Source organism: Ranitomeya imitator, chromosome 2 (genome assembly GCF_032444005.1).
Source record: "Ranitomeya imitator isolate aRanImi1 chromosome 2, aRanImi1.pri, whole genome shotgun sequence".
In the NCBI taxonomy this organism is placed as follows: Eukaryota; Metazoa; Chordata; class Amphibia; order Anura; family Dendrobatidae; genus Ranitomeya; species Ranitomeya imitator.
This window is the reverse complement of record NC_091283.1, coordinates 238,499,420-238,571,508: the sequence shown is the minus strand read 5'-3', so window position 1 is coordinate 238,571,508 and position 72,089 is coordinate 238,499,420. Positions and strand designations below refer to the sequence as shown.

The following is a 72,089-nucleotide window of genomic DNA, read 5'->3' as shown; positions in this document are numbered from 1 at the left end:
ATCTTCTGCGTAGATCACAGTTGAAATAGTGCAAAGTAGCAGAAATGTGATTCCCATCAGATAGTAGCTTTTCCTGGGAAATGTTGTCTTCTCCTGAAGGATTGGTGTTGATTCCCTTCCTCCAAGACCATGGTGTTTCGTATTCCAGCTCTTATTGGAATCCATTTCTTCCTAAAAGAAATGCAGTATTATTATTTTGCAATATACAATTTGCATTGATCGACATGTACCCACACTCTTTGTTGTCTGCGGGTATTTTTGACCGCATTAGATGCTCATTGCACAAGAATCATGACTTGTCCCATGGTTTCAATAATCTCAAAGGGACCTTCTCAGTTACTTTCCCAAGGTCCATTCTTCCTGAAAGTTTTGATCATCACCTGAGCCCCTTTTTTGAATTTGGATTCATATGGTGGCTCCATTCTCTGCATTCTTGATGCAGCATGTGGAAGAATCGTTTTTAAATTTTCCTGCAACAATTGCAACCATTTGGACCTTGCAACAGCATCTTTTTGAGATGTGGACAAAAATGGTTCATGTGGAAGAAAAATGCCATTGATTTTTCCACGTCATTAGTTCTAAAGGAGTAAACTGAGTTGTGGAAGAAGTTGTTCCTCTCACACTCAACAATACAAAAGGTACGGCATCAACCCAAGTATTGCCTTTGTCCAATAGCATCTTGGCAATTCTGGATTTCATTGTTCTATTCATCCTTTCCACATTACCAGCAGACTGTGGATGGTAAAGTACATGGAACTGTTGTTGTACCCCTAGAATAGTACAAACGGCTTGCATGATTTTTCCTGTAAAGTGACTTCCTCGATCAGAGGAGATCATTCTTGGGATCCCCAAGTACAAAAGACATGATAAACTAATTCTCTAACTGTAGACAAAGCATCATCTTTCCTAACAGGTAATATTTCAACCCATTTAGAAAAAAACATTTACTACAACCAATGCATACCGGAGACCATTTTTACGTGATGGTAACGGTCCAATGTAGTCGATTTGTAATGTGGACCATGGACCATCTGCAGGTGCGGTTCGGAGTAGTGGCGGTTTCTGTCCTTTTGGTCTTGGATAAATTTGGGCACAAATGAGACATAATTGCACAATACTTTATACAGTCTCTTCCATCTTTTCCCAGTAAAATATCTCTCTGAGAATGCCTAGCAATTTCTGTTGACCCATGATTATATTTTGTGAACTCAACCTGTAGAACTTTTGGTACAACAGGACGCAACTCCCTGTTTAAGTCAGGCACAAAACCCCGTTTTCACAAACAAAGGGAGGTTTTGGATCAACCCGGGAAGCAACAAGAGATGTGTCTTTTTCTTGTTCTTCCACAAAAGAAGGGATATGCGTGTCTGTTCTTTAAACTGCTAAAATCTCTAAAGTTTCAGGGTGAAACACTTCTTCTCCTGTCAAGGCTGCCTCTTTGGCTAACCTATCTGCAGTGGCATTTCCAACAGATAATTCATCAAATTTTTTATGGGCAGGGACTTTGACAATAGCAAAACCATTAGGGTTTTTGATGCCATCACAAAAATGGTTTTCAGTGTGTCACTATGTACAAGGGTCTTATTAGAAGAATCTACATAGCCTCTTTTCCCCAAACTGGCAAATAATATGTCAGTGATCTCACAACATAGGAGCTATCACTGTAGATTACAATGGGACATTGATCATCAGCTTCGTTCAGCTGAAGTACCATTTTTATCACTTCTAGCTCTGCCCTTTGAGCTGAAAAATTACACAGTAATTTGTGTTTTACAACTTGTGATCTTTTGGGATAAATAATGGCATATCATGAATAGTAGTGCCTATCTGAATAAAATCTGGAACCATCTACAAAAATTGGTTCATCTGTTGCCTCTGGGTTCCGTCTGAAAAGCGATGGACTAGGATCATGAAAAGACTAAACAATCATGAGTTTGCCCTTCATATTGCATCAACTGAGGAAGAACATATTTGGCCTTATAATCTACCTCAATTTGTTTTGGAGACAATGACAATAACCAATGAGCAAAGCTCTGTGACACACCTGGGATATTGTTCTCAAAGAGAAGTTTTAGTGTAGAATGAAAAGTTTGAAAAGTGATTTTGTTGAACCCAACAATTAGTTCAGGTGCTTTGACTGCTAAGTACACCTCTACCAAGTGTTTTGCACAGGTCTCAAAACCTCTTTCAACAGGTGAGAGAAGCTTAGAAAAATAGCCCAAAATTCTCCACTCTTCTCACTACAACTGTAGCAGTACAGCAGACACAGATGTCTCTGATGTGTGTACTTGCAAAGCAAATGGAGCCGAAGGATCTACTGTGGACAAAGCAGGTGACTTTTGTAAATTCATTTTCAATTGTTCAAATGAAGTTTGTTGTTCATCACCCCAAGGACCAAAGTAATCACTATTTTCACCTTTTAAAAGATCATACAAGGGTCTGGCCTTGTCTGCAAAATTATCAATGAAGTCCCTTGAATAGTTCTAACCCTAAGACCCAAGAAATGTCACAATGCCTTCTATGATGTTGGAATTGGTAGAGAAGCAATTGCCTCTATTCTTTCCTGCAGTAGCTGTCTTTTTCCTGGACTCAACAACACTCCCAAAAACCTGACCTTGGTTTGCATCAATTTGACCTTTTTGGTGTTCAATTTCAACCCTGCATCATGCAGCAGCTCAAACAATTCTGTCAGAAGAGAAACATGTGATTCTTTATCCTCAGAAGACAACAGAATATCATCAACATATTGAAAAATACAATCTGGTCTAGAAAATCTAGATAATACCTTTTGCAACGCCTGATGGAAAACACTAGGTGACAAATGTGCTCCTTGAAGTAACCTACAAAACAGATATTGTCAGTACAAGTTTGCATTTACTTTCTTGGATGAACAACTCTTTTCAAGAGGTCAGTGCTCAGTCAGAAGGTTAATGAATACAGATTTCAAAAAACTGACCATCATATCCAAACATAAACTAAGTGTGAACAGGTGCTGAACCTAGAGTCACCAACTCATATACAGTCAAATAAATAAGGCAGCACACTGTAGCGCTAAAACATGCAAACATGAAAATTGAACTGCATTACTGCACTAGAAATATGAAAAAATGAGAGCGTTTAGCACATAAATTGGCCAATTCATGTGTACCTGGTAGCCACATTAGGGCATCTCTCGTATACCAGGTCCTAAACTTTTTTGAAATCTGTATTCATTATCCTTCTGACTGAACACTCCTCCTCTTAGCCACAGGTGTTTTAATCGCAGCAGGTCCATTACTCCTCCACAGAGAGAGAGAAATTTAGTCTAAGAGGTTTCACAGGTACCCATTCAGATGAAGATGTTTATTCTTAGCGAGGAAAGGAAAGTTTAGGACCTGGTATACGAGAGATGCCCTAATGTGGCTACCAGGTACCCATGAATTGGCCAATTTATGCGCTAAACGCTCTCATTTTTTCATATTTCTAGTGCAGTAATGCAGTTCAATTTTCATGTTTGCATGTTTTAGCACTACAGTGTGCTGCCTTATTTATTTGATAGAATCAATTGATTCTGGAGACAATTTATACTGACGTTATGGTGGAAGATCTCGCCCTTCCACATTTACAACAACATCCTTCATTGTACCAACCTCATGCCTGAACAGAGCCCAAAGAAAAGGAAAAAGCTGTACAATTTCTGTCAATACCTCATCACCACCAGTTTCAGGCCACAAATGATCTGTTGACACAACATAATTTAAGCAAATACTTCCAACATGGCTATAATCACTAGGGTCAATGACTTCAGGTTTACAACCATTAGAATCTTTCCAGATCACTTGATTTCCTAGATCGACTACCCAACCGAATTTCTGCACAAAATCTGTGCCAAGTATATATTCAGAATCATGACCATAGCAAATGTCAATTCCTGTTTTGAAAGAACTAGGTATTTCCAACATCACATTGGTAACCAAGGTTGCTGTAGTTCCACCTTTCCACTAAAACCAACAATAGTACAAACTGGTGAATCTGGTTGTAGCTTCAAATCAAGATTTGTAACACGTAATTGAGCTCCTGTATCAATAAGAAATACAACATTCTGTCCTGCTAAATTTCCATTGATAAATGGTCTTCCACAGTCATCCAATGCAACAAGTCACAAATTCCAATGAATGGGGTGTAGGAGCAGGGCCGGTTTTAGACAAAGTGGGGCCCTAGGCAAAAATTTAAAGTGGGGGCCCCAAATGATAACATTGCACTGTGGCCCCCATATTTAGGGGCCTTATATCGGCCAACGGGTCTGCCACTATTAGCTGTACGCAGGGGCGTTGCTAGGGTCAGAACAGATTGGGGGCCCAAGACAAAGAGTTGCCCCCAACCCCCTCTTATTTTTTTTTAACTCTTCAGGTAAAACAGTGCTAACTCTCTGAGAACAGATAATGTAGTAGATGTCACCTGCAGTCCTATGTAACACAACAGATAGACATAGCGTTTCAGACTAAGACTATGTTCACATGCAGCATTTTTTTCAGTAGCCAAAACCTTTTCTATTAGCAGTAAAAATGTTGCGTTCAAAACACCTGTTTTTCAGCTTGTTTTGTGGTGTTCTTCACACTTTTTTCAGCTTTTTTTTTGGAGTGAGGATGTTTGTTTTGTCTACAGTATGTTTAAGGCCACGTTCACACGTTGAGTGTTTGGTCAGTATTTCACATCAGCATATGTAAGCCAAAACCAGGAGGGTGAGAACTACAGAAGTAGTGACGTGTTTCTCATGCTATGTGAACACGTTGCGGATTTTGCTGCGGATCTGCAGCAGTTTTCCATGCGTTTACAGTACCATGTAAACGTGTAGAAAACAAAATCCGCAGTACACATGCTGCGGAAAATACCGCGCGGAAACACTGCGTTGTATTTTCTGCAGCATGTCAATTCTTTGAGCGGATTCCGCAGCGTTTTACACCTGCTCCATAATAGGAATCCGCAGGTGTAAAAACGCTGTTGAAAACTGCACAAAAAACGCAGAATTCCACGATAAATCTGCGGTAAATCTGCAGGTAAAGCTGAGGGGATTTAAAAAGTGCTACAGTTATGAAATCCAGTCAGAAAACAAACAAGCGCATGCAGGAGATTTTGGAAATCTCCTATGTTTTGCTGGCACTTTATAAAGCAGCTTTTCGCCATGTTCATATGCAGAAGTTTTGCAGCTTTTTCTTCTGCAAATAAGAAGTTTACAGCATTTTACAGCACAAGCAAAAACTGAGATTTTCAGAAATCTCCTGCACACCCTTTTATTTCCCCTGACAGAATTTCACAACTGCAGCCTTTTTTAAATATGCAGCGTGTCACTTTCAGCAATTTTTTTCACCCGTAGAAAGCAATGAAAAAGTTTAAAACATGCTGCAAATGTTGCAATGTTGTTTTTTGCTGCGTTTTTTGTGAATAACACTACCTTTATTAAACATGTACTGTAGACTAGGGTTGAGCGACTTTTCTTTTTATAGGATCGGGTTTCACGAAACCCGACTTTTTCAAAAGTTGGGTCGAGTGAAATCGGCCGATCCTATAGAAAAGTCGGGGTCGGGGTCGGCCGAAACACGAAACCCAATGCAGTGCATTGGGTTTCTAATGGTTCCCAGGGTCTGAAGGAGAGGAAACTCTCCTTCAGGCACTGGGATCCATATTTAAGTGTAAAATAAAGAATCAAAATAAAAAATATTGATATACTTACCCTCGGACGCGCCCTGGTTCTCACTGGCAGCCTTCCTTCCTAAGAATGAGCGCCTGAAGGACCTTTGATGACGTCGCGGCTTGTGATTGGTCGCGTGAGCGGTCACATGGGCGTCACGCGACCAATCACAAGCCGCGACGTCATCTAAGGTCCTTCAGGCGCTGATTCTTAGGAAGGAAGGCTGCGGGTTAGAACCAGGGCGCGTCCAAGGGTGAGTATATACCTATTAGGAATATATTCACCCTCGGACGCTTCCTTCCTAAGAATTAGCGCCCATGTGACCGCTCACGCGACCAATCACAAGCCGCGACGTTATCGAAGGACCTTTAGGCGCTCATTCTTAGGAAGGAAGGCTGCCGGTGAGAACCAGGGCGCGTCCGAGGGTGAGTATATCAATATTTTTTATTTTTAATCTTTATTTTACACTTAAATATGAATACCGATTCCCGATATCTTAAACATTTCGGAATTCGGTATCGGAATTCCGATTCCAGATCAGAAGATCGCTGACCTCATTGCCGACCCCACACAGGGGTCGGATTTCATGAAACCCGACTTTGCCAAAAGTCGTTGACTTCTGAATCTGGCCGATCCGTTTTGCTCAACCCTACTGTAGACAAAACGCATACTGTAAAAAAAAAAACAGCAAAAGCTCTAAGGGTGTGTGCCCGCAATCAGTAAACGCTGTGGGTCGGCTGCTGTGTACTTGTGCAGCGTCCAACCCGCAGCGGCCAGATGTTACAGTATAGTGGATGGGATTTCAAGAAATTCCATCTCTACTATGCGTGCACTGACACCCGCACCTCACCTGCAGAGACGGACGCGCGTCTGTCCAGACCCCAGCATGCCAATTTATCTGGCGTAGACACGAGTCTCCACAAGAGAAATCTCACCCGTGAAATGTATAGGATGCGGTGATTCCGCACAGATCAATGAACACACGCGGAATCAACTGTGTTCAAAAGATGGCAGCACTTTGGACGCAGCACATGTCCGCTGCGTCCAAGGTGCTGCCATTTCCGGATCCTCTGCATATACCCTAAAAAATGGGTGTTTTGAAAGCAGTGTTTTTACTGCCAAGAGAGTAGGCTTTGGCTGCAAAAAAAAAAAATGCACCCAAAACGCTGATTCCTATGCACACCTGTACTATATGTGTATGGTTTACCCTTATTATTTCACATGGGAATTCATTTATTTCTATATAATAAATACCCTGATTCAGCAGACAATATTCTGTCTTGTCATCCAGACAGTAGTGACAGCAGGTCGCACTTTCAGATTACAAGCAGTGACTGTGGTCAGAGCCAATGGCTGCTGTATGTCACTGTGAAACCTGATCCTACAGCAAACAGCACAGAGCTCTGGGAGCACATGAGTAAATCACAGCACTGAGGGGGTCTCAAGGGGGGTTTGGGAGAGACGCCACTGCTGTACACCCTCTGGGCATTTCATACAGGGGCTGCAGAGGTAGGGGGCCCCCTTTCTAGGTGGGGGCCCCAGGCATCTGCCTGGTCTGCCTGTGCCAAACGCCGGCCCTGTGTAGGAGTAGTCTGTGATTGGTCTTCTCCCATCTCCTCCATCTTCTGACAATGTCCTTATTAAAAACACTTGAAATTCTGTCCCTGGACTCAGTCTCCTTCACTGTCATCTCTCTGATCTGTCTGATTAATGGTGCATATGGTGACTGCTGTTATGATCCGATGACCTAGGAGCTGCATGAGAACATTCACTGGAGAAAGTGGCCACTGTACTGACCGCAATCCTGAACTTAACACCGCAATTAGAAGTAGCCGTGGAGTGTACCTAACACACCTAGACACCTCGTCACAGCCGGAGAACTAAATACCCCTAAAGATGGAAATAGGAATACTATCTTGCCTCAGAGAAAATCCCCAAAGGATAGACAGCCCCCCACAAATATTGGCGGTGAGTCGGAGAGGAAAAAACATACACAGGCAGAAAAACAGGATTAGCACAGTAGGCCACTCTAGCTAGATAGGACAGGATAGGACAGAGTTCTGTGCGGTCAGTATAAAAACCCTTCAAAACATCCACAGAATATACAAAAACTTCCTACATCTTTACTAAAAGATGTAGGAGCGTAAATCTGCAACTCCAGTGAATCCTACAATCAGAGCAGGAATAAAACTGAAACAAGCACACTGGCAGTGTGCCACAGAAACAAAAACCAAACACTTATCTTTGCTGAAATAGGCAGCGAGCAGGAGAAGCCAGAAAGTAATCCAACACTTAACAAGGAACATTGACTACTGGCAAGGGCTAAAGGATCCTGCCCACTTAAATATCCCAGTCAGAATTGTAATCATCCGATACACCTGGCCAGGTCTGTGACTCAGAGACAACTGCATTCCCACCTACAACCACTGGAGGGAACCCAAGAGCAGAATTCACAACAGACTGCGTTTGTCTGTTGTCAGTCTGAGTGGGTGCAGAAGAATGTAATGGAGGTGTTGAAGGTTTGGTGGATGATTTTGGCATGAGTCCATTTTCCCTTCCAAGCTTACCTGTTCCTTGTGTACCTGTCTCTGAGTCTGCTCTCAAGAATTTTCTGCACTGCCATTTTAAGTGTCCAGGTATACCACAAAAATAACAATGGATATTGTTCCTTTGTGTAGTATTTTTACCTCTATGATCAATGTAATCTCTGTTCTTGGATGTTCCTGTGGGTCTAGGTTTCAGCTGACTTCTTTCTCATGAACTACAGCTATTTTAGTCAATAAAAACTGTTGCTTCTTGTAATGATGGCTGAGCACTAGCCAATTGCTCTGAGGCAGGATCTAAATATTTGAACTTTTTTACAAAAAATCTGATCATGGACGTTGGCTCCGCATGAGGCCTAAGATCCATCACCATCCTAAAGGCCTGTTCAAATTTTACCAAAAATGCAAATGGGTCATCATTAATATTAGTTCGTACATTTTCCAGAACATCAATTGTAGGAGTGGCTTCGCCGGTTGTAAACAATATTGATTGTTCTTCAAAAAGAACCTGAAGACCCACCTCTTCCGACAAGCCTACAACCTGCAGTAACCACCGATCGACCAAACCGCTGCATGACCAGCTCCATCCTCACCTACTGTATCCTCACCCATCCCTTGTAGATTGTGAGCCTTCGCGGGCAGGGTCCTCACTCCTCCTGTACCAGTTATGACTTGTATTGTTTAAGATTATTGTACTTGTTTTTATTATGTATACCCCTCATCACATGTAAAGCGCCATGGAATAAATGGCGCTATAACAATAAATAATAATTGTCTAAGTCTGTCTTCTTTTGTGCTATGCGTCAATTGATCATCATTTAATCTGGGTGTGGTCTGTAACCTTTTTCCCATATGTGAGGGTAACCATACTTTGAATATCTTATATTTTTGTTCATCATTAAGATTAAACTTATTCTGTGTTTGATTAAAATATGTCCGCACTATAAAAGGCAGCCATCTTCTCATTGAAGTTTGGAATGTCTTTTACAATTTTCATTAACTGATCATGTATTTTCAGATTAATGTAAAAAAGGGAAAAAAATCTTCAGCTCACCCAAATGGAGTCCAAATTCCAAGAAGAAATCCGAGCAAGGATCAAGCGTGCAGCCAACAACGTCATGGATACAAAAGAAACGAGGGAGATCCAGCTCCAGGAAAGAGAAATAGTCTCTGATAAAATCCAAAATAGCTTTATTGTCATGAAAAAATGTAAAATGTGGACTCCAATGACATCCAAAGACTCGTTTCTTTTATTTTCAGATTAATGCGTGCAGCTCTGTCATGGAATTTTTTCTGCTGTAGTTCATCTGCTTGTAAATCTTCTACTGAAACAGCTGGATTTTGTGTGTCTGGTACAAATGATGCAGGCGGCATTGTCTTCCTGTTTGTTTGATCGTGTAAAGGTACCTTCACACATAACGATATTGTTAACGATATCGTTGCTATTTGTGACGTAGCAACGATATCGTTAATGAAATCGTTCTGTGTGACAGCGACCAACGATCAGGCCCCTGCTGGGAGATCGTTGGTCGCTGAATAAAGTCCAGAACTTTATTTCGTCGCTGGACTCCCTGCTGACATCGCTGGATCGGCGTGTGTGACACCGATCCAGCGATGTCTTCACTGGTAACCAGGGTAAACATCGGGTAACTAAGCGCAGGGCCGCGCTTAGTAACCCGATGTTTACCCTGGTTACCATGCTAAAAGTAAAAAAAAACAAACACTAGATACTTACCTACAGCCGTCTGTCCTCCAGCGCTGTGCTCTGCACTCCTCCTGTACTGGCTGTGAGCCGGAAAGCAGAGCGGTGACGTCACTGCTCTGCTTTCCGGCTCACAGACAGTACAGGAGGAGAGCAGAGAAGCAGAGCGCAGCGCTGGAGGACAGACAGCGTTAGGTAAGTATCTAGTGTTTGTTTTTTTTTACTTTTAGCATGGTAACCAGGGTAAACATCGGGTTACTAAGCGCGGCCCTGCGCTTAGTTACCCGATGTTTACCCTGGTTACCGGCATCGTTGGTCGCTGGAGAGCGGTCTGTGTGACAGCTCTCCAGCGACCAAACAGCGACGCTGCAGCGATCCGGATCGTTGTCGGTATCGCTGCAGCGTCGCTTAATGTGAAGGGGCCTTAACAACAGAAGCCTTTTTTATCTTGGTGCAATTTGGACAATAATTCTGCTTGAGTATCAATTTGATCTTCCAATTGTTCATTATGCTCTGACAATATCAAACAATTTGGACAATCGACGTAAACCCCGTCAGACTCTTGTGTGTTACCTTGTGTGTCAGTATGACCAATGTCTTGTGTGATAGTACATGCTTTATGTGTTGTTTGTGTTTCACTTTTCTCAAAGACTAAATTATTGTACACTCAGACCATGTGCATTCCATTTTGAAGCTTTCTCTGTAACTTGTTTTACTGAGAAAAACCTCTGATCAATTTTAAGATTCTCTGCTTCACATTGGCTATACAAACTAGACCATAATTGTGAATCTGTATGGCTATGAACAAACTTAAACTCTATATTACTTTTCTTAGAATAATCATGAATAAAATCCATTTTCTCACCTATGGAATGTCTTTTCCTCTATTGGATTGATCCAACCATCAATGGATGGTCCTCTGTGTCTTTACTGAAATCCTCAGACCTCCGTCTGGATGGGACACATGTAGCTCTTTATGGTTGGGGACACAAATCTTCAATCCTCTGTAGGCTCTGTCTGATCCTTGTGACGTGAAATAGTGGAATTCCTGCACCTTGAACAACAGGTGTTTAGCAGAGCTCTCCTCCACCTGTGTGCAATCAAAAGGAATCCACCCAAAATAGCACAAAAATCAGATTTGGCTGGGCTCCCCAAAATGTTAGAAAAAAATAACACTTTCTTACTTTAAAAAAAAAAAAAAAGTAAGAGCACAGTGAAAATAGAAAGTAGCACAATATTGAATTGTGTGGATAAAACAAATCTTGTGTAATGTTTATTCAAAAAATGAAGAAAAGTAAGTTCATAGCATCCAAAAATAAGTATTAGATTATAAAAGAGAAAACAAGCATTCAGTGGTTCTTGCATATGGTCTTGAAGTTGATGTGGTCCCGGTTGGAGTTTTTTAAAGTATGAGAGATCTCCTGAACAAGAGTTAGGTCGGCTTATATACTATTTTGACCCATAGACTTACATTGGTTTCTATTTTTCCTGTCTCATAACATAAGATGATCTGCCGCTATGTTCATAGCCTCTACCATATTAGAAGAACACTAGTAACTTGCGGAATATGCATATTAGTTATTTGTACATTACCTCATTTTGAAATGCTTAAGCATATAGCCTGTGACCTTTATGAACCATTTACTATCTCCAAATAGCCACATATTGACAGTTCTGACAAAAGCCCTATAGCTCTGACAAACAGAGAACAGACGTATAGGCCAAAATCCTCAGAATAACTCAGTCCCTCAATATACAGAGTATCTATTTGCTAGTTAGAACCTGCATATGTTAAGTAATCTATATTTTTTATTATTGAATTACTAATATTTTACAGTGTCTTATCCTCCTTCTGAAGTGTGTCAATGACTGCCTTCTAGAAATCTGTCCAGTGAGCAGTCTTCCTCATGATTGTGGAGCCTACTGAAACAGACTAAGGGACCTTTTTTGAACGTTTAGGAAGCCACTGCAGGTGTTTTTATTCTAATTTACTGACAATGACTTTTGGGTTTTCATTGGCTATAGGATATAGTCATCAACAGAAATAAACGCTTGAGATAGATCACTCTGTAATGACTAATATAAGAGTTTAATTTTTTTGCATTGAAGAACTGAAATAAATTAACTTTTTGATAATATTCTAATTTAGTTAGAAGCACTTGTATGTGACTATGTAAAAACAATTAAGAACTTAAATAAAGCTTCTCCCCTGTGTGAATTCTTTGGTGGATAGAAAGAGATGGTTTCTTCACAAAACATTTCTCACATTCTGAACAGGAAAACGGCTTCTCCCCTGTGTGGGTTTTCTGGTGGCTAACAAGATTCGATTTCCGGTTAAAACATTTCCCACATTCTGAACAGGAAAAAGGCTTCTCCCCTGTGTGAGATCTATGATGTCTGACAAGAAATGCTTTATATAGAAAACATTTCCCACATTCTGAACAGGAAAAAGGCTTCTCTCCTGTGTGAGTTATTTGGTGGGTAACAAGCTGCGCTTTCCGAATAAAACATTTCCCACATTCTGAACAGGAAAAAGGCTTCTCCCCTGTGTGGGTTTTCTGGTGGCTAACAAGATTCGTTTTCTGGTTAAAACATTTCCCACATTCTGAACAGGAAAAAGGCTTCTCCCCTGTGTGGGTTTTCTGGTGGCTAACAAGATTCGTTTTGTGGTTAAAACATTTCCCACATTCGGGACAGGAAAAAGGCTTCTCCCTTGTGTGGGTTTTCTGGTGGCTAACAAGATGCGATTTCTGGTTAAAACATTTCCCACATTCTGAACATGAAAAAGGCTTCTCCCCAGTGTGGGTTTTCTGGTGGCTAACAAGATTCGCTTTCTGGTTAAAACATTTCCCACATTCTGAACATGAAAAAGGCTTCTCCCCTGTGTGGGTTTTCTGGTGGATAACAAGATTCGCTTTCCTGGTAAAACATTTCCCACATTCTGAACAGGAAAACGGCTTCTCCCCTGTGTGAGATCTATGATGTCTGACAAGACATGATTTAGCTCGAAAATATTTCCCACATTCTGAACAGGAATAAAGCGCTTCCCCTGTGTGGGTTTTCTGGTGGCTAACAAGATTCGATTTCCGGTTAAAACATTTCCCACATTCTGAACAGGAAAAAGGCTTCTCTCCTGTGTGAGATCTATGATGTCTGATAAGAAATGATTTATCTAGAAAACATTTCCCACATTCTGAACAGGAAAAAGGCTTCTCTCCTGTGTGAGTTCTTTGGTGGGTAACAAGCTGCGCTTTCCAAATAAAACATTTCCCACATTCTGAACAGGAAAAAGGCTTCTCCCCTGTGTGGGTTTTCTGGTGGCTAATAAGATTCGATTTCTGGTTAAAACATTTCCCACATTCTGAACAGGAAAAAGGCTTTTTTCCTGTGTGAATTCTCTGGTGACTGACAAAATCTGATTTCTGGTTAAAACATCTCCCACACTTGGAACAAGAAAATCTATTGTCTGCTTTGTGAAGTTTTTGTTGCTTGAGAAATGACTTTTCTAGGGGAAAACTATTTCCATATTCTGAAAATAAAAATGTCTTCATTGTTTTAGGAGCAGTTTGATTTTTAATGCTTATTTTGTGACTTTGATTTTCCTTAGTAGTCGGTAATGAATCAGAAGACAGGACTTGTTCAAAATGATCAGATGACAGATCTTTGCTGTGAAGGGATGATGGTATATTTGGAGTAATGGCATTCACTTCAATTGTATCCTGTGGGATCTCAAGATTATCTGATTTAAACATTGAAGATGTCAGCTGTCCTGCTGATTTCCTGCTATGGTCATCTGCCAAGAATAAAACCAATTATTATTTTAGAATAAAATATCTTTGAATTCTATATTCTTGAACATTTCTACTTAAACGGTCTGTAAAAATGGCAAGTTATGCAAAATTATTGAATTATTCACAAAGACAATGACAGTTTACAGTTTACTAGACTGTGCTCAAAACCACATTAAGCATCCATGCTTTTGGCATTACTATAGTGAGAAGAAACCACTTATTTTACGGCATGTGTATCTCCTGAAGCACAATCTGGGCACTATGTGTTGGGTAATAACTTCGGATATTTGCAATTTTCACTTTCCAACATCTGGAAACTACAGTGCAGTCAAAATAGTCACTATTTCTATAGATTAATTTATTGAGGGTTATAATTTACAAAATGGAGTCACTTTATAGGGATTTCATCAGATCTGGTTTTCTGCAATTTTGACATATTAGAGATTCTGCAAATGGTGTGCCCCATCTCCTCTGCGATCTGCTCCTGCAATGTCTGCTTCGGACACCAGACGCGGCTTACTAATCAAGCAGGCGATGCTAGTAACAGAGGTGGGGTTGGAACCAGAAGCTCTTAGCGGTGCAGGCTCTTCCCAGCCACTAAGATTAGGGTGCCTGGTATCTGTAGTACCATCCAGTCTGGCAGTATAGGTGTGTGTGTATTCAGCTGCAGTAATCTCTTCCCTGTTTTAGCCAATTGGAAAGCACCAAACATTTTTTTATCAGATAAATTTGTATTAACGATAACAAGATTTACAACAGATCACATGTTCATTCATACTCATTTTATGTTTTACAGTAAATTAACCCCCCCGATGGAGACGATATCAGGAGCAAAAATAATTCGTCCATAGTTGACAATATCAAACAGAGTTCCAGTTTACCATAAGTTGTATTCTATAATACTATATACTGGTATAACAGTAATCCTATCCAACGACGGCTGCCATAATTTATGGAAGAAATATAGCTCGTCCCTCCTGGTGTAAATGCTTTTCTCAAGTTCAGTTATGTGGTTCGTTTGAGCAATGAATTCGCGTCTGGACAGAGGCTCCTCTCTAACCCAACATTTTGCAATCAGTTTTCTTGCAGCAAACGATAATCTTGCAATTACAATTTTAGTCGTATTGTCAGTTAATATTTCCTCCACATACCCTAATATACATATCAACGGATCCCTAGGGATAACGCACCCATACACCACTCCAATGCAGTTCAACACTACAATCCAATAGGAGGACAATCTGGGACAATGCCAAAACATATGCAATATGTCCGTCTGAGATTGCCAACACCTTGGACAATCAGAGTTGGACTTCAAAAGCACCACACCTTACTACAGCTTGAAGCATATTGCCGGAATCTGCCAGATACAGCCTTGATCTCCTCTAGTTCAGTCCTCTGTGCTCAGCTCCTGGCTTGTGTATTTGTTTCCTGTTGTGACCCCAGCCTGTTTACTGACTACTCCTATGTCTCCTGAGTTAGTATTTTCTCTGGCCTCTTGGTTCTGACACGGTTATCTGTCTATTCTTCCTCCCATCTTACTCCACAGAACAGCAGGTAACACTAGGCTTCAAGCCTAGGGGTCTCTGTGTAAGTCCAAACCTGTCATGAACCCCACAGAGATTCCGGACCGCTGCCACCAATATGTCACGGATTCACACTGTGACCGTCACGGATCGGGGTGACTTTAGGCCAACAGACGGCTATCATATGTGCAGGGGGCTTATCTTAGCTATCCCTCTGCTACAATGCGGTGAACAAAAAAAACACACACAAGGCTATTGACCTCTTAGTTTACAGCAGGGACTTAATTTAGGTATCCCACGGCTCTTCAATATACCACGAACTGCAGGGATTTATGTGTATCCCGCTTACAGTTCCACTTAAACCTTGCAGCTCTCTGGCGCCCCCCTTTCTGTCAGGTCAGATTAGGTACTGCACCTAGGATGATTAGTCGCCAGAAAGGCTGCCTGCTATGTACTAGCTATTGGGCACGCTGCAGCAACGTGATAAACTACTCCCGCTCAGGCAGGAACAATAATTATCAACGCCACAGTCGCTACATTGACACCCAAAGGCCTGCACACGGTATTGCTGCCACCAGCTTCGATTAAACGGGTCCGAAGCTAACCCAAAACAGTAGCGTAATTCCCTTCAGGAGACAGGGGTACGTTTTAGAACAGGAAGAACGAACTAGTATTAAATATTATACTCCGTAAAGCTTAGGCAGTGTTTATAGAAAAATATTACAAGGATGTTACAAAAGAAGACAATTGCAAATATGTACAAGGTAATTATAAAAAAACAGGGAATAAGATGAGAAATCAACACTTACATATGTTCAGAGCATTACAGGCAACCAGGCTAGTGGAGTTCCCATACGTCCCAGTGGATTAGGACTTGCAGTCAGGGCTCTTCAGGTAAAAAACTGACTGCTGGAACCCTGCCAGAAACTTATAACCTGCAGCCTGTGACATCACAGAAAGGGCTGAGTTAAGATCGCCCTCCTCTTTCTTCAGTCTTGGTAACTCTAACACAAGTTACTCTAATGGCTGTATCTCCGCTACAGAACATGTCATAATCATAACAAACACAGCATTCATCTCGTATTAACGTGGGCATTCTAATGAGATCAAATATGTCCTATTTGTGATGCATAATTACAGAGAAATCAAAACTTTTTTACCTGATGGAGTTAGAAGCTCATGTTTACAGCGGTTGACAGATCCACCGAGGGAGATTCCAAATATGTATTTATTATTCTCCTATCTTAAACCGTTTGCTTAATATCTTACAATAACAGAACAAAGGACCCTCATGGATTCTAGAGTCTTCTAATCCAGTTCTAGCTGGCAAAGCTTTCCAATGCAGCTATGCCGGTCGTAAATTCCTCTTCAATAAAACTCCCCCACATACATTGGCAAAGCAAGGTCTTGCCTGAGTGAAAGGGAAGGGGGGGGGGGGGGTTTAGCCCACATCCTGCACTGACAAGAGAAACTAAACTTATATGATATTTCATACAATATCGTGACACCTCCCCCTTTTGGTGTGCGCTACGGAGGCAGAACCCCACGGTATGCCTCCATGCGCACCTCAGTAGGTTCATCCTGGGGGACAGTCCATCTGCATTTCCATGTTCCCTGCCCGTTTTGTGTTCAAAGGTGAAGTCAAGCTGCTGAAGGGCAAGGCTCCAGCGTAGCAACCTGCCGTTGGTTCCACACATGGCGTTTAGCCAGCGCAGAGGGTTGTGGTTGGTCACCACGGTGAAGGTGCGACCGTACAAGTAGGGCTGCAAGCGCTGCAGGGCCCAGACTATGGCCAGGTACTCCTTCTCGATGGTGGAGTTGGCTACTTCCCTCGGCAAAAGTTTCCGGCTCAGGTACAACACGGGGTGCTCTTGGTCCTCCGAGTCAACCTGGCTGAGCACAGCACCAAGGCCAAAGGCTGGCGTCAGTCTGTACCAAGAAAGGTCGACTGCTTTCAACACAGGGGCGTTGCACAGTGCGGTTTTCAACGCCTGGAAGGCCCCCTCACAGCCATCTATCCACTTGACGATGTGGGGTAGCTTCTTCCTGGTGAGGTCCGTCAAAGGTTTTGCCAGGCTATTATAGTGCTGTATGAAGCGCCTATAGTACCCTGCAGTGCCCAGGAAAGGCATCACCTGTTTCTTGGTCGCAGGATTGGGCCAGTTCACGATCGCGCCCACTTTCTCAGGCTCTGGGTTTAGGGTGCCTCTGCCTACCCGGTGACCCAGGTAGTGGACCTCCCTCATGCCCATCTGGCGCTTTCCGGGCTTGATAGTCAGTCCTGCTTGGTGAATTCGCCTGAGCACCTCCTCGAGATGTTGCAGGTGTTCCTTCCAGGAGGGACTGAAAATGTCAACATCATCCAAGTACGCCACTGCGTACTTCTCCAGTCCCTGAAGCAGGAGGTTGACCATCTGCTGGAAAGTGGCAGGGGCATTCTTCATGCCGAAGAGCATGACCGTGGACTCGTACAGTCCAAAGGGTGTGATAAAGGCGGACTTCTCCTGCGCCTTGGGGCTCAGGGGAATCTGCCAGTATCCTCGACTCAGATCCATTATTGTCAGGTATTTTGCGCCAGCTAACTTCTCAAGCAGCTCCTCGATGCGCGGCATTGGGTGCGCGTCAGAGGCTGTAATGGAGTTGAGCCCCCTGTAGTCCACGCAGAACCGGGTGGTCCAGTTCTTCTTTGGCACGAGAACTACAGGTGAGGCCCATGCGCTCTTTGACCGTCGAATCACTCCCAGCTGTAACATCTCATCGATCTCCTGGCGCATAATCTGCTGCACCTGGTCAGAGATTCGATAGGGTGTTCGCCGTAGTGGGGTGAGATTCCCGGTGTCCACCTCGTGGACTGCTAACTCAGTCATCCCAGGTCGGTTGGAGAACACGACCCGGAAGGGTTCCAGTGTGGTTTGCAACTGCAACCGATGTGGTTCAGTTAGCAAGGCGCTTACCTCCACGTCCTCAATGGACCCACGGGCCTTGGCTTGGGCCAGCATGTCCAGGAGGGTGTCTTCCTCCCTGTCTTCGGGTAAGCTGCAGACCGGTAGGACGAAAGGTTCACATTCGTGATGAGCCTTCATCATGTTGACGTGAAAGGCCTTTCGCCTACCCTGAGCATGGTCAAGCGTGACCACGTAGGTGACCGGGTTGAGCTGTTGGTGGACGACGTACGGGCCCTCCCAGGCTGCCTGAAGCTTATCCGTTGGTACGGGGACCAGCACCCACACCTTTTGACCCATGTGGTAGGTCCGCTCCTGGGTGATCTGGTCGTACCAGTGCTTCTGATCAGCCTGAGCCTGCGTCATGTTGTCATGCACCAACTGCGTCAAGGTCTGCATCTTGTCACGGAAGCGCATGACATACTCCACTATGGACACTTCAGAAGGGTTCGGCTCCTCTTCCCAGGATTCTCTTACCAACCCAAGGGGTCCCCGGACTCGCCTGCCGTACAGGAGCTCGAAGGGGGAGAACCCCGTTGAGGTCTGCGGAACCTCTCGGTAAGCGAATAGCAGGTGTTGGAGGTACCGCTCCCAGTCATGCCCTTGTGTCTCAACCAGCATGCGTAGCATCTGTTTGAGGGTACCATTGAAGCGTTCACACAAGCCATTGGTCTGTGGGTGATACGCACTCGATACCAGGTGCTTCACCTGCATTCTCTTACAGAGAGCCTCCATTAGGCGAGACATAAATTGGGTCCCTTGATCAGTGAGCATCTCCCTGGGAAATCCTACACGAGCAAAGATAGCCAACATTGCATCCGCCACCTTATCTGCCCTAGTTGATGACAGAGCTACTGCCTCTAGGTACCAAGTAGCGTAGTCTACCACAGTAAGGATGTATCGCTTTCCAGAGCTGCTGGGGACGGCCAGCGGGCCCACAATGTCCACCGCGATCCTCTGGAAAGGCTCCTCTATCACTGGCAAAGGGATCAGGGGAGCCTTAAGAGCAGGCCCTGCCTTCCCCACTCTTTAACAGGTGACACAGGAGCGGCAGTAGTTTGACACATCTGTCCCCATCTTAGGCCAATAGAAGTCTTGAGACAGCCGGGCCTTTGTTTTGCTGATCCCCAAGTGTCCAGCTAGAGGGATCTCATGGGCAATCCGTAACAACTCACCACAACTCACCCCAGAATTGCTGCGGGACGACCAGCTGTCTTTCCCTCAACCACTTCTTTTGCGATTTTCCGGGTACTGTCTCCCGGTACAACCTTCCTTGTTCCCAGAACACCTTCTCCTTATCAGTCTCGGAGGTGCGCGTCTCGGCGAGTTGTCTCAAACTCTCTAGGCTCGCATCAGTATGCAGAGCGGCCTGAAACTCCTGGCTAGGGGAAGCCAGAAGCGATGTCAGGGTCCCTTCCCCACGGGAACCCTCTTGGACCTGTTCTGGGTCCACCTCTGGTTCAGTCACACTGATGACTGAGGAGGGTCCGGAAGGCAGACAGTTATCTGCGTTCCAGGCACTCTGACGGCGGGTGACAGCAGCTACGTAGGCTGTCTCCCCGGGGATTTCTACAGACCCATCAGCCGACGCTGCTATGGGCTCTACCTCCCCATCCACCCCCATTACCTCAGGAGCATTGCTACTTATGGGCCAGTTACCGTCCATGGTGGCACTGGTCAATTGCATGGAATCACCTTCCTCACGGTTCCCATGTATCTCCCCATTTCCTGTAGCACCGCCACTTGCCCCTGCTAGGGGTTCCTCAGCCGTCTCACTCCGCAGAGCGATGTGGCTGAGCACTCCTGTACCTATGGACACATTAACCTTCACAGAAAAATCATTATCAGGTTCAGTTGGCACAGGTACAACATTTTCACCATCAATCCTAGGCAAAAAAAATGGTTATCACAGGCATCATTACTGGATAAAGCATGGTAAGGTAACACATGCGATTTCCCATCATCATCATCAGGGTTAACGTTACCCTTATTAGCAGATCGGGGAGGGGTGTCAGGGACGTAGTATGCAACCATCCTCCCCAAATCAGTCCCCAACAAAACATCAGTGGGCAAATTATCACAACCCCACTTCCTTCACCCCGCTCCCAGCACCCCAATCAATATATACCCGGGCCATCGGTAAGGGACAGCTGATGCCCCCAATCCCCCCAAGAGAACTGGTGCATTAGGCCCTGGGGCCTTGAATGAGGGGTTCTTCTGCTTGTGTGGACAGTAGGGACTGATATGGCCAGGCCGCTTGCAGACGTAACACTGGCGAGGTTCGGTGGTAGGTCTGATGCTGTTGGCTACGGGGACAGGACCTCTGGTGTGTTGGCTGGCAGGGGTACTGGCGTTGGATGCAGGCTTACCCCCTCTTCAGCTGGTGGTGACTGACTTCCGTACTTCTGATCTACGGTTGGCCTCATAGGCATCGGCAATCTGCGCTGCTTTCGTCACGTCTTTGGGCTCTCTGTCCATCACGAACTGTCGCACCTCAGCTGGGCAAAGATGGAAGAACTGGTCTTTGATCATCAGGTCTCGCAGCTGTGCAAAGGTGGTCACTGACAGTCCTTGGGTCCACTGGTCAAAGTGGGTCCCCAGTCCATGCACCACATCACTGTAACTGTGGTGTGGGCCACGTTGGAGGGTCTAGAACTTTCTATGGTACACCTCGGGTGTAAGCTGGTACTTGGCTATCAGAGCCTGCTTGATGGCCTCATAGTCACCATCTTGTTCTTGAGGGAGGGCAGCAAACGCCTCCAGAGCTTTGCCTCTCAGCCCTGGTGTCAGGTATCGTGCCCATTCTTGTGTAGGCAGCTGGTACTGTCTGCAGGCTTTCTCAAAGGCCCGCAGAAAAGTGTCCAATCCCCATCCTTTTCCATAACAGGGAAGTGATCGGGCCGGGGCTTCGGTGTCTGACCGCTGCTGGGCTCACGGCTGGACTGGGACAACCCCTGCATTTGCAGTCGGGCCATCTGCAGCTGGTACTCCCGCTCCGCTTGGGCCTCTCGCTCGGCTCGCTGGGCTTCTTGCTCGGCTCGCTCCTGGTATTGCTGGATCAGCTGCCGATGTCCCCCATGGTCGTCAGTGGGGAATTCTTTCAAGGCCACCTGCAGGTGGGGGTCCAACTCGCCCGGATTGCTAACAGAGCCAGCATTCAGTGGTTGGACCTCTGCTGCAGCACCATGTTCGCTTGTGCTGGCTTCTGCAGCCACTGGGCTCTGAGAGTGGTCTAGAGCGGCTTCCCATTGCACCAGAACTGCGACCAGTTGGCTTTTGTTTTTGCCTGCATAATCAATGTGCTGTGACTTGCATAGGGCAATAAGGGTGTCTCTGGTCTGCTGCTCATAAAAGGTTTCTCCCAGCACAACCATGGTTGCCAAATAAAAGATAGGACAGAAAAATGAAGAGAAAGGGAAGGGATAATTACCAGTACACACAATTGTCTCAGGACTAATAAACACTGAGTTTGTTCTCCAAAATTATTTGCGCAGTCCTCGCAAGAACTTTCTGCAAGTTTTTAGAGAGAGGAATGATTGCTCAAACTAAATCACTAATGCTCTAATATCCCACCGCCTTGCCACCACTTTGTCATGAACCCCACAGAGATTCCTGACCGCTGCCACTAATATGTCACGGATTCACACCGTGACCGTCACCCCTACGTCACTGATCGGGGTGACTTTAGGCCAACAGACGGCTATCACATGTGCAGGGGGCTTATCTTAGCTATCCCTCCACTGCTACAATGCGATGAACAAAAAAAAACACACACAAGGCTATTGACCTCTTAGTTTACAGCAGGGGCTTATTTTAGGTATCCCACTGCTCTTCAATATACCACGAACTGCTGGGATTTATGTGTATCCCGCTTACAGTTCCACTTAAACCTTGCAGCTCTCTGGCGCCCCCCTTTCTGTCAGGTCAGATTAGGTACTGCACCTAGGGTGATTAGTCGCCAGAAAGGTTGCCTGCTATGTACTGGCTATTGGGCACGATGCAGCGACGCGATAAACTACTCCCGCTCAGGCAGGAACAATAATTATCAAAGCCGCAGTCGCTACATTGACACCCAAAGGCCTGCACACGGTATTGCTGCCACCAGCTTCGATTAAACGGGTCCGAAGCCAACCCAAAACAGTAGCGTGATTCCCTTCAGGAGACAATGGTACGTTTTAGAACAGGAAGAACGAACTAGTATTAAATATTATACTCCGTAAAGTTTAGGCAGTGTTTATAGAAAAATATTACAAGGATGTTACAAAAGGAGACAATTGCAAATATGTACAAGGTAATTATAAAAAAATGGAATAACATGAGAAATCAACACTTACATGTGTTCAGAGCATTGCAGGCAACCAGGCTAGTGGAGTTCCCATATGTCCAGTTCATTAGGACTTGCAGTCTGGGCTCTTCAGGTAAAAACTGACTGCTGGAAGCCTGCCAGAAACTTATAACCTGCAGCCTGTGACATCACAGAAAGGGCTGAGTTAAGATCGCCCTCCTCTTTCTTCAGTCTTGGTAACTCTAACACAAGTTACTCTAATGGCTGTATCTCCGCTACAGAACATGTCATAATCATAACAAACACAGCATTCATCTCGTATTAATGTGGGCATTCTAATGAGATCAAATATGTCCTATTTGTGATGCATAATTACAGAGAAATCCAAACTTTTTTACCTGATGGAGTTAGAAGCTCATGTTTACAGCGGTTGACAGATCCACCGAGGGAGATTCCAAATATGTATATACACGCAGGTTATATATACAGGTATGCGCATACCTGTATATATAACCTGCGTGTATATACATATTTATTTGTTTTGTATTCATTTTTTGACAAACTTAAAGGTGGAAGTTTGTTGGTATTGCTGCTGGAACTATTAATAGCGGTGACACTTTGCGCCACCATTTTATATATATATTTTCTAGAGATTCCAAATATGTATTTATTATTCTCCTATCTTAAACCGTTTGCCTAATATGTTACAATAACAGAACAAAGGACCCTCATGGATTCTAGAGTCTTCTAATCCAGTTCTAGCTGGCAAAGGTTTCCAATGCAGCTATGCCGGTCGTAAATTCCTCTCTTCAATAAAACTCCCCCACATACATTGGCAAGGCAAGGTCTTGCCTGAGTGAAAGGGAAGGGGTTTTTTTTTAGCCCACATCCTGGGCTGACAAGAGAAACTAAATTTATAGGATATTTCATACAATATCGTGACAAAATCCATGTAGAGGGGTTAAAGAAGTTAAAGGGTAATGGGCAAAACTGTGACTATAGACAATTACACATCTACTGAAATGATCAAGCTGAACAATAATCCTCAGGAAAAAAAATGAGTAGTGGTGAAACTTCTCTGGAGAAATTGGAGTATGGGACTCGGTGGCTCTAAGCAATATAAACTATCGGTATGGGACTTGGTGGCTCTAAGCAGTATAAAATATCGTAAGGACCAATATTTTCTGACAGATAAATGTCAAGAAGAAATATTAGACATTTAAATAGAACTTTTTATAATAGTGCAGAGCTGAGGGATCTTAAATTTAGATCTCAGGTATTTGGTAACTGAAACCTTTTTCTAAACACTTCCAGGGAGTTACAGACTCAGATAAGTGAGGCAGGCCGATCCCACCACAATCAAACTAACATGCAGAATGAACATGTATAAAAAAAAAAAGTTACATCCTCAACAACAACATATGTATGAGGGGAGAACTCCAACACTAAACCAGAGTTGCACTCATTCATGGTGGACTACTGGAGCTACTATGAGTCCTGACTAGAAGAGTAGAGAAAGTATTAGCGCCCACATTTCAGGAGAGATTACTGCACAATCCGAATTAACGTATATACTCGAGTATAAGCCAACCCGAGTATAAGCCGAGACCCCTAATTTTGACACAAAAAACTGAGAAAACTTAATGACTCGAGTATAAGCCTAGGGTGGAAAATGCAGCAGCTACCGGTAAATGTCAAAAATAAAAATAGATACCAATAAAAGTAAAATTAATTGAGACATCAGTAGGTTAAGGGTTTTTGAATATCCATATTGAATCAGGAGCCCCATATAATGCTCCATACAGTTCATGATGGGCCCCATAATATGCTCCATACAAAATACACCCCATAAAATGCTCCATACAGTTTATGATGGGCCCCATAAGATGCTCCATATAAAATACACCCCATATAATGCTGCACAAATGCTGATTATGGCCCCATAAGATGCTCCATAAGACATTTGCCCCATATAATGCTCCACAAATGCTGATTATGGCCCAGTAGCGTAGCTACTGGGGGGCAGAGGGGGCCATTGCCCCGGGACCAGTAACCTGAAGGGGCCCACCAGGAGATCCACTGCCGAGTCTGAGGTGTCAGGGAGAGAGCAGCACAATGCTGGCTGCAGAGCCCCCCTCCGTGCAGAGTGCGATGTGGTCTCACCCGAGGAGTCTCTTCCTGGCTGGCAGCAGCAGATGCAGTTACTTTCTGGCTGTGCATGCTTGGTTTGGCTGAGGCACGCTGGGTCCTAGTGCCCTCCTTGCATCTCTCTGGACACTTCCTGGTTCTCCTCACTGCCTGAAAACTTCATCAGTAAGTGGGGATGGAGTTTGTTAGAGTAATTCGGTTTAGGCATATCATGGTCACTGTGGGGGTGAATGTGAGAGGATTGTGTTATTGTAGGGGCTGAAGTGGGAGAGGACAGGGCACTGTGGGGTAAATGTGAAACGATGGGGGTTATTGTGGGTGCGCAGGGGGACAGGGCACTGTGGGGGTAAATGAGAGAGGGTGATGGCATAGTGGGAGGGAGACAAGGCACTGTGGAGGTGAATGGGAGAGTTTGAGGGTATTATGAGGGCTGACGTAGGTGAGGGGGCACTGGGGGACTGATGATTATTATACTGTTTAAAGGGCCACTGTCACCCCCTCCAGCTGTTATAAACTAAGAGAGCCACCTTGTGCAGCAGTAATGCTGCATTCTAACAAGGTGGCTCTTTTAGTTTTGTGTTCATGTATTACTAAAATAAAGCGCTTTGAAACTTTTTAAAAATACCTGTCTTTGTACACGGAGGCAGGTCTGAAGCCTCCTCTGTGAAGCGCCCAACTGCCGTCACTCATCTCTTCTGGGGCGATGGTCGCCCCCTGTTCTTCTTAAATCCGGCACCTGCGCTGTGAGTGCCTGCCTGGGACATGCGCATTGAGAATTGGCAGTCATAGCTCAGATGCCGGGTTCCTGACTGCGCCTGTGCGGGCAGTGCGGCCACCCTGTTATGCATTATGCACAGTGCGGGGCTGGGATTCCTGGGCATGCGCACTGCGCTTGTCAGACGCTCCCCCAGGTTCCCCTCCTTCCAGCGTTGGTCTGTGCAGGAATCTGCCCAGGAATCCCAGCCCCGCACTGTGCATAATGCATAACACAGTGCAGGGCGGGGATTCAGTAACAGGGTGGCCGCACTGCCTGCACAGGCGCCGTCAGGAACCCGGCATTGAGCTATGACTGCCAATTCTCAATGCGCCTGCCCCAGGCAGGCACGCACAGCGCAGGCGCTGGATTTAAGAAGAACAGCACGCAGGGGGTGGCGACCATCGCCCCAGAAGAGATGACTGACGGCAGTTGGGCGCTTCACAGAGGAGGCTTCAGACCCGCCTCCGTGGACAAAGATAGGTATTTTTGAAAAGTTTCAAAGCGCTTTATTTTAGTAATACAGGTGGCTCTTATGTTTTTGTTCCCTAATAACGCTGAAATATTCACTTTTATAAATTGCGTGCCATACCTGTATTGAGTCTGGCGGGTACGTCTTTTGTCCCCAGACACAACCTCCTCCCAGCCGTCCATCATCCCACCGGGCGCCGATGCCTGGGCTCTCATTTTTCGGGCATGCGCCGTGTGCGCTGCCCTGGAACTCACATCAGCTGATGTACTGATATTGCGTGTAGCGGAGGCCCGAGATCCCGCCCCGCAGTGTGTTATGATTTATTCACACTGTGGGGCTGGGAATCTGGTGCTATGCGCAGGTGCGATCTACTTACATCACTTGATATAAGTTCCAGGGCAGCGCACCCTGCGCATGCCCGAGAAATAATTGCAGAGCGCCAGTGACGGCACAAGACAGAGAGGAGGCGGTGCTCGGTGGGATGATGAACGGCTGCGAGGCGGCTGAGTCAGGGGGAGAAAACGTACCCCCCAGACTCAATACAGGTATGGCGCACAATTTATAAAAGTGAATATTTCAGTGTTATTAGGGATCAAAAACATAACAGCCACCTTCACAGAATGCAGCCTTAGTGCTGAAGAAGGTGGCTCTTTAAGCTTAATAGGCTCTGGGGGGTGACAGGTTCCCTTTAAGTTATTAAAGGCTTGGGATAATTGTCTGCAGTCACTCTACAGACTGCCAAATCATGATGGGGTGCACCTGCCGTCATGAGACCCCAAGACCACTGGTGTAATCAGGCGGTCATGCGACCACGTTTGCTATTTGCACGTGTTGACTAGACAAGTTTGACTTCTCTCAATAGAAGAAAATCGTCACATGACCTCCTGCTCTCATCAGCGATGCTGGGGCCATTATTACTGTACATACGGGGACTCCTAAATATTAAGTAGGCACTTACGAAGCATTGAAGCCTAACTACTGGGTGGCAGATAGTGCTGTACCGGCTGTCAGTCTGTCCCAGGGCATCAGTTACAGTCGCCGCTCTCTATACAGAGCGGTGACTGAAAAATGTTGAAGTAATAGTATACACAGAGGGGAAAAGTGAATGGCTCCACCGGAAAGAACGTCCTCTGTAAGTCACCATCTACAACTGTACTGTGATCTCTCTATGTCATGCAGGACTGGTATCTACCACTATATGGTATTACCGTATGGCGGTAATATCAGTGCTGGTTATTGTATAGAGATTTATTTTGTCTGTGGACACAAACAGAAAAGGGCCTATGTGCAAAAACAATATATGGGCCCTTTGCAGCCCAAGAACTTCTAAAAATACAAAATTGCACCTTATTTAGAGGTAGAAAAGGGCCCCCTTAACTCTTGGGCCCATGTGCTGCCGCATAGTTTGCACTAATGATATGTCCACCTGTTAGGGGCCCACTCACATGTTTCGCCCCCCCTGAGCTGAACCCCTAGCTACGCCTCTGTTATGGCCCCATAAGATGCTCCATAAAGTCATTTGCCCCATGTAATGCTCCATAAATGCTGATTATGGCCCCATAAGATGCTCCATAAAGTCATTTGCCCCATGTAATGCTCCATAAATGCTGATTATGGCCCCATAAGATGCTCCATGAAGTCATTTGCCTCATGTAATGCTCCATAAATGCTGATTATGGCCCCATAAGATGCTCCATAAAGTCATTTGCCCCATGTAATGCTCCATAAATGCTGATTATGGCCCCATAAGATGCTCCATAAAGTCATTTACCCCATGTAATGCTCCATAAATGCTGATTATGGCCCCATAAGATGCTCCATAAAGTCATTTGCCCCATGTAATGCTCCATAAATGCTGATTATGGCCCCATAAGATGCTCCATAAAGTCATTTGCCCCATGTAATGCTCCATAAATGCTGATTATGGCCCCATAAGATGCTCCATAAAGTCATTTGCCCCATGTAATGCTCCATAAATGCTGATTATGGCCCCATAAGATGCTCCATAAAGTCATTTACCCCATGTAATGCTCCATAAATGCTGATTATGGCCCCATAAGATGCTCCATAAAGTAATTTGCCCCATGTAATGCTCCATAAATGCTGATTATGGCCCCAGAAGATGCTCCATAGAGTCATTTGCCCCATATGCTGTTACTGCGATAAAAAAATAAAAAAAATCACATACTCACCTCTCGTCGCTCAGGCCCCCGGCACTTACTATATTCACCTGCTCCGCGTTCCACCGCTGCCAGTCGCCGCTACGTTCCACGTCCACTGCACTGACTGCTCAGGCAGAAGCCGGCGCGCACTAATAGCGTCACCGCGCCCTCTGACCTGAGCATCAGTGCAGTGGACGGGGAACGTAGCAGCGGCTGGCGACGGTGGAACGGGGAGCAGGAGAATATCACGCACTGCTTATACTCACCTGCTCCTGGCGCGGTACCTGCACGTCTGTTTCCTGGCGCCAGCACCTTCTTCCTGTAGTGAGCGGTCACATGGTACTGCCACTCCACCTCCCCTACCGACACCTGGGTATGACTCGAGTATAAGCTGAGGGGCAATTTCAGCCTAAAAAAATGGGCTGAAATTGTCGGCTTATACTCGAGTATATACGGTATTTAGGATTGAAAACATAATGTAATTTATGAGATGGAGTGAATCCATGAAACCAGGGCTCGAGCCAACACATCTGCAGGCGTGAATAAATGTACAGTGGGTACAGAAAGTATTCAGAGTATTCAGTATTTTTCACTCTTTGTTTCATTGCAGCCATCCAGTTGCATTACACCCCATCTTGACTGAAAACAAAACAGAAATGTAGAAATTTTTGCAAATTTAATATAAAAAAACTGAAATATCACATGGTCATAAGTATGCAGACCCTTTGCTCATACAGTCATATTTAAGTCACATACTCTCCTTTTACTTGTGATCCTCCTTGAGATGGTTCTATTCCTTCATTGGAGGCCAGCTGTGTTTAATTAACCCCCGAAGCCTTTTTTCAGTTTAGCATTTTCGTTTTTCACTCCCTTTCTTCTCAGAGAGATAACTTTTTTATTTTTCCATCAATATGGCCATGTGAGGACTTGTTTTTGCGGGACGAGTTGTACTTTTGAATGCCACCATTGATTTTACCATGTTGTGTACTAGAAAACGGGAAAAAATTCCAAGTGCGGTGAAATTTAAAAAATAAAAGTGCAATCCCACACTTGTCATTTGTTTGGCTTTTTTGCTACGTTCACTAAACTGAGCTGCCATTATGATTCTCCAGGTCATTACGAGTTCATACACAACAAACATGTCTAGGTTCTTTTTTATCTATGTGGTGAAAAAAAACAAACAAAAAGACTTTGCTAAAAAATAAAATTTGCGCCATTATCTGATACCCGTAGTGTCTGATTTTTCGTGATCTCGGGTTGGGTGAGGGCTTATTTTTTTGTGCGCTGAGCTGACGTTTTTAATGACACCATGTTGGTGCAGATACGATCTTTTGATCGCCCATTGTTGCATTTTAATGCAATGTCGCGGCGACCAAAAAAACATAATTCTGGCGTTTTGACTTTTTTTCTCGCTATGTCATTTAGCAATCAGATTAATCCTTTTTTTTATAGATCAGGCGATTCTGAACGCAGCGGCGCCAAATATGTGTATGTTTGATTTTATTTTTATTGTTTTATTTTGAATGGGCGAAAGGGGCTGATTTGAATTTTTATATTTTTAAAAACTATTTTTTGTTTTACTTTTGGCATGCTTCAATAGTCTCCATAGGAGACTATTGCTAAAAAAACACATGAAGGACTCCCAGACTATGAGAAATAAGATTCTCTGGTCTGATGAGACAAAGATAGACCTTTTTAGTGATAATTCTAAGCGGTATGTGTGGAGAAAACCAGGCACTGCTCATCACCTGCCCAATACAATCCCAACAGTGAAACATGGTGGTGGCAGCATCATGTTATGGGGGTGTTTTTCAGCTGCAGGGACAGGACGACTGGTTGTCATTGAAGGAAACATGAATGCGGCCAAGTACAGAGATATCCTGGATGAAAACCTCTTCCAGAGTGCTCTGGACCTCAGACTTGGCCGAAGATTCACCTTCCAACAAGACATTGACCCTGAACATACAGCTAAAATAACAAAGGAGCGGCTTCAGAACACCTCTGTGACCATTCTTGACTGGCCCAGCCAGAGCCCTGATCTAAACCCAATTGAGCATCTCTGGAAAGACCTGAAAATGGCGTCCACCAACGTTCACCGTCCTGTTATGGACCTGGTGTTTAGGAGCACCCGGAGAGACCTGATGGTTAAACTCACAGGACAAGCTCTGGGAAGTGGGAACTCTGCTGACCGCAATCCCTAATCCTATCACACACACTAGAAATAGCCGTGGAGCGTACCTAACAGGCCTAGACGCCTCGACACAGCCTAAGGGCTAGCTACCCCTAGAGAAAGAAAGTAAAGCCTACCTTGCCTCAGAGAAATTCCCCAAAGGAAAAGGCAGCCCCCCACAAATATTGACTGTGAGATAAGATGAAAGTCACAAACACAGGAATGAAAGAGGTTTAAGCAAAGGGAGGCCAGACTACCTAAACAGACAGAGGATAGAAAAGGTAACTTTGCGGTCAGCACAAAAAACTACAAAAGACCACGCAGAGGGTGCAAAAAGACCCCCGCACCGACTCACGGTGCGGAGGTGCCCCTCTGCCTCCCAGAGCTTCCAGCTAGCCAGACAGAATAATATTAGCAAGCTGGACAAGAAAACAAGAACAACAAAATAAACCAGCAGGGACTTAGCTTCTGCTGGAGTAGACAGGTCACCAGAAAGATCCAAGAGCGAACTGAACCAGTACTGGAACATTGACAGGTGGCATGGAGTAACGATCTGGGTGGAGTTAAATAGAGCAGCCAGCCTAAGAATTAACCAGGTCACCTGTGGAAGGAACCTCAGAACCAGCAGCTCCACTCACAGCCACCAGAGGGAGTCCATGGACAGAACTAGCCGAAGTACCATTCATGACCACAGGAGGGAGTTCCAAAACAGAATTCACAACAGTACCCCCCCTTGAGGAGGGGTCACCGAACCCTCACCAGAACCCCCAGGCCGATCAGGACAAGCCAGATGAAAGGCACGAACCAGATCAGCAGCATGAACATCAGAGGCAACAACCCAGGAATTATCTTCCTGACCATAACCCTTCCACTTGACCAGGTACTGGAGTTTCCGTCTCGAAATACGAGAATCTAAAATCTTCTCCACCACATACTCCAACTCCCCCTCAACCAACACCGGGGCAGGAGGGTCAGCGGAGGGAACCATAGGCGCCACGTATCTCCGCAACAACGACCTATGGAACACATTATGGATGGCAAAAGAAGCTGGAAGGGCCAAACGAAATGACACAGGATTAAGAACTTCAGAAATCTTATAAGGACCAATGAAACGAGGCTTAAACTTAGGAGAGGAAACCTTCATAGGAACATAACGAGACGACGACCAAACCAAATCCCCAACACGAAGTCGGGGACCAACACAGCGACGGCGGTTAGTGAAACGTTGAGCCTTCTCCTCGGACAATATCAAATTGTCCACTACGTGAGTTCAAATTTGCTGCAACCTGTCCACCACAGAATCCACACCAGGACAGTCCGAAGGCTCAACCTGCCCTGAAGAAAAACGAGGATGGAAACCAGAATTACAGAAAAAAGGCAAAACCAAAGTAGCCGAGCTGGCCCGATTATTAAGGGTGAACTCAGCCAAAGGCAAGAAAGACACCCAATCATCCTGATCAGCAGAAACAAAGCATCTCAGATATGTTTCCAAAGTCTGATTGGTTCGTTCGGTTTCGCCATTTGTCTGAGGATGGAAAGCCGCAGAAAAAGACAAATCAATGCCCATCTTAGCACAAAAGGACCGCCAAAACCTCGAAACAAACTGGGAACCTCTGTCCGAGACGATGTTCTCCGGAATGCCATGCAAACGAACCACATGCTGGAAAAACAATGGCACCAAATCAGAGGAGGAAGGCAATTTAGACAAGGGTACCAAATGGACCATCTTAGAGAAGCGATCACAAACCACCCAGATGACCGACATCCTTTGAGAGATAGGGAGGTCTGAAATAAAATCCATGGAAATATGCGTCCAGGGCCTCTTCGGGACCGGCAAGGGCAAAAGCAACCCACTGGCACGAGAACAGCAGGGCTTAGCCCGAGCACAAGTCCCACAGGACTGTACAAAAGAACGCACATCCCGTGACAAAGAAAGCCACCAAAAGGATCTAGCCACCAAATCTCTGGTACCAAAGATCCCAGGATGACCAGCTAACACCGAACAATGAACCTCAGAGATAACTCTACTATTCCATCTATCAGGGACAAACAGCTTCTCCGCTGGACAACGGTCAGGTCTATCAGCCTGAAACTTCTGCAGCACCCGCCGCGAATCAGGGGAGATGGCAGACTAAATTACCCCCTCCTTGAGAATACCATCCGGCTCAGGAACATCCGGAGAGTCAGGCACAAAACTCCTTGAAAGGGCATCAGCCTTCACATTCTTAGAGCCTGGAAGCTAAGAAACCACAAAATCGAAACGGGAGAAAAACAGCGACCATCGAGCCTGTCTAGGATTCAACCGTTTGGCAGACTTGAGATAAGTCAAATTCTTGTGATCCGTCAAGACCACCACGCGATGCTTGGCTCCTTCAAGCCAATGTCGCCACTCCTCGAATGCCCACTTCATAGCCAACAACTCTCGGTTGCCAACATCATAATTACGCTCGGCAGGCGAAAACTTTCTAGAAAAGAAAGCACATAGTTTCATCACCGAGCCATCAGAACTTCTCTGAGACAAAACAGCCCCTGCTCCAATCTCAGAAGCATCAACCTCAACCTGAAACGGGAGCGAAACATCTGGCTGGCACAGCACAGGGGCAGAAGAAAAACGACGCTTCAATTCCTGAAAAGCCTCAACGGCCGCAGAAGACCAATTGACCACATCAGCACCTTTCTTGGTCAAATCAGTCAACGGTTTAACAACACTAGAAAAATTAGCGATGAAGCGACGGTAAAAATTAGCAAAACCCAGGAACTTCTGCAGACTCTTCACAGATGTAGGCTGAGTCCAATCATAAATGGCCTGAACTTTAACAGGGTCCATCTCGATAGTAGAAGGGGAAAAAATGAAGCCCAAAAATGAAACCTTCTGAACTCCAAAGAGACATTTAGACCCCTTCACAAACAAGGAATTAGCACGAAGGACTTGGAACACCATTCTGACCTGCTTCACATGAGACTCCCAATCATCCGAAAAGACCAAAATATAATCCAAATATACAATCATGAATCTATCCAGATACTCTCGGAAGTTGTCATGCATAAAGGACTGAAACACAGATGGAGCATTAGAAAGCCCGAATGGCATCACCAGGTACTCAAAATGGCCCTCGGGCGTATTAAATGCTGTTTTCCATTCATCGCCCCGTTTAATACGCACAAGATTATACGCCCCTCGAGGATCTATCTTGGTGAACCAACTAGCCCCCTTAATCCGAGCAAACAAATCAGACACTAGCGGCAAAGGGTACTGAAATTTGACCGTGATCTTATTAAGAAGGCGGTAATCGATACAAGGTCTCAAAGAACCATCCTTCTTGGCCACAAAAAAGAAGCCTGCTCCCAACGGTGACGACGACGGGCGAATATGCCCTTTCTCCAAGGACTCCTTTATATAACTCCGCATAGCGGCGTGTTCTGGCACAGATAAATTGAACAGTTGGCCCTTAGGAAACTTACTACCAGGAATCAAATTAATGGCACAATCACAATCCCTATGAGGAGGTAGGGCACCGGACTTGGGCTCATCAAATACATCCCGGTAATCCGACAAAAACTCAGGAACTTCTGAAGGAGTGGAAGACGAAATTGACAGCAATGGAACATCACCATGTACCCCTTGACAACCCCAGCTGGACACAGACATAGATTTCCAATCCAATACTGGATTATGGACCTGTAGCCATGGCAACCCCAAAACGACCACATCATGCAGATTATGTAACACCAAAAAGCGAATATCCTCCTGATGTGCAGGAGCCATGCACATGGTCAATTCAGTCCAGTACTGAGGCTTATTCTTGGCCAAAGGCGTAGCATCAATTCCTCTCAATGGAATAGGACACTGCAAGGGCTCCAAGAAAAAACCACAGCGCCTGGCAAACTCCAAGTCCATCAAATTCAGGGCAGCGCCCGAATCCACAAACGCCATAACAGAATAGGACGACAAAGAGCAAATCAGAGTAATGGACAAAAGAAATGTAGGCTGTACCGTACCAATGGTGGCAGACCTAGCGAACCGCTTAGTGCGCTTAGGACAATCAGAGATAGCATGAGTGGAGTCACCACAGTAAAAACACAGCCCATTCTGACGTCTGTGTTCTTGCCGTTCAGCTCTGGTCAAAGTCCTATCACACTGCATAGGCTCAGACCTATGCTCAGAGAATACCGCCAAATGGTGCACAGCTTTGCGCTCACGCAAGCGCCGATCGATCTGAATGGCCAAGGACATAGACTCATTCAGACCAGCAGGCGTGGGAAATCCCACCATAGCATCCTTAAGGGCTTCAGAAAGACCCTTTCTGAAAATTGCCACCAGGGCACACTCATTCCACTGAGTAAGCACAGACCACTTTCTAAACTTCTGACAATATACCTCCGCTTCATCCTGACCCTGACACAAAGCCAGCAAGTTTTTCTCTGCCTGATCCACTAATTTTGGTTCATCATAATGCAATCCAAGCGCCAGAAAAAACGCATCTACATCACGCAATGCAGGATCTCCTGGCGCTAGGGAAAACGCCCAGTCTTGAGGATCACCACGTAACAAAGAAATAATGATTTTTACTTGTTGAACTGAGTCACCAGAGGAGCGGGGTTTCAAAGCAAGAAACAATTTACAATTATTTTTGAAAATCAGAAACTTAGATCTATCCCCAGAAAACAAATCAGGAATTGGAATTCTAGTCTCTAACATTGGATTCTGAACTAAAAAATCTTGAATGCTTTGTACCCTTGTAGTGAGATGATCCACACAAGAGGACAGACCTTAAATGTCCATATCTACACCTGTGTCCTGAACCACCCAGAGGTAAAGGGGAAAAGAAAGACAAAACACACTGCAGAGAAAAAAAAAATGGTCTCAGAACTTCTCTTATCCTTCTATTGAGATGCATTAACACTTTAGGCCACCTCTACTGTTATGGACCTGGTGGTTAGGAGCACCCGGAGAGACCTGATGGTTAAACTCACAGGACAAGCTCTGGGAAGTGGGAACTCTGCTGACCGCAATCCCTAATCCTATCACACACACTAGAAATAGCCGTGGAGCGTATCCAACAGGCCTAGACGCCTCGGCACAGCCTAAGGGCTAGCTACCCCTAGAGAAAGAAAGTAAAGCCTACCTTGCCTCAGAGAAATTCCCCAAAGGAAAAGGCAGCCCCCCACAAATATTGACTGTGAGATAAGATGAAAGTCACAAACACAGGAATGAAAGAGGTTTAAGCAAAGGGAGGCCAGACTACCTAAACAGACAGAGGATAGAAAAGGTAACTTTGCGGTCAGCACAAAAAACTACAAAAGACCACGCAGAGGGTGCAAAAAGACCCCCGCACCGACTCACGGTGCGGAAGTGCCCCTCTGCCTCCCAGAGCTTCCAGCTAGCCAGACAGAATAATATTAGCAAGCTGGACAAGAAAACAAGAACAACAAAATAAACCAGCAGGGACTTAGCTTCTGCTGGAGTAGACAGGCCACCAGAAAGATCCAAGAGCGAACTGAACCAGTACTGGAACATTGACAGGTGGCATGGAGTAACGATCTGGGTGGAGTTAAATAGAGCAGCCAGCCTAAGAATTAACCAGGTCACCTGTGGAAGGAACCTCAGAACCAGCAGCTCCACTCACAGCCACCAGAGGGAGTCCATGGACAGAACTAGCCGAAGTACCATTCATGACCACAGGAGGGAGTTCCAAAACAGAATTCACAACACCGTCCCACCTGACCATACTTGAGAGGATCTGCAAGGAAGAATGGCCGAGGATCCCCAAATCCAGGTGTGAAAAACTTGTTGCATCATTCCCAAGAAGACTCATGGCTGTACTAGCTCAAAAGTGGCTTCTCCTCAATACTGAGCCAAGGGGCTGAAGACTTATGACCATGTGATAGTTCAGTTTTTCTTTTTTAATAAATTTGCAAAAATTACTACGTTCCTGTTTTTTTCAGTCAAGGTGGGGTGCAGAGTGAACATTAATGAGAAAAAAATGAACTTTTTTGAATTTACCAAATGGCTGCAATGAAACAGAGTGAAAAATGTAAGGGCTCTGAATACTTTCTGTACCCACTGTACATTTATTCCCGCCTGCAGGAGATGTGTTGGCTCCAGCCCTGGTTTCATGGATTCACTCCACCTCATAAATTACATTATGTTTTTCAATCCTATGGTATTCAGATTGTGCAGTAATCTCTCCTGAGAGCACAACTTAGAGATACATCATGGCGCAGGTGTACTAATTATTATGTAGTTTATCACAATCCTGTCTGAAGTTAGTCGGTTTTATAAGAAATTGTAAAATCAGGATAAAAGGAAACTCTGCTGTTATTGTCCAGAAATTCACACTTGGCCTCACTGCACATTTAATGTTGTCGATCATAAAAGTGAAGTTTGGCCAGAAAGACTGGACCTGGTCTTGTAGGGACCATATGATCACATTCAGCAGCACAGAAGGGAGAGAAGGGAGATTCATCCGATATCAGGGATCTAAAAATGACCCAAGCGATCCATAATAGGATGACCAGCCAGAGACAATATTAGGAAAGGTGTAATCTGTCACAGTCTATTTAGGCATTTTGTTTTAGAATATGAACGAGATCCCACCAGTTTAAGGCTAGGGTCACATTGCCTTCAATGGGCGCGTTAACGGACGCGTTGCACGGCGTTAATTTCGCCGTGCAACGCTGTCCGTTAAACGCGGTCCCATAACGCAATGGGAACCCAGCCTTAGACTCAATATATCAGAACAAATATCAGAACGTGTGTCTAATAGGTCCCAAAGACTTGTGAATAGAGAATCCTATTGGATTTTTACACTATCCACACTTAAACCAGAGGATTTTCCATGTACGTATATTGTTCGTTATATGGATTTTATTGTGCATCCAATATGCATTTTACATCTATTTGTATAGTTTTGAAGAAAGGTTTCTATACAAAAAACTGCACCATAGGCGCGGATTAATTAATGAATTAAGCAATTGGATCAGTGACGCCGTTCTGGAGGATATAAAACATCCACAATGTATCATTTGTATAAGCCTGAGGAAGGAGCTGGTTCACATCAGAAATGAGTAGAATATTAAAATGAAAAGTTTTGGTTTTTTTTAACGTTCATTTGTTTTGATACCCAACTTTCTGGCTCAGCACTTGGCAGCGCTTTTCAAAGCCCTGATTTTATCATTCTTCCCATATCAGGGATTTTGGAAGCCAACAGCATCATTTCCCTCCGTTTTCTCATCATAATATATTTCTATCTTGTCAGCACATTCTACGTACGCTGTCATTTGGCTTTATAGTTCACAGATCTGGGCAGGTAACAGCGTCTCCTAAACCCAGGAGGTAGGTGGATCCTCCAGGTTATAAGTTCTATAGAAAAGGGCTTTCAATGGCCAAAGTCATTAGAACAGTTTTGGGTGGAGGAGAATGTTGTGGTCTAGAGGTAAAATGGTGACCATGGTAATACGGCTGGACTACACCACCGATAATGCAGCCACAGCCGGTGATGAGAAGAATCTGTGACTTCTCTGCATTTAGTGGTTACTACTCACCTGGGTAGCCATATGTGGGATTCTCCTCTTTACACCACTCATCCCCCCTCACATATGTCTCTGTAGTATTAATATGGGTCAGATCTTCACCCTGAAACAAATATTATAAAAGTCACCGACAGATGGAGAAGTCACATGTATGATCAGCTCTAATCCTGCCATCTCCACCGTTCTCATTATACAAGTATAAAACATATAATACTGGTGGGTAAAGCAACACTGAACACAAGACCTTCACCGGCGTCTACACATTGTGACAGGGTCACTGGTAAGGTGATAGAGGGGAGATACGGGTCACTGCGCTTAACGGCGTCAGTGGTGTGAAACCAGAGCATTTTTCTCCAGCACACTACGTGTTGTGAGGGTTAAGTTGTATAAACAGGGCTGGTTTTATGTGGACCTTCACAGAGTGGGTGGGAGAAGGTCCACTTTATCTCCCCTGGCAGACCTGCCAGGACCTGCATGAGGACATGATCATGTGATCAATCACATGATGGGGAAGTTACAGGCTTGGGTTGACATAACCAAGCTCTACGGGCAGTCTGGGTTCAGCTAGCCTGGAGAGAGGACTCCAGAGGCTTTGTGGCTCATCAAGTACAGACTGACCCTGTCCTGCTCCAGAGCGGGGTGCCACCCACAACATATGGACTGTGCTGCAGAATTTTGTTTTCTTTTATCGTTTTGTTTTTGTTTTAGCCAAGAAGGCTGAGTTTGTTTTCCCCACAAGTTGGTTTATGCTGCCTTACAATACATCAACGATGATTTAAATAGACGGTGTTCCCATTTTTCCTACCTCAGTGTGCCACCACGTGAGTGAACTACCACAATATCATAAAACCTCTTTCACACGTTCATTTCTCCGGTATGTGAGGTGACAGTTTTCACACGTACCGGAGACAGGTACACATGTACACCCATTCAAATCAATGGGTCTGTGCACGTCAGTGTGTTTCCATGGACCGTGTGTCCCGCACGTAGTCATGTCCGTTTTTTACGGTCAGCACGGACGGCAAAACGTACTGCACACGTGCAGATGGAGAACACACATTGATGTCCTCCGAGCGACACGCATCAGCACCGCGGAAGAAGAGCTACAGTAAGAGCCGTTTCCCGGCGGCAGGTGCTGAAGACGGCTCTCATTATTCTCCCCTGCTCTACCGGCGGTCAGCGCTGCTAATAACAGTGACAGCAGGAGCGGATTATCAGGGTATTCATCACCCGCCGCCTGCAATATATCGAAATAAATGAATGAAAACCCCGGTGTGGGTTCCCCCCTATTTTCTTGAACCAACCAGGAAAACCTCACAGCTGGGGGCTGCAACCCTCAGCTGTTAGCTTCAGCAAGGCTGGCTATCAAGAATAGAGGGGTACCCACGCTATTTTTTAAAATTATTTAAATATATAATTTTAAAAAATGGTGTGGGGTCCCCCCCCATTTTTGACAACCAGCCTTGCTAAAGCTCACAGCTTGGGGCTGGTTTTCTCAGGCTAGTAAGGGGTCATGGATATTGACCCCCCCCAGCCTAAAAACAGCAGCCTGCAGCTGCCTAGAAAAGGTGCATCTATTAGATGTGTCAATTTTGGCACTTTGCCCGACTCTTCCCACTTGCCATGTAGCAGTGGCAAGTGGGGTTAATATTTGAGGGGTTGATTTTATCTTTGTATTGTCAGGTGACATCAAGCCCAAAGTATAGTAATTGATAAGTGTCTAATACATCTCTCCAATACTAATCCTATAGTTATATGGTAAATAAAGACACAGCCAGAATAAAGTCCTTTAATTAAAATAATGACTGACTCCTTTAATATTCTCAATTAAACCATACTTACAACCTCGCCTAATTCCACTGAAGTCCTCGATCTCCTGTAATAAAAATAAAATAACAAAACAACAATATTCCATACCTGTCTGTAATTCTGTCCCATGCATGCGTAATCCGTGTCTGGGGGATAATTCGTTTTTAACCTGGACGGTGCCAAGATGCGACCGTCCAGGCTGAGAACCACTGGTGAATGAGCTGATGAAAGCGCAGCATCATTTACCATCGGTGACATCATCGAGGCCGGGCTGAACTGCGGTGACCTCAGTACCGTGGGAAAATGCCAGTGATGATTTCACCGCTTGTCACTGAGGCTGCGCTTGCAGCAGCTCATTCACCAGTGGTTTTCAGCCTGGACGGTCGCATCTTGGCACCCTTCAGGCTGAAAACTATTTAGCCCCCAGACATGGATTACAGCGTGGGACAGAACGAGGGACAGGTATGGTATACTGTTTTTTTTATTTCACTTTTATTATAGACCGAGGGCTTTGGTGGAATTAGACGATGCAGTAACTATGGTTTAATTGAGATTAATAAAGGAGGGGGACGTGTCCTAGCTGGCCATGTTAGCGGACGCATAGAAGAGCGCTCCCGCTGCTAAAGGGCTAATTATCCTGTGCAGACGCTGCTGACTGGACTTTTCTGCCACATACCGGCTGGCTGAGGGTCAGGGCAGCAAAGCGGTGCTGAGCGGTGGACCCGGCTTTGGAGGCAATGACCAGGCGGCGGCAGAAGGATGCGGGTGCTGGCGATGCAGGAGCCAGCCAAGATGGCGCTGATGCCAGAGAAGACAATGACAAGGAGATTGAAAGCTGGCTGCTGGAGAAAATTGGGGGCACAGTGCTGACAAAAGTTTTTGCTGTTGAGAGAGCTCATAGGGCCCCGCCGCAGCCCCCTGCCCCAGGAGCGAATCCTCGTACCATGCTTGCCAAAATACTGAATTACAGGGACAGAGACATTATCCTCAGGAAGGCTAGAGAAATGGAGGATTTGACGGCTGGAGGTCAAAAGATTGCTATTTACCCGGATTATTCTGCTGGGGTTCAGAAACAGAGAATGAAGTTCACTGGAGTCAAGAGACAACTGAGGGAGCTGGGAGTGCAATACTCTATGCTGTTTCCTGCAAAGTTGAGAGAGGTGGCTTTTGATAAAACCCATTTTTTCCTGACTCCAGAGGACGCTACCCAGTGGATTGATACTAATGCTAAAAAACTTAAGGAAAAAGGCGATTGACATGTCGGGGAGATCTGGATGGGAGTTATTTCTCTGTCGCTGGAGGAGGGATCTGCGTTTAATAGCATAATTGCCAAAGGGATGAGCAACTGTTGAGGGCTGAGCTGGGCCATATTGAGTGATTGGCCGGAGGGGGCAGTAACGGTTAATAAGTATAGGGGAGGATGGTTACGCAGGGTACTGCCAGTTTGTTTTGTAGTTTCTCTACATGTTTATATAAGTTGGAATGTTCTGTTGTGTTTTTTTTTTTTTAAACGTGTGGGAAATTCTGATCGTCACGGCAGCGGGAGGCGAGTGGAGAGGGCAAAGCAAGGGAGAGTGTTCGCAATGGGCGGTGGAGCCCCACTCTTGATGAGAGGTAGAATGTGTTGTATTGGGTGGGTTAGGGGGGCAAGTTGGGAGTTGGGAGGGATTAGACAGCTCATACTTGGGAATGAGGATACTATGAAGGATGATGAGTCACATGGTGGGGGGCCGCATTAAAATATTGAGTTGGAACGCGAGAGGCCTTAGGGATAAGTCTCGGCGGGCGGCGAGTCTGCAGTATGTTCGAGATCAGAGAGTCTCAATGATATGTCTGCTGGAGACGCACTTAGTGAGGGAGAAGGTGGCTGTATTAAATAGGCACTGGATCCAAAAGGCATACCATTCTACCTTCTCTACGTATTCTAGGGGTGTGTCGGTGTTGGTACCTGTGGGAGTGCAGTATGAAGAGGTGATGGATGTGGATGGTCAGTATGTGGTGGTGCAATGTAAAATAAATGGAGTGTTGATGTGTATAGCGGCAATGTATATTCCGCCCCCAAACTCAAGTAAGAAAATTAGAGAGGTGTTGGAACGGGTGGAACGTTGGGGCCCGATACCATTTCTAATCATTGGTGATCTTAATAATATATGTGATGACTTTTGGGATAAAAATAAAAACTTCCAGAATAGGACAGTGGGACACATTACTACGTTTGGGACTTATATTCGCTAAGTTGGTATGACTGACCTATGGAGAGTTAGACATGTTGGGGAAAGGGGGTATTCATGTTATTCACCGGCTCATAGTACTCCATCCAGAATTGAGCTGGCACTAGGCAATCGTCTGTTGGACACGATGGTGGGGGATGTGAGATATTTACCTAGGGCCCTCTCGGACCATAGTCCAATTGAGGTGGAGTTCCGACTGATGGGGACACAGGCTGCGAACAGGAGAGAGTGGAAAATTCACCCTAACTGGCTGCACAGTATAGATTTAGATAAGATAAAACAGGAGTTGTAGGAATTTTTTGTGCTGAATGATGGGAGTATAGATGCTCTTACTGTATGGGAAGCCATGAAGGCGTACTTAAGAGGGCTGTTGTTAAGAGATATTAGTAGATGTAAGCGGAAGACGAGAGAGGCAGAGAAGGCAGCGATTGATGGGCTAAGGGCAGCGGAAGATGAAATGGTAATAATGGGTACTCCTGAAGCAGGGAACAGATTAAAGGCAGCGCAAAGTCACCTGGAGAAAATTTTGATGGCGAAGGCTGAAAGGAAGCGGGAATTTCTAAAGCTGGCTTACTATCAGGAGGGTGATACGGTCTGTCACATGCTGTCGCTGGTGGCTTCTGCCCAGAGGAGTACTTTGTTTGTCCATTCTCTAGTTTCCGGGAGTGGTACGAGTGTCTCCAAAAATTCAGAGATTTTGGAGGTCTTTGCGGACTTTTAAGCGGACCTATATTCCTCTCAGGTAGACAAGTCGGCGGGAGACACAGTGACGTTCCTTGAGGGTGTGGGGCTCACGATGTTGAGTGACGCAGATAGAGAGGGCTTGGAGGCTCCCGTCACGAAGGAGGAACTCGGTCGGGCATTACAATCCATGGCTAATGGGAAGGCGCCTAGAGTGGATGGGTTTCCCGCTGAGATCTATAAAAATATGGGGGAGGTGCTCATTCCCAGATTAAAGGCGGTCCTAGATGAGGCTAAGAGTAGAGGGTATCTGCCAGCATCCATGAGAGAAGCCATAATAGCGGTGATTCCTAAGGAAAGGAAAGACTTGGGGAAACCTGAGTCGTACTGGCCAATCTCCTTGCTCAGTATGGATGTCAAGCTTCTGGCCAAGGTGTTGGCGACGCGGTTGACGAGTGTCATCTCCAACCTGGTGCACCCAGACCAATCTGGCTTTATGCCTGATAGATCCACGGTGGTCAACCTAAGGAGGCTATTTATGAATCTGCAGCTTAGGTCTGATAACTGTGGCCAGAGAGTTATTGCATCCTTAGATGCCCATAAGGCATTCGACAGTGTGGAATGGGGAGATCTCTGGCAGGTATTGCAGTGTATGGGGTTTGGCTGGCAGTTTGTGTCCAGGATTCAGCTGCTGTACTCGCAGCCGGTGGCTAGAGTCAGGGTGAATGGGGAGTTATCACGGACTATACAATTAGCTATAAAGATGAGACAGGGGTGTCCGCTCTCTCCTCTTTTGTTTGCTCTGGCCGTGGAGCCATTGGCTGCTAAACTTCGACAGTCTGATGAGGTGTCTGGGTTTAAATATGGGATAATTGAAGAGAAGGTGGCGCTGTACGCGGACGATATTCTACTGTTTCTGGCTGACCCGGTCGCTTCCTTCGGGTGGCCATTGGGCTTATTGAAAGATTTGGCTCATTGTCGGGGCTGACGATAAATTGGAGTAAGTCGATTCTGTTTAGAGTTGATGACGTGGGGGAGGATGGGAGTGAGCTTCCTGAGGATGGGCGACTTAAGGTGGTAAGTCAATTTAAATACTTGGGATATGGGTATCTATGCCGGTTACGGATTACATACATAGGAATCCGACTCCGATCTTAGGCGTTCTTAAGGCAAAAGTGGATGCCTGGATTAAGTTGCATTTATCTGCGGTGGGCAGGGTGAATCTCATCAAAATGATTTTGATGCCGAAAATTCTATATGTTCTTCATAACACGCCAGTTTGGATACCGCGAGGGAAATTTAGGCAGATTAACTCCCTGTTCATGAATTTTTTTATGGGGGAAACATTATCAACGTATCAGACTGGAGAAGCTTCAGCGACTCAAGGAAAATGGGGTCTTGGCACTGCCAATCCTGAAGTATATTTTCTTGCAGCCCAGAGTCAGCATTTAAAGGGCTGGGTGCGTGAGGGGGCGTCCAGTGCGGTACAGCAACTGATGGAAAAGGTGACAAAAAGAAGGCAGTGTCTGGAGGATGGATCCCTGGGGGCTTTGGGGAAATTGTATCCAACTATATTATTGATATGTAAGCTGTGGGGTAGACTGAAACATATACGTGGGATTACGGGGCTGACCAGATTCTCCCCGTTATGGCATAATAATAATTTACCGGAGTTTGTGGCACTGGGGGTGTTACCAGAATGGCAGGCCAAGGGAATTCACTACGTGTATCAGATAATTGAGAAGAGGGCGTTGAAATCCTTTTCCCAATTGCAGGTGGAGTTCGGTATCGGGCCTGCGGGGGAATATCAGTATTTGCGGATGAGACACGCATTTGGAGCTCAGAATAGGGACGGAGGCATCAGAATTCAAAGGGATATAGTGTTGGAGTATGTGTGTGGTGAAAGGACTACTGGGGGGGTTATTTCCACTCTTTATAAAGACTTGCTGCATACTTACTGTAGTGAAACCTCCACCAGGGGAGCTGGTGAGGGAAGAGAGGTTAAACACTAAGCGAAGTAACACAGTTCAGGCACAGGTGTCACAGGTAATGAGAGAAGTCAGACATGCCAAAATCATACACAGATATCAGACCTGTACACAGGGGCAGTCAGGAGAATAGTCAGGGACACGCAAGAAATCAGAGCCTACCGGGAACGTGGTAACCAAAACGTGAGACGTAAGACAAAGTCGGGGTACAAGCCAAAGTCAGAACCAGGAGGGTAACGTGGTATCAGAGACAGAAAACAAGAGCCGAAGTCCAGGGAACAGATCGAGTCATACACGGGTACGGGCAGTCAGAGACACAAGGATCACCAAAATCAGGATACAGGTCAGGGGTTCAAGCTGGGAAACATGAACTATCACTAACAGTAGTAGGCAGGCAGTGAGGGCCTGAAATAGCCCAGCTAGCTCAAGAACGAGGCTGAGGAGGTTAACCCCCGCATGACCAGTCTCAAAAGAGGAAAGATGAAAATAAACTCCGGACTGGACCATGACACTTACCTTATGGGGTTTCCGATAATGGCGAGAGCTAAGTAGGAGAGGGATTTGGGCCCAATGGAGAATGAAACTTGGGAGTCGGTGCTGGAGTGGATTCCACGGCTGTCGCTGAGTGAACCGTATAGGCTGTCACAGCTTTATGTAATACACAGAGTATATAGGAGGTGTTATATAAGGCAGGACTGCGTGCTGAATCGGAGTGCCCGAGGTGTAAGTCTACACATGCTGGTATATTTCATATGATGTGGACGTGTCCGAGACTAGCTGCTTTTTGGTTGGTGGTTTTGAGTCATGTGGAAGGAGCGTACAGATGCACAGTGCCACGGGACCCAATGGTGTGCTTGCTGGGATACATGGATGAGATTGGAGTGGATAACACCCTGAAGATAGCTATTGCCAGATTGTTGTATATGGCCCAAAAGGTAATAGCGCGAAATTGGATTAAGGATGAACCGCCTCCAAGAAGAGAATTCCTCCAATATGTGAAGCAGGGTCTGATATTGGAAAAGGGGTTTTATAAGAAAAGAAAATAGAAACGTTTGATAAATTGTGGTCTTCGTGGCTTGCCATGGGATAGGTTCGCTATAGAGGACGGGTGAGTCACGGTCCTGAATTGGTGAAAACAAAACATGAGGCCTGCAGTCCTAAATGAGATGATGGTCATTCTATAGTTTTGATGGTCGAGCTATTAAAAGAGGTGGGCTGTCTTATAGGGAGGGGGCGGGATAAGTTGGGAATGGAGGGTTTGCTTTGGGGGAAAACTTTGTATTGAAAACAAGAATGTAACATGTATATTGTAATGTTGTTCTTAATAAAAATTTATTTGAGCAAAAAAAAAAAAAGAGAGATTAATAAAGGAATCTGTCATTTTTTCAATTAAAGGATTTTATTCTTGCTGTGTCTTTATATACTGTACTGTATAGGATTAGTAATGGATAGGTGTCTTATAGACACTTCTCCATTACTAAGCCATGGGCTTGAGGTCACCTGACAATATAAAGGTGACATCAACCCCACAAATATTAACCCCAATTGCCACCACTACAGGGCAAGTGGGAAGACCCAGGCAAAGCACCAGAATTGGCGCATCTAATAGATGCACCTTTTCTGGGCAGCTGTGGCCTGCTGTTTTTAGGCTGGAAGGGGGCCAAAAGCAATGACCCCTTACCAGTATGAGAATACCAGCCCCCAGCTGTGAGCTTTAGCGAGGTAGGTTGCCAAAAATGCGGGAGATCCCATGCCATTTTTTTACAATTTATTAAAGTATTTAAAGGGAACCTGTCACCCCCGTTTTTTGAGATTGAGCTATAAATACTGTTAAATAGGGCCTGCGCTGTGTGTTCCTATAGTGTATGTAGTGTACCCCGATTCCCCATGTATGCTGAGAAATAACTTACCAAAGTCGCCGTTTTCGCCTGTCAATCAGGCTGGTCAGGTCGGGAGGGCGTGGTGACATCGGTGGTTCTTCCTCAGCTTTACGTTGGTGGCGTAGTGGCGTAGTGGTGAACAAGCAGCGCGCGATCTGCGCTGTAATCCCTTGCATCGGTGGGGGCGGCCATCTTCCTGGGGCCGCGCGTGCGCAGATCGAGTGCTCTGCTGCACGGGGCTTCAGGAAAATGGCCGCGGGATGCCGCGCGTGCGCATTAGAGATCGCGGCGGCCATTTTCCCAAAGCCGAGTTTGCATCTCGGCTTTGGGAAAATGGCCGCCGCGATCTCTAATGCGCACGCGCGGCATCCCGCGGCCATTTTCCTGAAGCCCCGTGCAGCAGAGCACTCGATCTGCGCACGCGCGGCCCCAGGAAGATGGCCGCCCCCACCGATGCAAGGGATTACAGCGCAGATCGCGCGCTGCTTGTTCACCACTACGCCACTACGCCACCAACGTAAAGATGAGGAAGAACCACCGATGTCACCACGCCCTCCCGACCTGACCAGCCTGATTGACAGGCGAAAACGGCGACTTTGGTAAGTTATTTCTCAGCATACATGGGGAATTGGGGTACACTACATACACTATAGGAACACACAGCGCAGGCCCTATTTAACAGTATTTATAGCTCAATCTCAAAAAACGGGGTGACAGGTTCCCTTTAAAAACAAACATAGCATGGGGACCCCAGTGTGAGGATATGGCCGCTTACTAAAGACTATAGGCCAAATGGACGTGGAGCGGAGTCAACATGCCTGTGCTGCATCAATAGTAAAAAGATATAATGTTAAAAATAATTAAAAATAAAAAAAAAAGGTTATACTCACCCTCTGATGGCCCCCGATCTCCTCAGCGGTTGCTTTGTGTGTAGGACCTGCGATGACGTTACGATCACATGACCGCGACGTCACGGTCACATGACCGCGACGTCACGGTCACAAGACCGCGACGTCACGGTCACATGACCGTGACGTCATCGAAGGTCCTTCACACAGAGCATCTATAGGAACGGAAGCAGCCACGTGCACCGCTGAGAGGCGGGAAGACTCCGGGGGTGAGTATATCACGATTTTTTATTTTAATTCTTTTTTTTTTAACAATTATATGGTGCCCAGTCCGTGGAGGAGAGTCTCCTCTCCTCCACCCTGGGTACCAACTGCACATAGCCGCATGCGGGAAGTAAGCAGATCAATGCATTCCTAGGTGTGCGGAATCCCCGCGATTCCGCAAATTAATGAAGATGTTGCTTTTTTTCACGGAAAAAAATGCAACATTTGCACAAGATATACGGAATACACTGAAAATAATGGGAGGCATATGTAAGCGTTTTTTTTGTGTTTTTTTCTCGTTTTTATCGCGAAGAAACGTGAAAAAAACGCAAAAAATTCTGAACATGTGCACCTACCCTTAAGGCCCCTTCACATTAAGCGACGCTGCAGCGATACTGACAACGATCCGGATCGCTGCAGCGTCGCTGTTTGGTCGCTGGAGAGCTGTCACACAGACAGCTCTCCAGCGACCAACGATCCCGAAGTCCCCGGGTAACCAGGGTAAACATCGGGTAACTAAGCGCAGGGCCGCGCTTAGTAACCCGATGTTTACCCTGGTTACCATGCTAAAAGTAAAAAAAAACAAACACTAGATACTTACCTACTGCTGTCTGTCCTCCAGCGCTGCGCTCTGCTTCTCTGCTCTCCTCCTGTACTGGCTGTGAGCCGGAAAGCAGAGCGGTGACGTCACCACTCTGCTTTCCGGCTCACAGCCAGTGCAGGAGGAGTGCAGAGCACAGCGCTGGAGGACAGACGGCTGTAGGTAAGTATCTAGTGTTTTTTTTTTTTTTACTTTAAGCATGGTATCCAGGGTAAACATCGGGTTACTAAGCGCGGCCCTGCGCTTAGTTACCCGATGTTTACCCTGGTTACCAGTGAAGACATCGCTGGATCGGTGTCACACACGCCGATCCAGCGATGTCAGCAGGAGTCCAGCGACGAAATAAAGTTCTGGACTTTATTCAGCGACCAACGATCTCCCAGCAGGGGCCTGATCGTTGGTCGCTGTCACGCATAACGATTTCATTAACGATATCGTTGCTACGTCACAAATAGCAACGATATCGTTAACAATATCGTTATGTGTGAAGGTACCTTAAGACATAAAGACTTTTTCCAGCACGGAGCACCGGTGACATCATTATCATTGTACTTTAATAGTTAATTTGCTTGATGTGTTTTATTAGTGGTTTTCTTGCTCATCAGTTCATGCTCAGGAATCAATGTCTCTATTCAGTGGCAGTCAGCAGAGGAAGACGAGCAGGCTAGAGTTTATGTGAACCTAAAGGCCCCTTCACATTTAGCGACGCTGCAGCGATACCGACAACGATCCGGATCGCTGCAGCGTCGCTGTTTGGTCGCTGGAGAGCTGTCACACAGACCGCTCTCCAGCGACCAACGATCCCGAGGTCCCCGGTAACCAGGGTAAACATCGGGTAACTAAGCGCAGGGCCGCGCTTAGTAACCCGATGTTTACCCTGGTTACCAGCGTAAAAAAACAAACAGTACATACTTACATTCAGCTGTCTGTCCCTTGCCGTCTGCTCCTGCACTGACTGCTGGCCGTAAAGTGAAAGCAGAGCACAGCCACAGCGGTGAGTCACCGCTGTGTGACTCACCGCTGTGCTGTGCTTTCACTTTCACTTTACGGCCAGCAGTCAGTGCAGGAGCAGACGGCAAGGGACAGACAGCTGAATGTAAGTATGTACTGTTTGTTTTTTTACGCTGGTAACCAGGGTAAACATCGGGTTACTAAGCGCAGCCCTGCGCTTAGTTACCCGATGTTTACCCTGGTTACCAGCGAAGACATCGCTGAATCGGCGTCACACACGCCGATTCAGCGATGTCAGCGGGACCTCAACGATCAAAAAATGGCCCAGCCCATTCCGACACGACCAGCGATCTCACAGCAGGGGCCTGATCGCTGGTACGTGTCACACATAGCGAGATCGCTACTGAGATCGCTGTTGCGTCACAAAACTTGTGACTCAGCAGCGATCTCGCTAGCGATCTCGCTATGTGAGACGGGGGCTTAAGGACAGACTCTCAATCTCATTTGCATTAAGGTCTCGCTCCCATTGTACTCCCAAACCTGGCCCATTGTGTGGCTGGGGATAGTAGACTCAGGGGAGCCGTCACCACGGGAAGTCTCACATACAGTCCCAGCTGATGGAATATGCCTTGTTCTGTGAGCTAAAGGAAAATGTTTAAGGGGGCGGGAGAAAAAGACATAGGGTTGAATCAGGCAGTTGTTTGAGGGATTTCAATGGAAGAGGATCCAAGCTGGAATGGATGGATGATCTATGGAGCTTTGGAGATTGTTGGCTGGAGGGGTATCCATGAGCTATGGTCTGGATATCCATTGTCTGGAGGAACATAGGCTGTGACTGCACACTATGCCAGCTGGAGGTACAAAATCTGTGGGCCAACCAAAAGTTGGGAGACAGTGGGCATCGCCTGGTATGGAGCCAGTGGAACTACCGATCTCAGATTGAGAACTTGTGGACTGAAGACATTGTATGTTGGCAATCTACCTGGATTCTTTAACCCCTTTCTGCCAATGGACGTACTATTCCGTCCATGTGGGGTGGGCCCTACTTCCCAAGGATGGAATAGTACGTCCAGAGCGATCGTCCGCGCTCACGAGGGGAGCGCGGCCGATCGCGGCCGGGTGTCAGCTGCCTATCGCAGCTGACATCCGGAACTATGTGCCAGGAGCGGTCACGGACCGCCCCCGGCACATTAACCCCCGGCACACCGCGATCAAACATGATCGCGGTGTGCCGGCGGTACAGGAAAGCATCGCGCAGGGAGGGGGCTCCCTGCGGGCTTCCCTGAGCCCCCCGCAGCAACGCGATGTGATCGCGTTGCTGCGAGGGTCTTCCCTACCTCCCTCCATGCTCCAGACCCGGATCCAAGATGGCCGCGGCATCCGGGTCCTGCAGGGAGGGAGGTGGCTTCACAGAGCCTGCTCAGAGCAGGCAATGTGAAGCCTGCAGTGCTGCAAGTCAGATCGGTGATCTGACAGAGTGCTGTGCACACTGTCAGATCACCGATCTGTGATGTCCCCACCTGGGACAAAGTAAAAAAGTTTAAAAAAAAATTTCCACACATGTAAAAAAAAATTCCTAAATAATGAAAAAAAATATATATATTATTCCCATAAATTCATTTCTTTATCTAAATAAAAAAAACAATAAAAGTACACATATTTAGTATCGCTGCGTCAGTAACGACCCCACCTATAAAACTATATCACTAGTTAACCCCTTCAGTAAACACCGTAAGAAAAAAAAAAAAGGCAAAAAACAACGCTTTATTATCATACCGCCGAACAAAAAGTGGAATAACACGCGATCAAAAAGACAGATATAAATAACCATGGTACCGCTGAAAGCATCATCTTGTCCCGCAAAAAACGAGCCACCATACAGCATCATCAGCAAAAAAATAAAAAAGTTATAGTCCTCAGAATAAAGCAATACAAAAATAATTATTTTTTCTATAAAATAGTTTTTATCGTATAAAAGCGCCAAAACATAAAAAAATGATATAAATGAGGTATCGCTGTAATCGTACTGACCCGAAGAATAAAACTCCTTTATCCATTTTACCAAACGCGAAACGGTATAAACGCCTCCTCCAAAAGAAACTCATGAATAGCTGGTTTTTGGTCATTCTGCCTCACAAAAATCGGAATTAAAAGCGATCAAAAAATGTCACGCGCACGAAAATGTTACCAATAAAAACGTCAACTCGTCCTGCAAAAAACAAGACCTCACATGACTCTGGACCAAAATATGGAAAAATTATAGCTCTCAAAATGTGGTAACGCAAAAAATATTTTGCAATAAAAAGCGTCTTTTAGTGTGTGACGGCTGCCAATCATAAAAATCCGCTAAAAAACCCGCTATAAAAGTAAATCAAACCCCCCTTCATCACCCCCTTAGTTAGGGAAAAATTAAAAAAATGTATTTATTTCCATTCTCCCATTAGGGCTAGGGTTAGGGCTAGGGATAGGGTTAGGCCTATGGTTAGGGTTAAGGCTACAGTTAGGGTTGGGGCTAAAAATAGGGTTAGGGTTTGGATTACATTTATGGTTGGGAATAGGGTTGGGATTAGGGTTAGGGGTGTGTCTGGGTTAGAGGTGTGGTTAGGGTTACTGTTGGGATTAGGGATACGGGTGTGTTTGGATTAGGGTTTCAGTAGAATTGGGGAGTTTCCACTGTTCAGGCACATCAGGGGCTCTCCAAACGCGACATGGCGTCCGATCTCAATTCCAGCCAATTCTGCGTTGAAAAAGTAAAACAGTGCTCCTTCCCTTCCGAGCCCTCCCATGCGCCCAAACAGGGGTTTACCCCAACATATGGGGTATCAGCGTCAGGACAAACTGGACAACAACTTTTGGGGTCCAATTTCTCCTGTTACCCTTGGGTAAATACAAAACTGGGGAATAAAAAATAATTTTTGTGGGGAAAAAAAAGGATTTATTATTTTCACGGCTCTGCGATATAAACTGTAGTGAAACACTTGGGGGCTCAAAGTTCTCACAACACATCTAGATAAGTTCCTTGGGGGGTCTAGTTTCCAATATGGGGTCACTTGTGGGGGGTTTCTACGGTTTAGGTACATATGGGGCTCTGCAAACGCAATGTGACGCCTTCAGACCAATCCATCTAAGTCTGCATTCCAAATGATGCTCCTTCCCTTCTGAGCTCTGCCATGCGCTCAAACGGTGGTTCCCCCCCACATATTGTGTATCAGCGTACTCAGGACAAATTGGACAACAATATTTAGGGTCCAATTTCTCCTGTTTCCCTAAAAAGTACTATTTGTGGAAAAAAAATATTTTTTATTTGCGCGGCTCTGCGTTATAAACTGTAGTGAAACACTTGGGGGTTCAAAGCTCTCACATCATATCTAGATGAGTTCCTTGGGGGGGTCTAGTTTCCAATATGGTGTCAATTGTGGGGGGTTTAAATGTTTAGGCACATCAGTGGCTCTCCAAACGCAACATGGCGTCCCATCTCAATTCCAGTCAATTTTGCATTGAAAAGTCAAATGGCGCTCCTTCGCTTCCGAGCTCTGTCATGTGCCCAAACAGTGGTTTACCCCCACATGTCAGGTATCAGCGTACTCAGGACAAATTGTACAACAAGGTTTTTCTCCTGTTACACTTGGTAAAATAAAACAAATTGGAGCTGAAGTAAATTTTTTGTGAAAAAAAGTTAAATGTTCATTTTTATTTAAACATTCCAAAAATTCCTGTGAAACACCTGGAGGGTTAATAAACTTCTTGAATGTGGTTTTGAGCACCTTGAGGGGTGCAGTTTTTAGAATGGTGTCACACTTGGGTATTTTCTATCATATAGACCCCTCAAAATGACTTCAAATGAGATGTGGTCCCTAAAAAAAAAAATGGTGTTGTAAAAATGAGAAATTGCTGGTCAACTTTTAACCCTTATAACTCCCTAACAAAAAAAATTTTTGGTTCTAAAATTGTGCTGATGTAAAGTAGACATGTGGGAAATGTTACTTATTAACTATTTTGTGTGACATATCTCTGTGATTTAATTGCATAAAAATTCAAATTGCGAAATTTTCAACATTTTTGCCAAATTTCCATTTTTTTCACAAATAAACGCAGGTAATATCAAAGAAATTTTACCACTAACATGAAGTACAATACGTCACGAGAAAACAATGTCAGAATCAGCGGGATCCGTTGAAGCGTTCCAGAGTTATAACCTCATAAAGGGACAGTGGTCAGAATTGTAAAAATTGGCCTGGTTCATAACGTGCAAACCACCCTTGGGGGTAAAGAGGTTAAACAACCATGGATGTATGGAATAAAAAAAATTAGTTGCATCGTTAACCTGCCTAGGTGATTTTTTATAACCCACAACCTCAGATCTTCACACCATCTATTCTTGGTAACCAGCCTTGCTGAAGCTGACAGCTGAGGGTTGCAGCCCCCAGCTGTGAGTTTTGCCTGGTTGATTCAAGAAAATAGGGGGGGAACCTACACCGGGTTTTTCATTAATTTATTTAATTATATCGCAAGTGGCGGCTGAGGAATACCCCGATCTTCCGCTCCTGCTGTCACTGTTATTAGTGGCAGCATGTGACGGATGATGGGAGTAGAAGTCTCAAAAGCCCCCACCTGCTGTCATCGTTCAGACTTAATTATAACTCATCATTCTCTTCTGCTCCTGACGATCACCGGCAAAGCAGGGGAGAACGATGAGAGCCGTCTTCAGCACCCGACACCGGAGAACAGCGCTTACAGTAGCGCTTCTTCCCCGGCGGCAGTCTGTGTGGTACTGAGGCGGTACACGGTTGCCACACGTATTACAAGTATTACAGACACAGATATCTCCGGTATTGGTTTTTCCGGGATTGGAAATAAACGGAAGTGTGAAATTGGCCTAAGGGAGATCTCATGACACCTTCTCTCCATCTACCTGATCCTGAGGAACATTGGGATCTTTTTGGTTACAGTCCTGTGGAAGAAGAAGAGGACGGGGACATCTCTCTGGTGTTGTCCTCTTACTGGATAGATCTGGAGGAAACACATACAGGGAGTGAATTCATTCTTTACATACAGATAATTATAGGCCGTGTGTATTTAGTACTGTCTATTACCTGGAGAGGTGAGGGGCTGGGGAACCTCCATTATGACGTTCTTGTACAGATCTCTGTGTCCTTCTAAATACTCCCACTCCTCCATGGAGAAATAGACAGCGACATCCTGACACCTTATAGGAACCTGACACATACAATGATACCGTCATCCCCCGATCCCTTCATAGTGTTACTGTATAATGTCCCAGCATTCCCAGCAGTGTCACCTCTCCAGTCAGCAGCTCAATCATCTTGTAGATGAGTTCTAGGATCTTCTGGTCATTGATGTCCTCATGGATCAGGGGGTGAGGTGGAGGCCCCGTGATTGGGCTCAGGGGTCTTCCCCATCCCTCAGACACAGGGTCCTGACAGCGATCACTAGAGGTCTTCTTCACCACTGTGTAATCCTGGTAATGGAGAGACACATTAATAAATCTCACTACAGACATTTCCAGAGTCCTCACCTCTCCAGTTCTGTCCATCTGTTATTCCCATAGATAAGAATGATGTAATGTGACGTCATCAGAATCTCTCACCTCTCCAGTAAGCCGGAAGAGGATCTCTAGGGTGAGGTGTAATATCCTCTCCGCCATCTTGTCCCTGTCCATATCCATCTTTGATGGGTAAATCAGGAAAGTTTTCTTCTGTAGAAGATCTTCACTGAGAGAATCAGATATTGTAGAGACCTGAATGAGAAGATGAGCCGATGTAACATCATAAGAATCCTGTGTAATAATACAATTACTGGAGATAATAAGGGAAACATATGATGAGATTTATTATTTTACAGTATTTAGTTTCCTTCTTTACATCTACTAATAAATCCTATATATTTAGGCCACAGACAACAACCAGTTTCTTCCTCGGAGTCGGCAGCTGAATACGTTTCTCATAGACTCATCTTCCATAACGCTAATTCTCGTCTCATTTACCGACCATGGAATCGGCATTAGCAATACTGCAGGAGATATTCATTACACACGACATGAGAAATAACTTCTTCATGGTGAGGGCGACATCTTCATCTGCTACTACGACTCTAGAAACATATTTGGCCAGAGTCGGTCACTGACTTTATCACCACCGGCTGTCTATATGAAGGTTTCCCATTTTCCCCGCACTGTAATCTTCTATCACATTAGATATCAGGTCTGATTCACACACAGAAGTTTGTTTATAGCCTAGGAAGGGGGTAATACCGATGGAGCTTTCCAGGCTAGTAATAACAGCTGATAACTGTATACTTAGCCTTTAGTGGCTATTAAAATGGGGGACCCCCCAAAATAGTGATGTAGGGTCCCCCTATAATTAATAACCAGCAAAGGTTATGCAGACAGTTGCGGATTGATATTAATTGCCTAGGAAGGGGCCATGGATACGGTGGCCCCAGGCTTAAAAAAAATCAGCTCTCAGCCGCCCAGAAAAGGCACATCTCTAAGATGCTCAAATTCTGGCACGTAGCATCTCTCTTCCCACTTGACCTTTAGTGGATATCGCTGAAATTGTGATGATGGGAAGGAGAGGGTGACCAATACCACACCCCACTGAGCCCTGTCAATTCATAGCCATCATAGCAACCGAGTGGGCTACCGTTTTGGATGATGCACTCCTGCCTATCCAACTATCGTATGGTAAATATCTCATAGATCCTGGGTTCATTAGTATTTGCACCAAGAATGAGGCTAAGTGAGTATTTATTAATTGTCGGTGGTCGGAGGTAGTCAGTGAGGTGGATGGTACCATATTGTGCATGTGGGGGGCAGTACTGTGGGAACATTAAAAAGTGGGGGGATGGCAGTACTGTGGGGACATTATAGTGTGTCTGAGGGGGATGCCAGTCCTGTGGAAACATTTTCCTGTGTCTGTGGGAAGCCACTATTGTAGGAACAAAATACTGTGTGTGCTGGGATGATGGTACTGTGGGAACTTTATACTGTGTGGTGGGTATAGCGGTACAGTGAGAACTTTATACTGTGTGTGGTGGGGGTATGGCCTTACTATGAGAAGATTATACTGTATGTGGTGGGATGGAGGTACTGTAGGAACATTATACTGTGTGTGGGGGGTATGGTGGTACTGTGAGAACTGTTGTGAATTCTGCTTTTGGGCTCCCTCCGGTGGTTGTAGGTGGTAATGCAGTTGTCCCTGGCCTGCAGTCCTGGACAGGTGTATCTGCTGATTGCAATTCTGACTGGGGTATTTAGGTTTGCAGGACTCATTAGTCCTTGCCAGTTGTCAATGTTTCTTGGAAGTGTTGGACCTCTGTCTGGCTTCTCCTGCTTAGCTGCCAATTCAGCAAAGATAAGTGTCTGTTTCTTTTTCTATGGCTCACAAGCTGTGAGCTTGTTTTTTGATTGTATTCCTGCTCTGTGTGTAGGAGTCTCTGGAGTTGCAGATATACGTTCCATGTCTTTAGTTAGATGGAGGAATTTTTGTATAATCTGCTGTGGATATTTTTGGAAGGGTTTTAATACTGACCGCACAGGACTCTGTTCTATCCTTTCCTATTTTAGCTAGAGAGGCCTCTTGTGCTAAATCCTGTTTTCTGCCTGTGTTTGTCTTTCCTCTCCTACTCACAGCCAATATTTGTGGGGGGCTGCCTATCCTTTGGGGGTTCTGCTCTGAGGCAAGGTAGTATTCCTATTTCCATCTATAGGGGTATCTAGTCCTCCGGCTGTGACGAGGTGTCTAGGGTTTGTTAGGCACACCCCACGGCTACTTCTAGTGCGGTGTTAGATCAGGATTTGCGGTCAGTATAGTTACCACCTACTCCAGTGAAAGTTTTCATGCTGCTCCAAAGTCACCGGATCATAACAGTACAACTGGCCCATAATGAGTTAAATGCATCTCAGAAGAAGGGAAGAAAGGTGTTGAGCCATTTTTTCTTCTTCAGTCTGCTTTATCTTCTCTTCCCTCTTTATCTCTGGGTGGCTGAGGAGCCTAGTGCTAGCATGAATGTTCAGGAATTAGCTTTCTAGTGTAGACCAGCTTGCTGCTAGGGTACAGGGTATTTCTGATTATATTGTTCAGACTCCTGTTTTAGAACCGAAGATTCCTACTCCTGATTTGTTTTTTGGTGACAGGTCCAAATTTTTGAGTTTTAAAAACAACTGTAAACTGTTTTTTGCTTTGAGACCTCGATCCTCCGGTGATTCCATTCAGCAAGTTAAAATCATCATCTCCCTGCTGCGTGGCGACCCGCAGGATTGGGCGTTTTCCCTGGAATCTGGGAATCCGGCTTTGCTTAATGTAGACTCCTTTTTTCAGGCTTTAGGAAATCTCCCCTTCATCTCTAAACTCTTGGAGCGCCTGATATACTCCCGCCTTACCCGTTACCTCTCCACTCACTCCCTCCTAGACCCTTCACAGTCCGGTTTCCGCCCCCTACATTCGACAGAAACTGCACTCATCAAAGTGACTAATGACCTTCTGACAGCAAAACGTAATGGTGACCACTCTCTGCTCATTCTTCTCGACCTTTCTGCAGCTTTTGACACTGTTGACCACCCTCTCCTTCTCTCTAGGCTCCAGTCACTAGGCATTAAGGACACTGCTCTCTCCTGGTTCTCCTCCTATCTTTCTGACCGCTCCTTCAGTGTTCTGTTCTCTGGCTCCACTTTATCTCCTCTTCCTCTCACTGTTGGGGTACCTCAGGGCTCAGTCCTTGGCCCCCTTCTGTTCTCTCTCTACACGGCCCCAATTGGACAGACCATCAGCAGATTTGGCTTTCAGTACCATCTTTATGCCGACGACACACAACTATATACGTCATCCCCTGACCTTACCCCCGCTGTACTACAGAACGCCACTGACTGTCTGTCTGCAGTCTCCAACATCATGTCCGCTCTCTATCTGAAACTCAACCTCTCCAAAACTGAACTTCTTCTGTTCCCACCATCTACTAACCTCCCTAAATCTGACATTTCCCTCTCTGTGGGTGGCACCATAATAACACCCCGGCAGCAGGCTCGCTGTCTGCGTGTTATGTTTGACTCCGATCTCTCCTTCACCTCCCATATACAATCTCTTGCCCGCTCGTGCCGCTTACACCTAAAGAACATCTCTAGAATCCGCCCTTTTCTCACCATGGAGACAGCTAAAACCCTCACTGTCGCCCTGATCCACTCCCGCCTGGACTACTGTAACGCTCTATTAATTGGCCTCCCCCTCACTCGACTTTCCCCTCTCCAGTCCATCCTTAATGCAGCAGCCAGGGTCGTCCATCTGGCTAATCGTTACTCGGACGCGTCCGCTCTTCACCAGTCGTTACACTGGCTACCCATTCATTACAGGATACAATTCAAAGTACTTGTTCTCACCCACAAAGCTCTCCACAGTGCGGCACCCCCTTACATCTCCTCCCTCATTTCTGTCTATCAGCCTAACAGACCACTGCGCTCTGCAAATGACTTTCGATTAACCTCGGCAATAATCCGTACCTCCCACTCCCGACTCCAAGACTTCTCCCGTGCTGCGCCAATCCTCTGGAATGCTCTACCCCAAGATATTAGGACCATCCATAATTTGCATAGTTTTAGGCGCTCGCTCAAAACACATTTGTTCAGAGCGGCCTATCACGTTCACTAATCAAAGTTATGTTTGTGTGTGTGTAGCCCATTCACTATCCCCATCTATTCCCCAACCCCTGAAGATGGCTGGACCATGATTGTAAATACATCATTGTAAATACACACCTGTACTTTGCATCTCCCCCTCCTCATTGTAGATTGTAAGCTCTCACGAGCAGGGTCGTCTTATTTTGCTTTAATTATTGTATTGTTAACGTTGTTACTTATGACTTTTGTGTTTGAAACTGTTAAACTGTAAAGCGCTGCGGAATATGTTGGCGCTATATAAAGATTATTATTATTATATGATGAACCTAATTCTGTGGATCAAGCTGAGAAGACCTTGTTGGCCCTGTCTCAGGGTCAAGAGGCGGCAGAATTGTATTGTCAGAAATTCAGAAAATGGTCTGTGTTGACTAAATGGAATAATGATGCTTTGGCGGCAATTTTCAGAAAGGGTCTGTCTGAATCCGTTAAAGATGTTATGGTGGGGTTTCCCACGCCTTCCGGTCTGAGTGATTCTATGTCTCTGGCCATTCAGATTGACCGGCGCTTGCGGGAGCGCACAACGGTGCGCGCTGTGGCGTTGTCCTCAGAGCAGATTCCTGAGCCAATGCAGTGTGATAAGATTCTGTCTAGAATGGAACGACAAGGATTCAGACGTCAGAATAGGTTGTGTTATTATTGTGGCGACGCTTCTCATGTCATTTCTTTCTGCCCTAAGCGGACAAAGAGGATCGCTAGTTCATTTACCATCAGTACTGTACAACCTAAATTTCTGTTATCTGTGTCCTTGATCTGCTCATTGTCATCATTTTCTGTCATGGCGTTTGTGAATTCAGGCGTCACCTTGAACTTAATGGACTTTGTGTTTGCCAGGCGATGTGGTTTTCCCTTGCAGCCTTTGCAGAACCCTATTCCTTTAAGGGGCATTGATGCTACACCTTTGGCTAAAAATAAGCCCCAGTTTTGGACACAGGTGACCATGCGCATGGAGCCAGCCCATCAGGAAGATTGTCGATTTCTGGTGTTGCATAATTTGCATGATGCTATCATGCTGGGTTTTCCGTGGTTGCAGGTACATAATCCTGTGTTCGATTGGAAGTCCATGTCTGTGATTAGTTGGGGTTGTCAGGGGGTTCGTAATGATGTTCCTTTGATGTCAATCTCCTCTTCTGAAATTCCAGAGTTTTTGTCTGATTTTCAGGATGTATTCAATGAGCCCAAGTCCAGTTTCCTTCCACCGCACAGGGACTGCGATTGTGCTATTGACTTGATTCCAGGCTGTAAGTTTCCTAAGGGTCGACTTTTCAACCTGTCTGTGCCTGAACATACCGCCATGCGGAGCTATATTAAGGAGTCTTTGGAGAAAGGGCATATTCGGCCATCTTCTTCACCGTTGGGAGCGGGATTCTTTTTTGTTGCTAAAAAAGATGGTTCCTTGAGACCCTGTATTGATTATCGCCTCTTGAATAAAATCACGGTCAAGTTTCAATACCCTTTACCCTTGCTTACCGATTTGATTGCTAGGATTAAGGGAGCTAGTTGGTTTACGAAGATTGACCTTCGGGGAGCATATAATCTTGTTCGTATTAAGCAGGGTGATGAATGGAAAACTTTTGTTTAACACGCCCGAAGGCCATTTTGAATACCTTGTGATGCCAATCGGGCTCCATCTGTTTTTCAGTCCTTCATGCATGATATTTTCCGGACTTATATTGATAAGTTCTTGATTGTATATTTGGACGATATTTTGATTTTTTCCATGATTGGGAGTCTCATGTGGAACAGGTCAGGATGGTATTTCAGATCCTTCGTGACAATGCCTTGTTTGTGAAAGGGTCTAAGTGTCTCTTTGGGGTGCAGAAGGTTTCCTTTTTGGGCTTTATTTTTTCTCCCTTGTCTATAGAGATGGATCCGGTTAAGGTTCAGGCCATTCATGATTGGATTCAGCCCACATCCGTGAAGAGCCTTCAGAAATTTTTGGGTTTTGCAAATTTTTATCACCGTTTCATTGCTAATTTTTCCTGCGTGGTTAAACCCTTGACTGATTTGACGTAGAAAGGCGCTGAGGTGGCGAATTGGTCCTCTGCGGCTGTCTCTGCCTTTCAGGAGCTTAAACGTCGATTTACTTCTGCTCCGGTGTTGCGCCAACCGGATGTTTCTCTTCCGTTTCAGGTTGAGGTTGACGCTTCTGAGATTGGGGCAGTTTTGTCTCAGAGAGATCCTGTTGGTTCCTTAATGAAACAGTGTGCCTTCTTTTCCCGTAAGTTTTTGCCTGCTGAACGCAATTATGATGTCGGCAATCGGGAGTTGTTGGCTATGAAGTGGGCGTTTGAGGAGTGGCGACATTGGCTTGAGGGAGCTAAGCACCGTATTGTGGTCTTGACCGATCATAAGAATTTGATTTACCTCGAGTCTGCCAAACGGCTGAATCCTAGACAGGCTCGATGGTCCTTGTTTTTTTCCCGTTTTGATTTCGTGGTCTCGTACCTTCCGGGTTCTAAGAATATTAAGGCTGATGCCCTCTCTAGGAGTTTTTTGCCTGATTCTCCTGAGGTCTTAGAACCGGTCGGTATTCTGAAAGAAGGGGTGGTCCTTTCTGCCATTTCCCCTGATTTACGACGTGTTCTTCAGAAATTTCAGGCTGACAAACCTGACTGCTGTCCTGTGGGGAAACTGTTTGTTCCTGACAGATGGACTAGTAGAGTGATTTCTGAGGTCCATAGCCAATATTTGTTGGGGTGCTGCCTATCCTTTGGGGTTCTGCTCTGAGGCAAGGTAGTATTCCTATTTCCATCTATAGGGGTATCTAGTCCTCCGGCTGTGACGAGGTGTCTAGGGTTTGTTAGGTACACTCCACGGCTACTTCTAGTTGCGGTGTTAAGATCAGGATTTACGGTCAGTATAGTTACCACCTACTCCAGTGAAAGTTTTCATGCTGCTCCAAGGTCACCGGATCATAACAGAGAACATTATACTGTGTGGTGGGATGGAAGTACTGTAGGAACATTATACTTTGTGTGGGTGGTATGGTGGTACTGTGAGAACATTATACTGTGTGTGGTGGGATGGAGGTACTGTAGGAACATTATACTGTGTGTGGGTGGTATGGTGGTACTGTGAGAACATTATACTGTGTGTGGGGGTATGGAGGTACTGTAAGAACATTATACTGTGTGGGGGGGGGGTATGGAGGTACTGTAAGAACATTATACTGTGTGTGGTGGGATGGAGGTACTGTAGGAACATCATACTGTGTGGGGGAGGATGGAGGTACCATGGGAATATTATACTGTGTGTGGGTGGGATGGAGGTACTGTAGGAACATTATACTGTATGTGTGGGTATGGAGGTACTGTAGGAACATTATACTGTGTGTAGGGGTATGGCGGTACTATGAGAACATTATACTGTGTGTGGTGGGATGGAGGTACTGTAGGAACATTATACTGTGTCTGGCGGTATGGCGGTACAATGAGAACATTATACTGTGTGTGGGTGGGATGGAGGTACTGTAGGAACATTATACTGTATGTGGGGGTATGGCGGTACTGTAGGAACATTATACTGTGTGTGGGGGTATGGCGGTACTATGAGAACATTATACTGTGTGTGGTGGGATGGAGGTACTGTAGGAATATTATACTGTGTGTGGGGGTATGGCGGTACTATGAGAACATTATACTGTGTGTGGTGGGATGGAGGTACTGTAGGAATATTATACTGTGTGTGGGGGTATGGCGGTACTATGAGAACATTATACTGTGTGTGGTGGGATGGAGGTACTGTAGGAATATTATACTGTGTGGGGGTATGGCGGTACTATGAGAACATAATACTGCATGTGGGTGGGATGGAGGTACTGTAGGAACATTATACTGTGTGTGGGGGTATGGTGGTACTATGAGAACATTATAGTGTGTGTGGGGGTATAGCGGTAGTATAGGAACATTATACTGTGTGTGGGGTTATGGCGGTACTATGAGAAGATTATACTGTGAGTGGGGGGTATGGCGGTACTATGAGAACATTATACGGTGTGTGGGGGTATGGCGGTACTGTAGGAAAATTATACTGTGTGGGGGGTATGGCGATACTGTAGGAACATTATACTGTGTGGGGGTATGGCGGTACTATGAAAACATTATACTGTGTGGGGGTATGGCGGTACTGTAGAAACATTATACTGTGTGAGCGCCATCATATATATTACATAAGGGGTGTAAAAAGGAGAGTCATAAAAAGACTCCTCAGGGCTGTGCTGCATTTGTACAGACTGCTATCTGCCGTCCAGACGGGACCATGTGACATCAATGGGAAGAGGGAGGGTTTCCGGAGGGAAGAGTCTAGAGGGTGCACCTGGTCAGGAAACCTTGATGACGCAGTTACTGATATTATAAAGGCCGGAGCCCCAAAGGCAGAACAGATTTGGCGCCAACAAAGGAAAGGGGTGCGGGGAAGAATCTGAGGTACCAGCTCATGGTAAAGTGCCCGAGGCAGCTGGGTGTGGGGCAGAACCCTGCTTACAGGGCATAATGGGGGCATTACACTGTGTGGGGCCAAGAAAGGGGCCCTGTACTAGGAGAACAATCCGCTCCCTCACTTCCTGTCCTCCATAGTTGGCTCGTATGTATCTATTACAGGAAACAGAACAACAACGTTATGATTCTTATAAAGAGTCTCCGTGCAGAAGGGGTTAATGTCCCCGCGCTCAGTAATGGGGAATCTCCACATACCTCCACCTGCAGAGCCGCACTCCACATATATGGCTGCTCTGTGCGCACAGGACCTGTGATGACGTCACGCCCATGTGACCGGAGGGGGCGGAGCCTCTTGCTCCATAGAGCAGACAGGAGGGAGCTGTGGATGTCAGGGCGGATTTTGAGGATTTTGTGCAGGATTTGGAGTGTTTTGGGTCGTTCTCCATAGTCACAGATCAGGTAAGCGGGAGTCTGGGGAGAAAGGGGTGATGTTGCTTGCATGGGGCTGCATGTGCATGCTGGACGGGGGGGTCTGCTTGGGGAAAAGGGGGTAATGTTGCTTGCATGGGGCTGCATGTGTATAGTGGAGGGGGGTCTGCCTGGAGAGAAGGGGGCGATGCTTGCATGGGGCTGCATGTGCACGCTGGAGGGGGTCTGCCTGGGGAGAAGGGGTGGTGATGCTTGCATGGGGCTGCATGTGCTTGCTGGAGGGAGGCTTGCATGGGGCTGCATGTGCATGCTGGAGGGGGTCTGCCTGTGGAGAAGGGGGTGATGTTTGCGTGGGGCTGCATGTGCATGCTGGAAGGGGGGGGTCTGCCGGGGGAGATGGTGCTTGCATGGGACTGCGTGCTGATGATCTGCCTGGAGAAGGGGGTACGTTGCTTGCGTGAGACTGCGTGCTGGGGGTCTGCCTGGGGAAAGGGGTGATGCTTGCATGGGACTGCACGATGGAGGGGCCTGCCTGGGGACGGGGGTGATGCTTGCCTGGGACTGCGTGCTGGAGGGGCCTGCCTGGGGAAGGGTGACTGCATGCTGGGGGGTCTCTGTTGGAAGGGGGTCATGTTCCTTGCGAGCGGGGCTGTGTGTCTGTTGGGAAGGGGGGCTGCGTGCTGGGGGTCTCTGGGGAAGAGAGGCTGTGTGCTGGAGTCTGTTGGGAAGGGGGTCATGTTGCATGCGTGGGGGATCTGTGTGCAGGGGGGTCTACCTGCAGAGTGGGGCTGATGTTATTTGCATGGGTCTGCGTGGTGTGGGGGGCTGTTGTCACGTGCTGTGCAGGTCAGTGTGTGATGTCACTTGCGGTGGGGGGTGCTGGGATGTATAGTGCTACGTGTGAGGGGGCGAACAGGGGAGGGGATGAATGATGATGGAGATCTGAGGGACTGATATTACTTAACATGAGAATATCTGCCTGATGGTGAGTCGGTCCTGTTGTGTGTTTTGTTTTTTTTAACATAAAACTTTCTCATTAATATTATTGGGGACACATGACGTCAGGTTGACTGACCTATGACCTCTGGGAGCAAAACTGCGTGATAATGTCTCCAGATCCCGGGCTTTATTCTCTCCTCGCACGCTATTCTGTTCAGTATTAGCCTGGTGGCCACTGGTGTCAGCCACTACTTGAGTTTTCTGCATGATTTTTTCTGTTTTATTCTAGGTATTGTGGCTTTTCCCCATCCTGTGTCCTCCAGAGCAGTGACCTCCCTACAGATGTCATTTAATCACTGGACTTCTCTTCACCAAGTGGAATGCTTGTGCCCCCACAATCCATGCGAGGACCCAAAGTGATGACACTGTGGGTGTCTGATAATGTCGGGTCCCTCTGCCTCCCCGGCCCCGTCGGGTCCCTCTGCCTCCCCGGCCCCGTCGGGTCCCTCTGCCTCCCCGGCCCCGTCGGGTCCCTCTGCCTCCCCGGCCCCGTCGGGTCCCTCTGCCTCCCCGGCCCCGTCGGGTCCCTCTGCCTCCCCGGCCCCGTCGGGTCCCTCTGCCTCCCCGGCCCCGTCGGGTCCCTCTGCCTCCCCGGCCCCGTCGGGTCCCTCTGCCTCCCCGGCCCCGTCGGGTCCCTCTGCCTCCCCGGCCCCGTCGGGTCCCTCTGCCTCCCCGGCCCCGTCGGGTCCCTCTGCCTCCCCGGCCCCGTCGGGTCCCTCTGCCTCCCCGGCCCCGTCGGGTCCCTCTGCCTCCCCGGCCCCGTCGGGTCCCTCTGCCTCCCCGGCCCCGTCGGGTCCCTCTGCCTCCCCGGCCCCGTCGGGTCCCTCTGCCTCCCCGGCCCCGTCGGGTCCCTCTGCCTCCCCGGCCCCGTCGGGTCCCTCTGCCTCCCCGGCCCCGTCGGGTCCCTCTGCCTCCCCGGCCCCGTCGGGTCCCTCTGCCTCCCCGGCCCCGTCGGGTCCCTCTGCCTCCCCGGCCCCGTCGGGTCCCTCTGCCTCCCCGGCCCCGTCGGGTCCCTCTGCCTCCCCGGCCCCGTCGGGTCCCTCTGCCTCCCCGGCCCCGTCGGGTCCCTCTGCCTCCCCGGCCCCGTCGGGTCCCTCTGCCTCCCCGGCCCCGTCGGGTCCCTCTGCCTCCCCGGCCCCGTCGGGTCCCTCTGCCTCCCCGGCCCCGTCGGGTCCCTCTGCCTCCCCGGCCCCGTCGGGTCCCTCTGCCTCCCCGGCCCCGTCGGGTCCCTCTGCCTCCCCGGCCCCGTCGGGTCCCTCTGCCTCCCCGGCCCCGTCGGGTCCCTCTGCCTCCCCTCAGTTAGAGAGGAATTATGTGTTAAAGGGAACCTGCCACCCCCAAAATTCAAGTTGAGCTAAGCCCACCAGCATCAGGGGCTTATCTACAGCCTTCTGTAATGCTGTTGCTGTAGATAAGCCCCCGATGTATCCTAAAAGATGAGAAAGAGGTTATATTATACTCACGCAGGCAGTCCGATCTGATGGGCGTCGCGGTCCGGTCCGGGGCCTCCCATTTTGATAGGATGACGTCCTCTTCTTGTCTTCACGCTGCGGTCAGAGAGGCCTGGGGTCTGCGCACTGCAGTACTTTGTGCTGGAGCCACAGTGTGAACACAAGAAGAGGACGTCATCTGATGAAGATAGGAGGCGCTGGACCGGACCGCGATGCCCATCGGACAGGAAGGGGACGGCCCCCGGGTGAGTATAATCTAACCTCTTTTTCTCATTTGTTTAGGATACATCGGGGGCTTATCTACAGCATTACAGAATGCATTACAGAATACTGGAGATAAGCCCCTGATGCTGGTGGGCTTAGCTCACCCTTGATTTTGGGGGTGACGGGTTCCTTTTAAGCACCACAATACAATTTTTGCAGCTAAAGCACAGGGGACTTTGGTACAAAATGTGTTTTGCTTTTTTGTCATTAATCTGTCTTTAATGTTTAATTTATTGTTTTGATTTCTTAATCTCTTTATTATTCATTTGTATGTATGCATATATTTATATATCTCTCTTTTTTATTTCTAACTATTTAACTTGTAATAAACTTGTTTGACAGCTATGAGTTGAATTTTCATTTCTATAATTCTTAAGCGCGGGGTGATATTAGTGGAGGGTAACGCAGGTGGATCTGTATCAGGCTGAGTTCACACATTGCGGGTTATTGGGGAAACTATCTGTAGGGATGTCCTCACCAGTAGACCGGACCCGCACTGCCATGTAGCTCATACAGCCGGACTAGCTGTATGGTTTGTTTTCTTTTTTTTTTTAAATCCATAATTGTTTTTTCTTTAAAAGACATAAGTTGGTTTTCTCTGAGGGTTTCACTGCTGCTGCCACCACTGATGGGACAGGCTGTGACATTTTCCAGAGGAATAATGGATCTCTGTAATGTTGGGTAATATTCAGTTTTATTTTTTTGTGCTAATGGTTTACAAAATTCTGCCGACCTGTGACAGAGCTGGAATGAATGTGTCGCATGTATTTGTCTTGCTCCATCAATGAAGGAATGTTCCCCTCAGACCTCCTGGATCAGACCTAAATCACAGGACAATAAAACCTCACCCTCCTCATCTATGAACTGCTGCAATATTTCTGGCCACAACTGTTTCCCCCTCCCATATTGATAGTTCTGCATCACTTGTCTTATTTATGGCCAGTTCTGCATAATGTGACTCTTCATATTTTATCTCGCTTTTGTTAGCATAAAAATGAGATGAGGGCAATCCTGTAAATGTCGGCTGCCCTCGGAGCAATGTTCTTCTATCAGGCCGGGCAGATCTGTATTCAGCTGCGATGTGACTGAGATCAGATGGGTGTGAGCAGAAAACATTGGACGCCATAAGGCCCATCAGTGCGACATTTATAAAGATACAATTCTGTAATATGGAAAACTGGAAATGAAGAAAAACTGGGCGAGCACAGCAATGAGAAGCGAGAACAAATCACCCATTCTCCTGGATGAGCGTGGGAGCGCTTTCTGTAACCACTGCTGTAAAGGTTCCGTCACACTAAGCGACGCTGCAGCGATACCGACAACGATGTCGATCGCTGCAGCGTCGCTGGAGAGCTGTCACACAGACAGCTCTCCAGCGACCAACGATGCCGAAGTCCCCGGGTAACCAGGGTAAACATCGGGTTACTAAGCGCAGGGCCACGCTTAGTAACCCGATGTTTACCCTGGTTACCGTTGTAAATGTAAAAAAAAACAAACTACATACTTACATTCCCAGTGTCTGGTCAGGTCCCTCGCCTTCAGCTTCCAGCACTGACTGAGCGCCGGCCGGAAAGTACGGCGGTGACGTCACCGCTGTGCTGTGCTTTATGGCTGGCCGGCGCTCACCAGTCAGTGCGGGAAGCTGAAGGCGAGGGACCTGACCAGACACCGGGAATGTAAGTATGTAGTGTTTTTTTTTTTTTTCATTTACAACGGTAACCAGGGTAAACATCGGGTTACTAAGCGCGGCCCTGCGATCGGAGCACTCAAAATCTTACCTAGCCGGGCAGCCTGAGTCGGGATGTTTCTCCTCCCTGCGGCGCTGCTCCCGTCTCCTCACATAGTATGGACTTGGGACCCCTCCTCCCGCGCTCCTTCGGGAGTAAAGCGGAGCGGTGTGGTGCGGCCGGGGTCCCCGCGCCGCTCCCCGGCATTCCTTCTCTCCTGCATGGCCGGAAACGGTGGACGCGCGAACCAGAAGTACCCGAACTTCCGGTTCACAGCATGTGCGTTCCAGCGGTGGAGCGCACGTGCGTCGGAAAGCAGATCTGATGGGGCATAGCGGTGTTTTCCCCTACGCCTGGGACCGGGAGGAGGAGCACAAGATTGGACGCAGCTTCCACGGTATTTAACCCTGGTAGATCACCTCCAGATAAGGCCCCCTGTCTGTCTGTCTGGACTGCAGTACTAACTGACCATGGAAGGTGACAGACCTGTCTCTGCTTCTTCCGAGCCCTGCGTCCTCCCTCCTACCGTGAGTAGTGGGTTAGGTCCCTCTATCCCTGTATTTCTTAGGGTGCTGTATACTTAGTCCCCCTTCTCTCTCTCTCTTTTAGGGAGACAAGGCCTCTGCCCCTAGGAAGGACAGATCTTCCAAGAAATCGGAAGATCGAAACTGTGGTGTTTGTGCATCAAAGCTACCTTCTTCATACAAGAAGAAACTTTGCCAGCCCTGCACTGATGAAATATTACGCTCAGAACAGCCATCCTTGTTCGAGAGCATTAAATCCCTCATTAAACAGGAAGTTCAGTCCTCGGTATCGGCCCTTTCCCAGTCTCTGTTACCTCCGCCACCTCCTCCTAAAAAAAGGAAGATGGCAACGGTTACTTCTGATTCAGACTCTGGTGAACTTCATTCCTCCGGCTCGGAGGATTTGTGGGAGAATGAGGGCTCCACTTCCACCCCCAAAGAGGAAAGTAAAAAATACTATTTTTCCTCAGAAGACATACATGAGTTAATTAGTATGGTCAGGGGGACAATGGGCGTTGAGGAGGAGGAGGAGAAACCATCAGTGCAGGATGAGATGTTCGGTGGGTTAAAGCCTAAAAAATTAAAGGGGTTTCCTATACACGAGAATGTACAGAGTCTCATTCTTCATGAATGGGAATCGCCTGAAAAGGGACTTGCTGTTCCCTCTGAGCTAAAAAATCGTTTCTCTCTCGATGGAGACGTCTCTCTGTGGGATACCCCTAAGGTAGGTGCAGGTCCCTAGAGTATCAAAAAAGACAACCCTCCCTTTCGAGGATTCTTCCCAACTCAGAGACCCTATGGACCGCAAGATGGAGAGTTTACTAAGAAGATCTTGGGAGACTTCCACCAATCTCCTTAAAACAAACATTGCGTCCACCTGCGTGGCTAGATCCCTATTCCGTTGGCTCCGCACGCTTGAAGATCACCTTACCCAGGGAACATCTAGGGAAGTAATCTTAGATTCCCTCCCGCTTCTCCAGAAAGCTACGGGCTTCCTCGCCGATGCTTCGGCAGAGTCCGTTAGAGTGGCTGCCAAATCTGCAGTTCTCTCTAACTCAGCCAGAAGAGCTCTATGGCTGAAGTCTTGGAGTGGGGACATAACGTCCAAAACAAAGCTCTGTGCCATTCCCTTTCAGGGCCGCTATCTATTCGGGAAGGCTCTGGACGATATTCTGGAAAAAGCAACGGACAAGAAGAAAGCGTTTCCGGAACAGAGGAATCCAAAAAAACGTTTTTTTTGGTCCCTCAAAAGAACAACCCTTCCAACGAGAGTTCAAATGGAAAGGCAAATCAGGACGCTGGAGCTATCCTAAAGGGGGGGGGAAGGGTAGGAACATCCTGGTTCCCCAGTCCCAGCAGACCCCGGACAAGCAGTGACTACGCCCATGGCGTCGGGGGTCGTCTCTCGAGCTTCATCAACCAGTGGAGTTCCATTTCGTCGAACCAGTGGGTACTCGACACTATTCAGAATGGACTAAAATTAGAGTTCGAGAGCCCTCCCCCTCATCACATAAGGATAACCTCATTGCAGAGTCTCAGCCCTTAGGGCGCATTCCTTTCCGAACTTCAAGAGTTACTCCAGGAAGGAGTAATTTCCCCAGTACCTCAACAAGAAATAGGCAGAGGACACTATTCCCACCTGTTTCTGATCAAGAAACCTTTGGGAAAGCACCGAATAATAATCAACTTGAAACCCCTGAATCGAGTAATAACCTACAGGAGGTTCAAGATGGAGTCGGTCAAAACAGCGATCCCTCTGATAGGACAGGACTGGGCGACGGCTACGGTGGATCTGAGGGACGCTTATTACCACGTCCCAATCCATCCAGAATTCCGGAAATACCTAAGATTCGCAATATCTCAGGATTGGGAGATAGTACACTACCAGTTCAACTCCCTTCCCTTCGGAATCGCCTCAGCTCCCAGAGTCTTTACAAAGATCATGACAGAAGCCATTATATTCATCCGTCTTCAGGGGATCTGCATAGTACCCTATCTAGACGATCTACTCATTGTCGATCCTTCAGTCTCCCGCCTCAGGGCGGACTTAACAAAAGCTCTAGAAATCCTAAAGTCGTTGGGTTGGATCCCGAATCTAGAGAAATCGGACCTACTTCCCTACAGGAGGAAGAAGTTCCTAGGGGTCCTTCTGGACTCGGAGGTGAGGAGTTCCTTTCTGCCCAGAGAACGTCAACTCGATCTGGTACAGAAGATAACAGCATTCAGAACCCTGAAGGCTCCTACTCTACGACATTCCATGTCTATTCTGGGATCTCTAACATCTTGTATCCAGATGGTATCTTGGGCCCAAGCCCACACGAGAGTCCTCCAAACCCATGTCCTATCATCCTGGGACGAACAGCAGAGTTCTCTTTCCAAGAGGATTTCCCTCCCCAATCATGTCAGGGCATCCCTGACATGGTGGCTACGGCTCTGAAACCTCCAACGGGGGGTCAGTTGGGACCAGATCCCGCTAAAGACACTCACATCGGACGCCAGTCAAAGGGGATGGGGAGCTATAGTCGAAGGAACCCATTTCCAGGGCACCTGGGCCCCAGCCATCAGAGCAAGCTCTTCAAACTTCAGAGAACTGAAGGCGGTGGAAGAGGCATTAAAAGCCGCATCCTTTATTGTTCAGGGACACCATGTCAGAATATATTCCGACAATATGACCACAGTAGCATACCTTTGTCATCAGGGAGGCACAAGATTCAAGAAACTAGAAACCTTAGCCTCAAACATTTTTTTCTGGGCAGAGAGGCACCTCCTCTCTATTTCGGCAGTTCACCTGAAAAGGTCAGCCAATACCCAGGCAGATTTCCTGAGCAGAAGGGATGTACATCCAGGGGAATGGTGTCTGGACCAGGAGGTCTTCCTCTCCCTGATTTCCAGATGGGGGATCCCATAAGTGGACCTTTTTGCCAACAGTCAGAATGCCAAGCTGCAAACTTATTTCTCCCTAAATATGGCAGACAGAGCACTGGGCATGGATGCGTTCTCTCACCCGTGGAGGTTCAACCTCGTCTATGCCTTTCCTCTGATCCCATTGCTATCAAAAACTCTACAGAAGATCCGATCGGAGCGAGTTACGGCGATTCTAATCGCGCCAACATGGCCGGGGAGGAGTTGGTACAGCGCCCTGTTAGACATGGCTCAGGAAGGTCCAGTATGTCTACCTCAGAAGGAGAATCTTCTTCATCAGGGACCGTTGCTGCATCCAAACCTTCACAGGTTAAATCTTTCAGCATGGCTTCTGAGGCCGAAATACTAAAGGCAAGAGGTCTCTCAGATGAAGTAATTCATACTCTCCAAAACAGTAGAAAACCCGAAACAAATGCCATTTATGCCAAAATCTGGAAGAAGTTTTCATCGTGGTATCTTCCAGATATTCCAGACCCATTTCATCCAAATATTGCCAAAATTCTGGACTTCTTGCAAAGGGGTCTAGAGTTGGGTCTTAGGCCCAATACCTTTAAAAGTACAAATTTCAGCACTTAGCTCCTATTTTGACCAGGAACTAGCCAAACATCGGTGGATCAGGCGTTTTATAACTTCAGCAAGTAGAATCCGTCCCAGAGTTCTCAACAAAACTCCTCCTTGGGACCTTAATTTGGTCCTTAAT

General features: G+C 46.5%; 2 protein-coding genes across 2 annotated transcripts; both read right to left on the bottom strand.

Annotated features, from left to right (window-relative positions):
* Nucleotides 1-11,986: 11,986 nt before the first annotated feature.
* On the bottom strand, nucleotides 11,987-22,634 carry LOC138662834 (oocyte zinc finger protein XlCOF6-like). Its single transcript, XM_069748808.1, has 2 exons — nucleotides 22,507-22,634; nucleotides 11,987-13,706 (listed from the first exon to the last, which is right to left on the bottom strand). The coding sequence occupies exons 1-2, from the start codon at nucleotides 22,562-22,564 to the stop codon at nucleotides 12,097-12,099; spliced, it is 1,668 nt and encodes a 555-aa protein (XP_069604909.1). The 5' UTR covers nucleotides 22,565-22,634; the 3' UTR covers nucleotides 11,987-12,096.
* Nucleotides 22,635-28,713: 6,079 nt separating this feature from the next.
* On the bottom strand, nucleotides 28,714-63,386 carry LOC138662833 (oocyte zinc finger protein XlCOF8.4-like). Its single transcript, XM_069748806.1, has 7 exons — nucleotides 63,329-63,386; nucleotides 54,558-54,707; nucleotides 54,249-54,428; nucleotides 54,043-54,166; nucleotides 53,862-53,959; nucleotides 37,709-37,799; nucleotides 28,714-28,980 (listed from the first exon to the last, which is right to left on the bottom strand). The coding sequence occupies exons 1-7, from the start codon at nucleotides 63,353-63,355 to the stop codon at nucleotides 28,889-28,891; spliced, it is 762 nt and encodes a 253-aa protein (XP_069604907.1). The 5' UTR covers nucleotides 63,356-63,386; the 3' UTR covers nucleotides 28,714-28,888.
* Between the last annotated feature and the right edge of the window lie 8,703 nt (nucleotides 63,387-72,089).

Excerpts from the sequence above, each read along its gene's own strand:
- LOC138662834 (XM_069748808.1), bottom strand. The coding sequence starts at position 22,564 with ATGAACTGGACATATGGGAACTCCACTAGCCTGGTTGCCTGCAATGCT. Across the intron at positions 13,707-22,506 it reads CTGCAATGCTCTGAACACAT|ATGACCATAGCAGGAAATCA; the intron begins GTAAGTGTTGAT and ends TATTCTTGGCAG.
- LOC138662833 (XM_069748806.1), bottom strand. The coding sequence starts at position 63,355 with ATGTGGAGTGCGGCTCTGCAGGTGGAG. Across the intron at positions 54,708-63,328 it reads GTGCGGCTCTGCAGGTGGAG|GTCTCTACAATATCTGATTC; the intron begins GTATGTGGAGAT and ends CTTCTCATTCAG. Across the intron at positions 37,800-53,861 it reads CCAATGTTCCTCAGGATCAG|GGTGAAGATCTGACCCATAT; the intron begins GTAGATGGAGAG and ends TATTTGTTTCAG.